The sequence below is a fragment of the Sycon ciliatum genome, chromosome 9, assembly GCF_964019385.1.
Source record: "Sycon ciliatum chromosome 9, ocSycCili1.1, whole genome shotgun sequence".
In the NCBI taxonomy this organism is placed as follows: Eukaryota; Metazoa; Porifera; class Calcarea; order Leucosolenida; family Sycettidae; genus Sycon; species Sycon ciliatum.
In genome coordinates, this window is record NC_088651.1 from 3216038 (window position 1) to 3288126 (window position 72089).

Sequence of the window (72089 nt, forward strand, 5' to 3'; positions counted from 1 at the left end):
ACGAGAGAGCTTGGAAGCTCAGGGCCCTACGCTATGCTTTTTTGCCTTGATAACTTAGACAAAAAAATAAGCATAGGGATGTTATAAATTCTTTAAAAAATCCTTTTTTTAAGACATAACCTGGGATTCGAACCCCCACTATCGCGCGCCCTGCATACATCCCCCGATACACTTCGCATACATACTAATTCTTCCAAGTTGTTTCACATTGTGATCTTGCATTTGAAAGCCCTATTTGAAAATGCATTGTGGCCAGACGTCTTTGATGGCACGGTACGGTAGTGGATGGGTACAGGACAGGTACGATCGAGGGTAATACGACATCGTCTCCCTACCGTACCGTACCATCAAATACAGCTGGCCACATACAGCTGTCCGCAATATTTAAATAGGGCTTTCAAACGCAAGATAATAACGTGAAGCAACTTGGAGGAATGGGTATGAATGCGAAATGTATGGGGGAATGCATGTAGGGCGATAGTGCGGGTTCGAATCCCAGGATTAGGGAAAATCGAAAAATTTATAACATCCTGTGCATTTTTGCCGTCACATACGGATAGCGCCAGGCGTGACACAAACAAACAAACAAACAAACAAATACCAAACGAGAGAGCTTGGAAGCTCAGGGCCCTGCGCTATGCTTTGTTGCCTAGCTCATTGTGCATGTTGTTAGAACTGATGGAAATGCTTTTTCCTTTGATTAGCTACATCATTGTATTGCAACAACGTTTCAATGAGATACTGAAGTACAAGTAACGTCTTCTGCATAGCTATGGGACCGGCGCTGACTTTGCCGATCACGAGCGTTCTGGAGTCGACGGGATGTCTGTCCTGACGTTTCCTGGGACCGGCGCTGACTCTGCCGATCAGGGCGTTCTTCTTCTTCTTCTTATTATTATACTGACGGCAACTAACATCCATTCTGATTGCATTTACTCGTCTCCCTGCTTCCTATTTTTTTAAAGAAAATCTCCCCATACAGCAGGGAGTCGTTTACATAATATGACTCCCTGCTATACATCTACATGACTGTATATACGTTATAATTATTATGCTATCGGCCTACATGCGATTCCCGGGCTGGTCGACAGGCGGCCCAGCCAGCCTGCTATTGGGATCTCGGCCTCGCACACAAATCCACACAGAATGTTACTGCACTGAATGCATTCCCCCGATACACTTCGCATATATACTCATTCTCTTGAAGGTACCGTACTCTTGATGGTACGGGACATGTACGGGATAGCGCCAGGCATGTCGATGGCACAAACAAACAAAAATATTGTGGCCAGCTATCTTTGCTGGCACGGTACAGTACGGGACAGATGCGGGATAGCGCCAGGCGTGACACAAACAAACAAACAAACAAATAAACAGACAAACAAACAAACAAACACCAAATTAAAGCTGTGGGGACCCTGGCTACCGCCAGACGTTACTGAAGTAACGTCTTCTGCATAGCTACGGGAATAAAATAGAATATGCATACGACATGTCTGGTCGGTCCTGTTAGGTGGGGCGGGCTCCACGACATGCCTGTCGGTCCGCTGCCATTGTGCGGACTGCGTCAACATCTAGCGGCTGGTGGAGGGTAAGTCCATGCCATGATAACAGTTCCGTCTGCAAGACTGTTACCAAAGTAGTCCGAGGTCGACCCCTGAAGCGTTCAGTGTCCTCGTCGTTGGCCAGGGCTACTGCCCAAACCAAGCCATTTTTCCATGCTTACTACTGGTGAATTGCTGGCATTACATAGGAACAGCAGCATTATACCCTTGAACTTTTGGTACTACAGTACAGCGCCCTCTACAAAACAATTTCCCTGTTATTTGGCACAGAACCATTATACATTAGCAGCATATGTGAACAAAATGCGGCATAATAATTATGATTCAAATAGCATAATTCTGCAATTTTTTCAGCAATGCGTAAAGCATAATTTCACGACGATATTAGCATAATCTGTCAGGGCCTAGTGTTTTCTCTTCTTCCTATTTTGGCAATAAATGTTCACTGACAACCCTTGTTACTGCAAATAACAAGCGTTGCCCTCCCTGAGCCCACCGAATTTCACTAGCACTAACAACAAAGCTCTGCAGAAGTGCAAAAACATTGAACAATCTCGATTAGCGTGACCGAAGCACGACACCAGCTCTGACTTTCTTCCAGCGAAAGGCTAAAGGGATATGCCCAACTTTTTTTCGGATTTTCAGTCATAAAAATTAGACTTCACAGGCTGCTCTTCGTAGGTGTCCCATTGACATACGGTCGCTCGCCCGGACCACTCCGACGCGGACACCTACGAAGAGCAGCCTGTGACCTTCATTTTTTATGACAGAAAATCCGCAAAAAAAAGTTGAGCTTTCGCTGGAAGAACCTCAGAGCCGGTGAACGCTGCAAATTTTTGCTGTCACGTCCACGTCTCTAAAAAAACTACAAGGCAAGGGTTTTATCAAGAACCTATTTCTAAGACATTCTGCAATGGAATATCGTCACTGATCGGTTATCTGAAATATCATTGTACAATCAGGTGGCTATAAAAATTGACGGTTACGGCTATGATATGGGCAAGGATGGACCAACGGTTGAGACTTCAGCGGTCTGTAGACTTTAGTTGCCCAGTGACATAGATTCGTATACATTCACAAACAGAAGCCAGGCCTCTGCTCACTGAAGGTATCCGTCACTACACTCGCACTTTTTTCCTAGTGTTTCTTCGCACCAATGTCTGCTTCTGTCACTTGTTCACTGAGAGGCAGCGAAAATGCAGTGAAAACATGCCTCTCGTCGGTCCTGCGTTACTGTGAATCTTGCAAGATTGAAGGTGGTTGTCTTGCGCACTGGAGATGTGTTAGAGCTAGGGGTCGACTCAGGCCGTTGAATTCCCGTTTGCTCTTCAGTTGTTGTGTCCTGTTTTTGCACATAACTCGTTTCCATGAGTTCTTTTACATTTTCAACATGTATCAACGTTCAGCAGAGCAATAAGAAAGTGAAAGTCAACACTGTAATGAACAGATGGCAATAAACCAAGTGAATCTATAATAATTACACAAGGACCAGAACAATACCATGATTCCATAGATGTTAAGCCTAAATCACGGTGTATGGTAACTTGTTTGACGACGTGCACAATCTAACACAAAAATGACTAGTAGTACTGAAGCCGTCATAAACAGTCCAGCGAAAAGATCGGTTTTTTTGGTTTCAGCATCGCGAAACTTACCCTTCATGTGCTCATCACTGATAATATTGAGCCTCCCACATTGGGCGGTTATTGCTTTGGGTTGTTGAATTGTGGTTTCCCCGTTCTGTCTAGTCTTGGCGTCCCGTCACAACAGACAAGCATTCCATTAAACCAGGGAATGTAGCTTGTGCTCGGCTCGATGTAGTACGCCTCACCGTCTTTAGAATTAAAACATTTGGAATTAGCACGACTATCCATGAACTTCCAAATTGGAAGTCCGTTGGTTAGCGCTATTGAGCAGTGCTCAAGCTGATTTTCATGCCGTGGAATGTTGTCAGTTTTGTGCTAGATTGGTCACATATGACGGTTCAAAATCTGGTTTAGTTGGTAAACTCGATGGCATCACTTGGGACTACAATTTCCATGTTTCAAAACTATCAAATACCCATTCCTAATCGCCCTTCATCTTTCCAGAACTGGAGGTTGGGGTGATTTTTACACCGGTAATTGAACGATGCGATCTTGACAGTACAGAATGGTAGATGCAGTCGAATGAATTGATTTTTTAAATTAGTTTATTCATAAGTGTGGCACGGTCAGCTCTCGTGTTACTAGCCTGAATGCATCAGCAGTGTGCGGTCCAGCGTAGCGTGGCTAAGTATGAATTCATCAGCAGTGTGTGGTACAGCTTGGGGTAGCTAAGACTGGATGGATCAGTAGTGTGGAGCACAGCGAAGCGTGGTGAAATACATCAACGGAACATTTTGCTGAACACCCAAAGAATAAAAAATACCACGACAAAAAACAAAACTATAACAACGACCGGCTTCATTACTGCAGTGCAGGTCGTCTTATCTTCGTCTTCCTCTTTGGACGCTTCCCTTCGGCCACTGGAGACGAGTGGCGTCATTTCCGTCATTTCCGTCATTTCTACCACAGCCGTCTGCATGTTAGTATTCACAGAAGGCATGTTAGTGAGAGTTGTGAAGAAAATATTCCTTGGATATTCGAAAGGTAAACAAGATTCCAGTGACTCCAAAGAATCCAGATTGTGGCAGCGGTCAGCAAATCATTTTTGCTGAATTTATATTGCCTTGATTCCCTGCTCACCACGAGTAGTATTACAAATTAGTACATATGCATATACCTCACCCTCGTATAATGTCATCATACCGCGGTACAAAGTGATCCATCTACGACTGCCTAATGATTTAAATCGTGACGGGTGTGTACAAGCACCACGAGTAGTATACCAGTCTCCCTCAGATAGAGTTTGTATGTGTGTTCGGAACCAGTTGATCCGATCTACACTAACGATTGAATGGTACGTGCACTGAAAAATCGAGACTCTGAAACTCAAGGACAGTGGACTATCTCCACTACCACCCAGGTTATTCTTTTTTTATTAACCGTTTGCACTTCATGGCACAAAATGAAAATAGCGAATACAAGGAAGTGAGGGTAAACCAACCACGGACTGAGGGAAATTAAGGGGAAAATTATGCCTTGCTCAAAGTGTTTCAGGTTTTCAGAACTTTTAATATTATCACTTCACCACATTGCAACATTGCCAATATCCTACCCGATGACAGCAAGCGCATCTTCAAGCTCCAGCACCAGGCACCGTTCCACACGCCAGCACGCCAAACACAACTGTGTTGTCACGTCTACCGTGTCTGACAATAAATGTGGACTGACAACCCTTGTCACTCGAAACAGCAAGCATTGCCGGCCCTGAAAAACTCTAATTTCAAAGCTCTGCAGATGTTCAAAAATAGAACAAATCTCGATTTGCGTTGTCGTAGCCCGCGATATTTGCATCATGAAAATACCACCGCGTGACATAGCAATGGTACCCCATGTGGCTCTTGAAATGTGTTTTTTAGCTATTTAATTTAGCGATATTCGGAGTTAATTGCTATTGCTTTCCCGGATACAGCCAAGGCTCTATGTGGTGATCATGTGAAGCCTACACTCGTGTGATAATTTTGGCATGGTGGTGGTTTGTTCTTAGCTCCATTGTGAACGCTGTAACAGCGCTTGTTTTGGGCCACAAATGCATTCGCATTTAGTTCCAATTGGGAGGTGGTGTCCAGTTCCAAGGTTTCTTAGTTTAGCAACGAGTCCCTTTGCATGGTTGTTGTAGAATCAGAAGGAAACCTACTTCCAAATTTGAGCGAAATCGGTGGGCCAGCTTTTTGGGTTTTCCCCGACACGCTCCCTGAATTCACCCAATAACCGTCCAGGAATGTGCCACGTTAGTATAAATCTCCCGGAAGTAGCCACAGTAGGCTGTCTCTACAGCACAGCGATGCGTCGAAAACATTGGTTTAATAAATAGGTTAACGATTTGTTGCATCTACAGTCCTAGTTTGGCTGCATCAGCAGTGTGAGGCATTGTACATTTGCAGGCATGGTGTTACAGCATAGCATGGCGTAGCGCATCAAAGAAGAATTCGGCTGACTAACCAAATCAGACCATAAAGTAATAATAATAGCTATGAAAAGTATGAATGCCGCAGACATCAAAACGCAACATGACAATTTGTTCAAGGTTTGGTTTTGTGTGTTTCCAAAATCGATTTTCACGCTCCGATCATCAGTGGAAATACGGAACTAAAGAGATCAAGGGGAACAAAAGGTTAAAAATCCAAAGAAGTGTGACACATGACGGGTAACTTGTGGTAAGTATTAAAATCCAGCAGTTGAAGGTCCTTGAAGCTGTTTGTATTCGTACGCATAAGCCCGATTTGTGTAAGCAAAAAGAACATGTTTTAGCACTTAGGTTATTTTCGTGAGTTTGCACCTCGTGTTCATGAGTTGTTTCTGCACTGTTCATGCCCGTTTGTCACACTTACTCTTTACTTTAGTTCTCACTTTTTGTAATACTTACCACAAGTTACCCGTCATGTGTCACACTTCTTTGGATTTTTAACCTTTGTTTTTCCCTTGATCTCTTTAGTTCCGTATTTCTGATGATCGGAGCGTGAAAATCGATTTTGGAAACACACAAAACCAAACTCGGGTATTGAGCCAATAATAAAAGTAGAAAGGAAAAGGACATATGGAAACGAGTTAGGAGTAACTCTCCACCACTGTAACTAGATACTATATACAGTCAGAAAGTGCAACAACTAGGCACAAAACTGACAGAGTACTGAGACATTCGACGTCCTGACACCTAGCTTCAACACATCTCCGTAGCGCTAACCGACAGCCTTCCAACTTGGAAGGTTCAAGGTTATGGAAAGACCAAAGAGGGGAAGGCAAGCGCAACGAAAACGAGCACAAGCTACAGTCCCAACGGAACAAAGAATGTCGATTGTCACTGGACGATGACGAGACCAGTAGGCGATTTGACAAAGCGGTCTAACTACAATTCGAAGCAGCAAAGCAGCACACCACCCAACTTGGGTGGGTCAAAAATATCGATAAGATAAGTTAAGAAGGGGGAAGCTTTGCGAGAACGAATTGTACAAGCCGAAATCTAAACTCCTACAGTACTCCTCATGCATGACATTGTGATGGACTAGTTGACTACAAAACAAGTTGTTTCACACGACGTACGTTTCGCCGTATGGTTCGTGACGGCTCATCAGGTGTGCAATTTGAAACTCGGGTATTGAGCCAATAATAAAAGTAGAAAGGAAAAGGACATATGGAAACGAGTTAGGAGTAACTCTCCACCACTGTAACTAGATACTATATACAGTCAGAAAGTGCAACAACTAGGCACAAAACTGACAGAGTACTGAGACATTCGACGTCCTGACACCTAGCTTCAATAGTTGTTGCACTTTCTGACTGTATATAGTATCTAGTTACAGTGGTGGAGAGTTACTCCTAACTCGTTTCCATATGTCCTTTTCCTTTCTACAAAACCAAACCTTGAACAAATTGTCATGTTGCGTGATGATATTTGCGGAATTCATACTTTTCATAGCTATTATTAAACTTTTGTCTCCACGTAGATTATTTGTATAATGTAATAAACAACCTTTTCGGACACAGCAGATTCAGTAAAGCTGCAACGTCGATTTATTGCACACTAAGCATTTCCTATATATCGACAGACACGTGTAACATGTTATGCGATATTCGCAATGCACACAACGAAAGGGAAAGAGAGGATTTGTTCGAATTGCACTACCCTCTTTAGTTTTAACATCTAGATATGTATACGGTCAATCATCGACATGGTGACTGATACCTTCAGAACTTGGTATGCTTGAGATTTTGTTAGTTAGAGCACTCTGGCCCCAGAGCGATCAGATATCCGTCACATCTTGTATTGCAGGGCATCACCAGCGTGAGCTGAAGTACAGGGGTTAACTATACTGCCTATTTGAAGTTAACAGCCTGTTAGAAACAAACATCCACCAGTGGCGTGTCCAGGATTTGGCTGAGGGGGGGTTGCGGCCGGGATCAAGGCGGGATGGGGTGGGGGTACATGACATCATGCTACTGTCCCAGGTCAGCCACACAGCCACAGCCTTCAACACTGCGATCGGATTTCTTCGAAAAGCTTGAGAAACGCCCTTATTTCTTATTTCCTTGCTCTCTTTCACCTCCTCATCCCGTGAATCATCCAGTTTTTCTATCAAATACAGGCAAACATCTCAATAAATGGGCGCTGGGTAGCCATTTTGCAACAACTCCTACCGCATTTCTGAGCGCAAAAACAAAGACCACTGCCTAATGTCAAGTAACCACATAGATAATACCCACAGCACAGTACATCCATTCCAAAACATTGACTTTCAAAATAGGTTTATTTCATATGGACTGCTGTGAGGGTCCTAGCCTGTATGAATCAGCTGTGAGGGTCCTAGCCTGTATGAATCAGCTTTGAGGGTCCTAGCCTGTTTGAATCAGCTGTGAAGAGCCTAGCCTGTGTGCATCAGCTGTTAGGGTCCTAGCCTGTATGCATCAGCTGTGTTGAGCAGTCCATTTGCATGGTTTAGCAGACAGTACCATACAGACGAAAGTCAACGAGACATGACGCTAAACACCCAAAAGAGACCAAACGCTACCACCAGAAACAAGAAGAATCACGATAAAAACAAAGCCGCCAAATGGAGCTAGTGGACTCAAATGACAAGAGCTCGTGTTCGCTTTGCCTCTTTGGGTTTCCCGGCGGCCTGCTCCACCTGCTTCTGCGTGCACTTCACCACCATCATGACGAGCGCTGTCATCATGGAGGCAACCGCAACGCACAGAGACAAGTAAAATCCGCGGCCGTAATCGAGTCCACTGGTGTTGAGCTTGGGGATGATAGTGATCTGCTGCTCGAGTAGTCTTCGTGTGAAGAACTTGCGCTCGATCACGAACGTAGCGTCCAGGGCAAAGGTTTAAACTCCACCCAGACAGCTGATAGTGAATGTAGGTAATTGAAACAACGGGATGAAGATGGCACAGAACGTCGTAATTGATGCAATGAAAGCGAACCCCGTGCTGGAGACGGCCAGTATTTTCAATTCCCACAGACCCGATATATCGTGGCAGACGTCGTTCCTAATGCAGAACTTCCATAGTCCCACGTCGAGAGTATCGTTCAGTGGTCGTACAATAGATTTAGGACCCTCGCTATGCAACCAGTTCTGACCGTAGTGCATGAATACGCCTGTAACGATGGCGGTCACCAGCAAGATTGTGCTAATGACGGCCAGAATGCGGCCGGGAGCACTGACTGCCATTGTCGCTCTCCCGGAATAACAAGCAGCTACACGATGCTCATGTGTATTCACGCGAGGAAATTTGTTCCGCTTCCTTGTCTTGGCTTGTCTAGATATCCGCTGCGGGCCAGGAGCAAATGTTTTTGTCCTTCTTATCGTCTAGTGCTGACTCATTGCCTCCTGGCGTCACTCTATTACCAGACGGCAGTGTGGTTAGGCTTCAATCCAAGTTGGCATCCAAAATTCAACTCCAAAGATATCAATCGCCTACTTCCACTACGATTGTTAAAACATTCCTCATTTTTTATAGTGCAACGAAATTATTCCTCTGTACATTTACGCTTAGATATCCGTTTCTATGACCATCGTCCGGTGTCACCGTGCTCCAGTACAAAGCACTCCCTCTCCATTCGGCTTGCGACCTATAATTCTGGTCGGGTTTCAAGGTGTAAATCATGAGCGACATGAGAATAGGAGTTTTTCACGCAAGTGTGAAACCTGCACCGGATGTGTATGGGCGAAACGCGAAACGGACGTAGCTTATACCTCTTCACATTGGCCAGTGTTTCCATTGACTCTTGAGATGGAATAAATATATTTTGTTTCGCAAGTTACTTTCGGGACTGGTTTACATCTGGCTCTGGAAATGTTAGTCCTCATTTCTATCAGGGTGATCTTGCATTCCGGGTCACTGTTGATGTAATGATTCTTCGCTTCACAAGCAGCTGCTGGCAATGGTGCTTCAGGTTTTTGATGATACATGTGTCCATCGGCTGGGTCATGGAAGTAACGTTTGGAGGCAGGAAGAAAATGCTGATGGTCGATAGATCCAGGTGTGGATGACCAGCAAAGCTGTCCAGGATCAAGTCAATCTTTTTTCCCTAGTAGTCCATCGTGTTGTTCAGTCTGTTACATCACTGCTCAAACAACTGTCCGGTCATCCACACCTTTTTGTTAGCCTCATACTCAACTGGGATGTTAAGGCACTCCACGGAAGCAATGTGGGCGCTTACTCTTCCCAATAACGTACAGAGGCAGCGTTTCGAGGTCCGCACTTGGTGCTAACAACACTGTAACGCGGTCCTTGGCATGCTTCCCTCCTTTACATAACTCTCCTTTGAATGCTAGCGTCTTCTCTGGACTCATTTTCGAAAACGGCTCAGTCTCATCTGCATTAAAGATGTCCTTGTCGTCGTAATCTTGCCGGATGAGGTGGAGCTGTGTGTCGAGCCATGTTTTCGCACTGGCATGGTCTGCGGACGCGCTCTCTCCCACGATCTGCTCGCAGGGCACGCCATGTCGTTTCTTCCATCGCTCAATCCAGTTCAAATCTAAGATAAAATTGTCGTATCCTTCAATATGGTTTTCCGACAGCTTCTTCGACACATTTGTGGCCTTCACCAGGAGATCCAGTCCAGTGACCACAGTATCAGTTCGCATGCTGCGGATGTTCCTGAACCGTTCAAGGAGCGCTGTGTCAAGTTCGTGGTATCGAGACTGCCGGTTAGCTCTCGCCTCCATAATTGATCGAAATCGGGGATATGGCCCGGCAGAGCAGATCTGGTTTTCTCCTCTCTCTCTCTCTCTCTCTCTCTCTCTCTCTCTCTCTCTCAATTATGCTCTCTTAACTTACCTGTCAGACGGCCGGGTCGGCACCGCTTTATTATTAATCTTTCAAAGGTAGCCACAGTAGGCGGTCTTCACAGCACAGTGCAGAGTTGAGTGCATCGGTACAAAAAATAGGTTTACAATTGGTAGCAGTGGCAGCTATAGCCAGCTTTGACGTTCCTAGCCTGGCTGCATAAGCGGTGTGAGGTTCTGTTCATACATTTGAATGCCCGTTGTTACAGCATAGCGTGGAGTGGAACATCAATTGCACATCAATTAAAAATTCGGATGAATAACCAAAAGCAACAGTACATATTCCCCTTAGTTATGTCCTCATGCCAAGATGTGGAGTGGAAGAACGTCAGACCCGGTGACGGCTGCAAGAAATCCCATCGCTATTGTCTTTGGTTTAAATATTAAAGGACGATCTGTCCAGGCAAACACATCATCAGGGACACAAATTTAGCTAGACGCTGCGTTTCCAGCGTGAAAAAACACCAGGACAGTCCTGGTGACCACCATGATTATACCAGCGTGGGCCAGTCTCGCTCCTTGATGGTGACAACGGACGTAGAGGCAGCACGTAGAGGCCCCTAGGTCTTTCACAACGCTGTCACCTCCAAACCAGCGAGTCGCAAGCCCGCGCTGGGCACAACAGTACGAACTAGTGGTTTTGATTTCACAAGAACCAGAATAATACCATGAATCCATGAATATTAAGCCTAAATCACGGTGTATGGTCACTTGATTGACGAGGTGCACAATCTAGCACAAACCTGAACAGGAGCACTAAAAAGCCGTCATAAAAAAGGCGAAACGATAGTCGTGTGACACTCACTATACATGTTACTGCGATTAGTTATTCCATCAGTGTCATCATCTTTAATACAGTGCTCTGGGATACTGGCGTTCGGTTTGTTTCAATTCGGCATCGCGAAGCTTCCCCTTCATATTTTCATCTCTGATAATATTGTGCCTCCCCAGTTTAAGTGGTTGTTGCTTTGGGGTGTCGAAATGTAGTCTGACCGTTCTGTGTGGTCTTGCCGTACAGTCATCATATCAACCCTGCATTACATGAAGCCTTGGAATGTAGATTGTGCGCGCCTCGAAGGCGTTCGCCTTCCCCTCTTCGGAATTAGCCGGAATATCGATGGACTTCCAAGTTGGAAGGCCGTTGGTTAGCGCTATCGAGCAGTGCTCAAGCTGACTTTCATGCCGTGAAATGTTTCAGTACACCTTATCAGTTTTGTGCTAGATTGGGTACATTTGACAGCTCAAAATCGGGTTTAGTTGGTAGACTCAATAGCATCACACAAATTCCATGTCACAAAACTATCTAGCACCCATCCCTAAGCGCCCTTCATTCTTCCAGAACTGTTGACGGTTGAGGTGAATATCACACCGGTAATCACATGATGTGATCCTGACAGTACAGCACACTATATACAATCAAATGAATTGATTTTTAAATCAGTTTATTCACAAGTGTAGCACGGTCAGCTTTGGTGTTACTAGCCTGAATGTATCAGCAGTGTGGTGTCGAGCGTAGCGTGGCTAAGATCAGCAGTGTGGGCCACAACATGCCGTGGCAAAGCACATCATCGAAACACCTTACTGAACACCCAAAGGACAAAAAATAACGCAACAAAAAACAAAAATATGACACCGACCGGCTTCATTACTCCAGTGTTCTTATTGTTGTCTTGCTCTTGGGATGCCTCACTTTCGTCACTGGAGAGGAATGGCGTCATTTCCTCCATCTCAATCACAGCCGTCTGCATCTTAGTATTAACAGATGGCATTTTCCTTGATCCTAGTAATAAAATAGTCCAGTTATCTTCGAGCAGGCATCAAGATTCCAGGTTGTGGCAGCGATCTGCAAATCATTTTTCTCAATTTATAGTGCCTAGATTCCGTCCACTTTAACATAATTATTATTAGTACAACATCGTAGATGCCTATACCAAATCTTCGTATAGTGCTATCATACCGTGGTACAAAGTGATCCATCTGCGACCGCCTAATTATTAATATTGTGACGGATGTGTACAAGCGCCACGCGTAGCATTACCAGCCTCTCTCAGATTGAGTTTGTATGTGTGTTCGGAATCAGTTGATCCGATCTACACTTACGATTGTATATTACGTGAACTGATTATTTCGAAACTCTGGCACTCCAGGGCAGTGGACTATCTCAACTACCACCCAGGATATTCTGTTTTATTAACCGTCTGCACTTCATGGCACATAATGAAAATAGCCAATACAAGGAAGTGAGGGGTAAACCAACCACTGACTGAAGGCAAAATCTATTGAAGGGTAAAAATATGCTTTGCTGAAAGTGTTCCAAGATTTCAGAACTTTGAATATTATCACTTAACCACATTGCAATATTGCCAATTTCCTGCCCGACGACGGCAAGCGCATCTTCAAGCTCCAGCACCAGGCACCGCTCCACACGCCAGCACGCCAAACACTACTGTGTGGTCACGTCTACCGTTTCTGACAATAAATGTGGACTGACAACCCTTGTCACTCGAAACAACAAGCATTTCCTTCCCTGACCAACTCTAATTTCACTAACTTCAAAGCTCTGCAGATGTGCAAACAAAGAACAAATCTCGATTTGCGTGATCGTAGTGGATATATTTGCGTCCTGAAACCACCACCGCGTGACATGGCAACGGTACCCGATGTGGCCCTTGAAATGTTGTTAGTTTAGCGATGCAAATTAGTAGGGGTGAAAGTTGGCACTGAGAACCCGAGTTCGAGTACTCTGATTTTCTCCAATCGAATATTCGAGTATTCGAGTATTCTTGATATCCTAAAAATCGCGCACCAAGAGCCTTAAAAATCACATGATACAACCCTGATTGAACCGATTGGCAGTCCTTTTCTCGGGTGTATTGGTTGGTGGGTCATTTGGGTTCTTTCTACTCGTGTACAAGTGTTCACCACACAGTCTGCACCTCGATATCTGCTGACTGCTGCTCTGAAATGCAGACTTCTGTGGCAAATGCATGTACCATGTATGAGCGAGTACTCTGATTTATTCGGAGTACGATTATATTTGAAAAATCCAAACGAGTATTCGAATATTCGGTATAATTGTTTCACCCCGACAAATTAGTGATATTTGGAGGTGAATGCCATTCCTTTCCTGGATATAGCCAAGGCTCTATGTGGTGGTGATGATGTGAAGACTACACACATGTGATCATGTTTGGCATAGTGGTGGTTTGTTCTTAGCTCCATTGTGTGCGCTGTACTGGGGCTCATTTTGGGCCCAAAAATTCATTCGCATTTAGATCCGCTTTGGAGGTGGCGTCCAGTACCAAGGTGTCCCTAAGTTGTGGGACGAGTCCTTTTGCATGGTTTATGTAGAACATAACGGAAACCTACTACTCACATTTAAGGGAAATCGGTGAGCCACTTTTTCGGGTTTCTCCGACTTGCTCTCTAAATTTACACATTAACGGTCCCGGAATGTGTCACGTTTTTTTAAATCCCTCGGAAGTAGCCATAGTAGGCTGTCCTCACAGCACAGTGCAGAGTAAAAAAATATTTGGTTTAAAAAAGTTGGTTTACGATTTGTTGCATTGGCAGCTACAACCATCATTGACGTTCCTTGTCTGGCTGCATCAGCAGTGTGATGCACTGTACATTTGCATGTATGCTGTGACAGCATAGCATGGCGTAGCGCATCAAAGAAGAATTCGGCAGACTAACCAAATTAGACCATAAATAATACACAACCTTCACCTAACATGCAAACACTCGCATACCCACTCAGATTCATGTACCTTTCTCACCTGCATTTCTCCAATCTACACTTCCTTTCACACGGCTCGATGCTCATGTAATCACGCCTCCAATAGTGCTAGCTTTAGCTTTATTTCTTGTATTAGTTTTAAATCTAATAATGTTCGTTTTAAAACTGTGTTCAAGCTCCACTGCAGCCACTTCATTAGATGGAAAACCCTACACACACCATCTCCAATCCTATTGGTCTACACGCTGCAAATTACAATACTTCTCAATCAAATGTTTGGCCAGGAAAACGACTAGTGACGTGACAGGCAACACAAAGTGGAACGAAACTACACCATACGTGATAAAATTGCACCAACCTTTCGGCACAAGCACACATACCGATGGACGTACCAAAACACTGTGACACACTCATACTAAAACTCGCACCAACACTCGCACAAGCTCACACTCCAAATCACACCAACACCCACACCCGCACACGTGTAACTAAAGACATACATACAAACAAAATACCAATGGGCCTGAAAACAATGTGTGAATAGTGGTGGGAATATGAAAAAGAAGATGAGATTCCATCATTTTTTTGATAAAGACCACTTAAATGCCCAACATGAGATCCAGCTAGGGGAAGCACGCACAACCTGAATCGTGGCAGTGGTGGTGAGGTTTAGTGAGCTCCGCCGACCTAGTTTCCTGACTTCATAGCCACCTAGACGCACCAAGAATTGGTGGGGGAGGGAGTGCGAGAGCGCCAGAGAGAGAGAGAGAGCGAGAGAGAGCGAGAGGCATCATTGTGCTGAACTATAATTATAACAATTGGTTTGAAGATAGTGTGTGTGAAAGATTTTCCATTTAATGTTCATTTTATGTTGCCATAAATATCATTCCTTTGTTGTCCAACTATCAGCGCGATGTAGATTTCTAATCATTTTCACATGAAAACGATGTTCAAATCGTTATAATGTTCCATTGTTCTTTTGGTATGAGTATAATTATTATCTATTTCATACTAGAGACCAATTTATAATTATGACATTGTACATCTATCTACTTTTTAGTTTGAAAGCATATCACAAGAACATACCATCTAATACCATATCTGTCTGATGATCGCAACAGGCGTGAAACTTGGAGTCACAGCCAACCCAAGCTCCGTATCCCATTCTATTCCTGTAATTGTACTGTAATTTATTACTTGTAGAGGTGTCGGTTTCGTGTGTTCTGTGTAATATCCGTGTGTTCTCTTTCCGTGCCGTGAGAGGTCTATAGCAGTGCGTGCGAAGTCGAACTTTGCCGATTGATCTCGGACAGAAATACAGCCACTTGGGACGGGCAAACTTCCTAGGATGAGTTTTGCTTCTCCTGAGTGGTCTCTGCACACAAGGAATGGCAGAATGTGTTCAATTTCTAAAATTCCTGGCCTTCGTGCTATTCTTCTATCTGTTGATGACTTTCAGCCATATTTGGTCACCTTGGATGACTTACTTAGCACCATTGACTATGGGCCTACATGAATATACAGCCTCAACAACATTTGCAGCTCTGCGTCGTCGACACCTGCCAGGGAAGACGTCAATGCGGCCTTGCCGATAATTTACCCCCAGATTGTTGGCGAGTTGTCCATAAGCGTCTCATGGATCACGGGATGTACACAGCGCTGATACAAATAAGGAAAGCCAACATGTGGGGTCTCCTTAGCACACCAAGAGAACTGGGTGGCGACATGATGGAGTAACAGCTGGGCAAGTTCGAAGCGAGGATGACCTGTTATGTTTCACAGGCTGATGCACTCCCGTGCTTTCTCCTAACACGTTTGCCAAAACTAGCCTGTTATTTAGGCGGGCGTTATTTTATAACTCTGCAGGTGTATGAATCAAGAACCTGCGACAAACAGGCATTTCAGCTTGCATTATTCCACAGATATTTTTATGAAGACGAGAAACTACGCAATAACGGTTGTCATTCGTTCCAGCGTACAAACATATCATGCATTCCAATTATTGGATCCTACAGTTAACAAATTAATTACAATAAGACGAGCTTAATGGACATTTGTGTACTTTATCCATGCAATGTTAAACGGTAGAGGCGATGTCCAATAAAGCGATGAAAATATGAAGAACTGCTATAGAGAACAATATGGATTCAGACAAGTTTTCGTACAACACTCATCGGGAATCGTCGTTGTTCTAAAGGACACTGAAACAAAATTGAACTATTATAGAAGATTTAAGGTTGAGAAATAACACTAAAAACAGCAGCAGTGAAATTTAAAAGTGTGAATTTTAACAATCAAAGCGAGAGCAATAACGAATGCATGTGCGAACAGTAAACTTGCAAATGGAAAAATGAACAAACAAGAGAACGAAAGAAGGAAGGACAAAGTGATAACACATAACAGCAGTACATTTAACCTAGAACATTAACGGGCGACCTTGGGCGCGCCAAACACGACACGTTACTTGCATAATTTCAACGCAATTACACTGATATATGATGGGAGTGATGTTGAGAATGCCGGTGAGAATGTTAGTGTTGTGCGTAGGTTTCGTGGTAGCAAGTCTTCAGTGTACAATCATCTGCTAGCTAGTCCTGATTGTTGCAATTCGTATTCCGACAATTTCGTTCACTGTATTGTGCCGTGGTCGTCATGGTTGTGGACTACAGTTAAAAGTGTTGGAAGCTGTCTATCAGCGTCTGTACAAGCCAAATTTGTGTATACAGAAAGATAGTATCTACCTCGTTTTTGTTCATTTTACATTTGCAAGTTTATTGTTAGCACACGCATGCGCTATTGCTATCGCTTTGGTTGTTAACATTCGCACTTGTAAATTTCACTGCTGTTGTTCTTGATTTTATTTCTCTAGCTTAGATTTTCTATAATAGTTCAATTTTGTTTCAGTGTCCCTTAGTACAACGACGATTCCTGATGAGTGTTGTACGATAACTTGTTGCAATCCTTATTTTTCTCTACACCATTTCTCCATCTTTTTCATTTTATTGCACATCGTCTCCACCGTTATAAATTGCATGAATAAAGTACACAAACGTCGATTCAGCTCGTCTTATTGATTGCGGTTATCAAATTATTGTCTCCTTCGCCGTTTGTTTAAATTCACTACATGTACATCTAAAATATATCGCGGCCAGCAAGCATCTACCAAACATCCCTCAGTGTTTTAGTGCCTTGAAACCATTCCCATTAACCTTTACTTTCTATAGACAAACATGCACGGGTGAAGTATTGTGAAAAACGAAGAGCATTACGGTTCGGTTTGTCGTGCTTGGTATCCGTTCTCGTTACGAAGCCCACGGAGTAGAAAGCATCTGCCAAACATCCCTCAGTGTTTTAGTGCCTTGAAACCATTCCCATTCACCTTTACTTTCTATAGACAAACATGCACGGGTGAAGTATTGTGAAAAACGAAGAGCAGTACGGTTCGGTTTGTCGTGCTTGGTATCCGTTCTCGTTACGAAGCCCACGGAGTAGAAAGCACAGGAAATCTTCCTTCACGTCAAGACTGTGTTTTCAAGTAAATGCGACCCCCCCCCCCCCCAACAGTGTCCTTTTTTCCAAGTCCAAGTCACTCCTGGGAAATAATCTCTCTTAGCAAATATAGCACAACGACATTGGAGCTAAAGCTAAATTACAGCAGTTGACAAGAATGTCCTATTGCTCACTTCAGATTAGTGCCCTGTTACATTGTCTTGAATTACAAAAACACCGACACTAGTTAGAAAACTTTCAATTCCACTGGGAATGATCGTGCGCCTGACAGCTTCATGTCCAGGATTTTGCAACACCAAAGATTTTGGGCTGCTCAGTACTCGAACCCCGGTACTCGAAGCAAATACAGGTGGGCTCGGCAGTGAATTTACTAAATATCAAGGAACTATAGACTACCAATTAATAATCACACATCATCCTTCAAGAACAGTATTGCTGTTCGCGGTTGGGGTGAAACTTAGGTAATCACACAATGCGATCTTGAAAGTACAGCACGGTAGATCCCGTCAAATGTTTTAAATTGATGTTTTAAATCAGTTTATTCATAAGTGCAGCACGGACAGGTTTCGTGTTACTAGCCTGAATTCAGCAGCAGTGTGGGGAAGAGCGTAACGTGGTTAAGCGTGAATGCATCAGCAGTGTGTTGCATAGCGTAACGTGGCTAAGCACATTATTCATCCATCACACTAAAAACTCAATAAAGCAAAAATTACGCAGCAAAACACAAAAAATTAACACCGACCGGCTGCATTATTCTGGTGCAGGTTTGCTTATCGGACGCCTAACCGAGGGGCGTCATTTTCAATAACGTCTGCATCCTAGAACAAGGAATTTATAAAAATCTTAATAGCGAAAGTAGGCGGCCTTCGCAGCACAATGTAGAGTCGTCCTAATACTTTACATGTTATTGAAATTAGTTAGTCGATCGTTGTCATCAACTATATTAAAGTACAGAACTTCGGGATACTGTCGCTCGGCATCGCGAAGCTTCCCTTTCATATTATCATCTCTGATAAAATTGAGCTCTACATGTTGGGTGGTCATTGCTTTGGGTTCTGGAATTGTGGTTTGATTGATCTGTCTGGTCTTGCCGTCCAGTCATCATATCAACCCAGCATTACATGAAGCCTTGGAATTTAGCTTGTGCTCGCCTCGATGGCGTTCGCCTCCCGCCTTTGGAATTGGCAGGAATATCCATGAACCTTCCAAGGCCGTTGGTTAGCGCTATCGAGCAGTGCTCAAGCTGACTTTCATGCCGTCGAGTGTGTCAGTACTCCTTGTCAGTTTTGTGCAAGACTGTGCACGTCTGACTGTTTAAAATCTAGTTTAATTGGTAGACCCGTTCGTATAACTTGTGACCACAATTTCCACGTCACAAAACTATCGAGTACCCATTCCTAAGCGTACTACATCCTTCCAGAACTGTTGAAGGTGAACCTTACTTGGGTAATCACGCGATGCGAACTTGACAGTACAGTATCCACTCAAATGAAGTGATTTTTCAAATCAGTTTATTCACAAGTGTAGCATGGTCAGCTTTGATATTACTAGCCTGAATGCATCTGCAGTGTGGGGCACAGCGTAGCGTGGCTAAGTCTGAATGCATCAGCAGTGTGGGGCACAGCTTGGCGTAGCTAAGCGTGAATGTATCAGTAGTGTGGGACAAAGCGTAGTGTGGCTAAACACATCATCGAAACATCTTACTGAACACCCAAATTTCTTGTTGTTGCCTTCCTCTTGGGATGCCTCCTTTTGGTCGCTGGAGATCAGTGGCGTAATCTCTGTCATCTCAATAACAGCCGACTGCATCGTAACGTTAGTATTCACAGGAAACATATTCCGTTATCCTAGAAAGGAACATATTCTGCGTATCTTCGAACAGGCAACATGATTCCAGGTTGTGGCAGTGATCTGCAAATCATTTTTTCTTAACTTATAGTGCCTGGATTCCCTATTCTTTTTACATTTTCTGAGTATAAATTATTTTATGCATAAACCAAATCCTAGTAAAGTGTCATCATACCTGGGTAAAAAGTGATCCATCTGCGACTGCCTAACGATTTAAATCATGACGGATGTGTATAATCGCTATGCTTAACATTACCAGCATCTCTCAGATTGAATTTGTATGCGTGTGCCCCTCTTGGGATGCCTCCTTTCGGTCGCTGGAGATCAGTGGCGTCATCTCTGTCATCTCAATAACAGCCGACTGCATCGTAACGTTAGTATTCACAGGAAACATATTCCGTTATTCTAGAAAGGAACATATTCTGCGTATCTTCGAACAGGCAACAAGATTCCAGGTTGTGGCAGCGATCTGCAAATCATTTTTTCTTAATTTATAGTGCCTGGATTCCCTATTCTTTTTACATTTTCTGAGTATAAATTAGTTTATGCATAAACCAAATCCTAGTAAAGTGTCACCATACCTGGGTAAAAAGTGATCCATCTGCGACTGCCTAACGATTTAAATCATGACGGATGTGTATAATCGCCATGCTTAACATTACCAGCATCTCTCAGATTGAATTTGTATGTGTGTTCGAAATCAGTTGATCCGATCTCCACTAATGATTGTATATTTCGTAGAATGAAAATCTCGAAAATCTGGAACTCCAGGACAGTGGACTATCTCCACTACCATCCAGGATATTAGGGAGGTTCCGGAGTACGATTTTTCGTGCCAAAATCCGTGGAGGCTATACGGATTTTTTATACGTCGTTTTCGAGCAGTGAAAAGTTCCGGGGTGCGGAACTTATGTGTTTGCCGTCATTGCCTAGGTTACGATCGCAAACACGGCACATTCCCGCGCTATGCATTTTCATTTTGAAAATTTGTACAGAAATCAAAACTTCCCGCGAAAAATCGATGTTTCTCGTACCAAACTAGTAAAGCGAAAAATCTTTCTGCACCCGATGACGCAAAATCTCCATACGAAACATGGTTCGTATGAAAGCCAGTCCACACGAATTCTCCGAGCCGAAAAATCGTATGGAGCACGCCTCGAAAAAATCCGTAGCGCCCATACGGATTTTGGCACGGAAAATCGTACCCCGGAACCTCTCTATTCTGTTTTATTAACCGTCTGCACTTCATGAAAATAACCAATACAAGGAAGTGAGGGGTAAACCAACCACGAACTGAAGGCAAAGATGAGAATTGAAGAGAGTGCACAATTTATTTATTTTAAACCATTGTGTTAATTTGCTCTTAAAAGAGGCCAACAATTGAAGAGAGAAAACATTTTGACTCGTTAAAAGTGTTCCCGGTTTTCTGAACTTAGAATATTATCAATTCACCACATTGCAACATTGCCAATGTCCTACTCGATGGCGGCAAGCGCATCTTCAAGCTCCAGCACCAGGCACCGCTCCACTCGCCAGCACGCCAAACAGTACTGTGTGGTCACGTCTACCGTGTCTGCCAATAAATGTGCACTGACAACCCTTGTCACTCGAAACAACAAGCAACGCCTGTCCTGAGCAACTCTAATTTCACTACCTTCAAGGCTCTGCAGATGTTTAAAATAGAACAAATTTCGATTTGCGTGAGCGTAGCCCGATATATTTGTGTCATGAAACTACCACCGCGTGACATAGCAATGGTACCGGATGTGGCTCTTGAAATGTGGTTATATTTGCGACTCAATTTAGTAATAATGGATTTGATGGCTATTGCTTTCCCGGGTATAGCCAAGGCTCTATGTGGTGGTCATGTGAAGACTACACTTATGTGATAATTTTGGCATGCTCCATTGTGTACGCTGTACCAGTGCTTGTTTTGGGCCAAAACTACATTTGCATTTAGGTCCAATTTGGAGGCGCTTTCCGGTTCTACGGTTTCCCTTCGTTGTGCAACGAGTTCCTTTGCATGGTTGTTGTAGAATTAAAAGGAACCCTACTTCAAAATTTGAGCGAATTTGTGGGCCAGATTTTTGGGTTTTCTCCGACACGCTCCCTGAATTCACCCAATAATCTCTCGGTAGTAGCCATAGTACGTCTTCCCAGCACAGTGCAGATACAAAAACATTCGTTTAAAAATTAGGTTAACGATTTGTTGCATTGGCAGTCCTAGTCTGGCTGCATCAGCAGTGTGATGCACTGTACATTTGCAGGCATGCTGTTACAGCATAGTATGGCGTAGCGCATCAAAGAAGAATTCGGCTGACCATAAAATAATGAACAACCTTTTCGGAGACTGCAGATTCACTAAAGCTGGAAAGGCGACTTATTGTACTCTAAGCATTTCCTACATATCGACATGCACGTATAACGTGTTATGCGTCGACCACAATGCACACAACAAAATGGAAAGAGAGGATTTGTTGGCATTACACTACCCTCTTTAGTTTTAACATCTAGATATGTATACGGTCAATCATTGACATGGTGACTGATACCTTCAGAACTTGGTATGCTTGAGATTTTGTTAGTTAGACCACTCTGGCGCTAGAGCGATGAGCTATCCCTCACATCTTGCATTGCAGGGCAACACCAGCGTAAGCCGAAGTACAGGGGTTAACAATAGTGCCTAATTGAAGTTAACAGCCTGTAAGAAACACACATCCACAGCCTTCAATACTGCGATTGGATTTCTATGAAAAGTTTAAGAAACGCCCTTATGGCTTCTTTGCTTGCGCTCTTTCACATCCTCATCCCGGGAATGAGAAACGCCCTTATGGCTTCTTTACTTGCGCTCTTTCACCTCCCCATCCCGTGACTCATTCAGTTTTCTATCAAGTTTAGGCAAACATCTCAATAAATGAGCGCAACTGAGTTGCAGTTGAGCAGAAAGAGACCTGCTTGAATCCTGCTTGTACGCACTACATCACTTAGATGAGGTAATGACGGGATTAGGCCGTGACAGCAACCCATCCGAGCTGCACACTCTGGTTTTCATGTACCCTACGTAATATCCACATGACAGTACATACATTCCAAAGTATTGATTTTCAAAATAAGTTTATTTCATAACAATATCAAATGGACTGCTGTGAGGGTCCTAGCCTGTATGAATCAGCAGTGGGGTCCTAGCCTGTTTGAATCAGCTGAGAAGAGCCTAGCCTGTGTGCATCAGCTCTGAAGGTCCTAGCCTGTGTGCATCAGCTGTGTGGAGCAGTCCATTAGCAGGGTTTAGCAGACAACATAAAAGACAATCAACGAAGCATGACGCTAAACAACCAAAGAAGACCAAACACAACCACCAGAATAAAGACTATGACGCCCGCTGGCTTCATAACCTGACAGCAAATGCTTCGGTCATGCTGGTCATGCTTTTCGTCTCCTGACGACTCATTGCTTCTTGATGGGACGTGCGGGTTATTCTTCGAAGGCATTATGATTCAATTCCACTTTGAATCGAAATCAATGAGATGTCAATAGACTACTTCCACAACCATTGTTAAAACATTCCTCATTATTTATAGTGCCACGAAATCATTCCGCTGTACCTTTACGCTTCGATATCCGTTTATCTGAGCATCGTATGGTGTCACCGTACTCCAGTACAAAGCACTCACTCTCCATTCGGCTTATAATTATGTTCGGGTGTCAAGGTGTAAATCATGAGCGACATAAGAATTAGGAGTTTTTCACGCGAGTGAGTAATCTGCACCGGATTTGTATGGGCAATACGCGCAACGAACGTAGACTATTCCATATTGAGTTTGTACATCAGGTTCGTGTGTTTCAAATCCGTAAATGAGTATGTGCCTGTGTTTCAAGTAGTATTCAAGCACCCCTAACTATTGTGTATTTGCTATAATAATGACGTGGTGCAAATTTTGAAATTACTGGGCAGGGAACTTGTCAGCCATTACCAGTACCCAATATGCGAGGATCATGGTACCTGCAGGGTAGTGTCGGTCCAATGAATGAGAAATATACGCCCATTACCCCAGTCTAACGAGAATCATGAAACATTTTTGTTTCTTCATTTTAAGCCACATTTGAATCAAACCCTCTCTATTCATCAGGGACGAAAATCAATACGACACCACAAATGTACTACACTATTTCAAAACAAGTAAAGGTAAAATCCTGCCCCGTTTGTATATCACCAAACCTCTTCACGTTGGCCAGTGTTTCCACTGGCTCCTGAGATGTAGTTTTTTTCGCAAGTTACTTTCGGGACTAGTTTAAATTTGAAAATTTGAACTTGGATGGCGAGCCTATAAATTATAGTTATGATGAAGAATGGAAAAGGATAAAAATTTTATGAGTTACGACAAACTGTCTACCAACGTAACCAGATCTTATACAGTCAATGAGTGCGACAAAATGGCACAATCCTGACACGGAGAACTGAGAAATTCCGTGACCTGACACCTAGCTCCAACACTTCTCCAAGGCGCAATCCATTCCCCTCAGTCTTGGCCCTTTCCTAACCTGAGCCTTCCAAGTTGGAAGGTTGTTGGTATGCGCCTTGAAGAAGTGTTGGAGCTAGGTGTCAGGTGGCCGAATGTCTCACTACTCCTAGTCGGTTTTGTTCCATTTTGTCGCGCTCGCTGACGGTATAAGATCTGGTTACTTTGGTGGACAGTTTGTCATAACTCGTAACATTTTGTTCTTTGGAAAATTTATTTCTCATTTCTAGCATGATCGGCCTCGCTTTCCTTTCAGTTGCCTCTTCCTTCCTGCTCTGTTTTACTTTCTCTTTTCGTTCGTCAATCTGCACCGGATGTGTATGGTCAATATGCGCAACAAACCTAGACTATCCCATATTGAGTTTGTATTTCAGGTACGTGTGTTTCAAATCCGCAAATGAGTGCGTGCCTGTGTTTCAAATCAGTTTATCCAAGCACCTCTAACGATTGTGATATACAAGCGAGGCGGGATTTTTACCTTTACCTGTTTTGAAATTGTTAGTGTTGCACATTTTCGGTGTCGTATTGATTTCCGTCCTTGATGAATAGAGAGTGTTTGATTCAACTGTGGCTTAAAATGAAGAAACAAAAAATGATTTATGATTTTCGTTATACTCGGATAATGGGCGCATATTTCTCATTCATTGAACCGACACTACCCTGCAGGTACCATGATCCTCGCACACTGAGTACTGGTAATGGCTGACAAGTTCTCTCCCCTTTAATTTCAACATTTCCACAACGTCATTATCATAGCAAATACACAATCGTTAGAGGTGCTTGGATAAACTGTTGCCTCTTCCTTCCTGCTCTGTTGTACTTTCTTTTTTCGTTCGTCCCTCTTGATATTTGTACTACCTCCAACAAGCGAAACTTAGCGCGTTTTTTTACTTCAAATTACTCGTAATAACTCACACCTTACAATCAAAACTAATGATTGACTCACCAAAATTCGACTTTGTATTGCTCAGCAAGGACATTAGAGACATCTGTTAGGCTGAACAACTCTCCTTTGATTCAGAGATCGCAGTTTCTTCTGGAGAGGAAATGTCCCTGTTTTGAGACGAAAGTGCGACTAGAGCGGATTCAGTTGCAGCAAGTACCTCTGTTGTAATCGCTCTGAAAATCTCGAGAACGCTCCTGTGTACTGTGCTCGATCCACGGTGGCGAGGGTAGTCGTTTTCGCCGCCACTGTCGAGATTGACGTGGTAAGAACTGTGCAACACCTCCACAAGCGCCTGGACTCACGCGGTTTTGCAGCGTATTCTCGCCAACTGTCCAAAATCGAATGCAGCAATTCCTGGCCATTTTCCTTAGCCAACAGAGACGCATCGCTCTGGTGGCTGTTGAAAGACGCTTGGATTGTTTGGCATGGACGCATGGACTCTGTGCGGGTGGAGTGACCAAGAGGAGAGAGAGAACTCCTTGGTTTTGCCTTGAAACGCGAAAGCACGACAATTCTCCTTCGCAGAATGGACGCGCGCACAGTTTTGCTGGTACACGAGAGACACGCTTGCCTCTGACTAGACTAAGTCTGAGCCATGTTCCACTCACCAGCTCGTCACTCGGCTTCCTGCACCCGGTTGCATCGAGCTACAACTACAAATAGGTCTACCTCCAAGCCTTGGGAAGTAGTTTTGGTACCAACACAAAAATCGAAAAAAGGCGCCAAGTTTCGCTTGTCGGAGGTAGTACGTACTATTGACACAAAGTCGAACGAACTGAAATAATAAAAAACCAAACCAAACCAAACCAGTACATTTAGTCAGTGTCGTGCAATGTTATCGATTGATGTCAGTGGTCAGTAACTGGTGGTGTTAACGGACAGTATAGCGTAATCTGTAGTTGCTTGGTCTTTTTTCTTTGGTATAACTTTTTTTTTGGATTGGATTTTTATTTATAGTGGTGACTATAACAGACAATTGCCTAATAGCAATAGACCCACTCGAGGGAAAGATGCAAAAAGATATGAATAATTAATATAATAGAATACGGGTATTGGATAGGTGATCATGTTCGCACTTTGCGTAGCTGAAAGTCATAATTACTAGCGTGAAAAAGCAAGGAATTGGGGTAACAGCTTCTTAAAACGGGCGGAGTTATCCACACAGTGAGCTAGAGGGTGCAAATCATTCCACAGCTTAGCACATTGGAAGGAAGCGCCATGACGGGCAAAGGCAGTTCTGAGCATGGGCAACTTAAGAGTGCGTGATAAAAGGCTGCGCGTTGCAAGACCATTACTTAAACGCTCGAACATTTGACTTAATGTGACACTACAGCGGCCTTCCAAACAGCGCCACGTCAGATACAGTAATTTCTTGCAATACATGGATGCCAAACGATCTAGAACAAGTCTCGCAAATAAAGGGCTTGATGGGCTACAAAAAACAGTATCGTACACTGAACGCAAAGCTCGCTTTAGCATTCGTTCAAGCCTACCTAACTGGGTTAAGGAAAGGCCAGCAGAAAAACAATTTGATGCATATAGAAAATCTGGCAACACTAGGCACTTTACAAAGGTTTCTCGGCAAGTCAGCGGAATATTTTGTCGATTTCGGAACAGAATACCAATTTTACTGGCAAGTTTGCTGACCATAGAATCAACTTGAGTCCTCCAAGAAAGATCCTGGTCCAAATGTATTCCAAGGTACTTTGCACATGTCACTTGCTTGAGCGGCACTCCGTGACAGTAGACTGCAAATTGGTGGTCAGTAATATGTGGCGTAGACAGGAAGAGCACTTGTGTCTTCCGGGCATTTAGAATTAAATTGCGGTTTGACAGCCAGGTACTAATGGCTGAGACAGCTGCAGACAGGGAGTTGCTAAGCGCATTCTTCTGCGTACCGCAAACATACAATAGAATATCGTCAGCAAATTGAATAACTTTCACACAAAACTCGGAGACAATGGACTGGATCGAACGAACATAGAGTACAAAAAGCAGCGGACCAAGAACAGAGCCCTGGGGAACGCCACACATGCAGGGGAAAGGAGGGCTATAGTTCTCAGCAATTTGCACTATGTGGCGACGATTGGACAAATAATCGGCAAACCAAACTAATGCTGAATCAGATATGCCAAGCTCAAACAAATCATTAATGAGCACTTGGTGCCTGACCTTGTCAAATGCTTTGGACATATCCACAAGCACAGCACCAGTAATTTGTCCGGCATCGCGAGCGCGAACAAACGTGTCCGTGACGAAAACTAGAGCGTCTTCCGTTGAATGTTGACTTCTAAAGCCAAACTGACAGGGAGGGTACAAATTCTCCTTGTCCAGAAATAAGGATAGTTGTCTATGGACAATTCGTTCTAACAGCTTCGACACAATTGGCAGGAGAGACACAGGGTGATAATTTCCCGGATCTTGAGGATTTCCAGCCTTGAATACCGGCGTGACATGTGCCAACTTCATGCCGTCCGGCACAGAACCAACAGCAAGAGATGCATTAAATATCAATGTTAAGGAGGGAGCTAGCAAATCAGCGCAGGACTTCAGAAGAAATGCGGGTATTCCATCACTGCCCTTCGCTTTGCTGGTGTCCAAGGAACCCAACAGTTTACGCACACAACCTATTGACACCGAACTGAAGGATGTAAAACCCTTAGGTCCCACCGGGCCCTTGGGAAGACACAGTTCAGGTGCTCGTTGTTGATCACTGACAACATCAGCAAATACACACTCAATGTTGCTTGCAGAGCATTGTGGAACGGATTGAACACGTTGTCTTCCGGATAACTCGTTCAAAACCTTCCACGTTTTCCTGGGATTACCTTGAACACTGGTGAACTTAGACTGAAGAAAATTCGTCTTCAATTCACGGTTCATACGAGTCGCGATACGCCTGGCTTCTTTAAACGGAGCGTAATCAGTCTGGCACTTAGATTGCAGCCATTTCCGATGAGCGTGGTTACGTCGTCGTATCAACAGGAACAAATGTTTATTGATCTATGGTGAATGCTGTCTTGGTCGGGAAGACGCGTGGCGCAATGGAGCATGAGCATCAAGAATGGGCACAACCTTAGTCAGCCACTGTTGCCACATGTCATCGCAGGACTTACGAAGTTCACAGAGGTTGGCGCAAGAAATATCCATACGAAGTGATGCCAAGTCCATTCTCTTGAAGTTTCGATAAAGTCGCTGAGAAGGCAATGCTGTCGACACTGGTTTAACACAAATCTTGGTTGCAATCGCACAGTGGTCGCTGAACGGAACTGGACACACATCACGCGGGGATATGACTTGAGCTGTACTATAGACATGATCTAATAGAGTGCAGCTCCCTTGCAGCGTTATGCGTGTTGGAGATTTTACAAGTTGATGCAGGCCTAAGCTGGTTGAGATGTCATGCAAGGAGGCATGCTGGGATGTGGGAGATTGACTGACCAGATCAACATTAAAGACACCACAAAGCAGAATATTCTTGGCTTCTCCCGATGCCTTGTGTAACATGGCCTCGAAAGTCTGCCAGTAAGCTAGTGACTGACTCGGTGGGCGGTAAATACATCCGATAAGAAGAGGTTGTGGGTGAGCTTTGATCTCTACCCAAATGCATTCAACGCCCTCGGCTGATAAGTCGGGACGTAGGTGACTAAACAGTGAGTTATTAACATACACCACCTCCGGGTTTGTCGCGCCTGTCAAGCCGAAATAAAGTATAGTTTGCGACTGACATCTCCATCGACGGAACGGAGTTGTTAAACCACGTTTCACATACAGCAGCAATGTCAGTTTTTGTGTCCGATATCAATTGGGACAAGTCAGTAAGTTTATTACGTAGACTGCAAATATTCCGGGACAGTGTCCGTATACATCCAGGGTAGAACGGGGTTGCGCCTCGGTTCATTTTACTACTACTAGCCATGGTTAATCTTCAGTACTTTGTTCCTTCGTCGGCATGGACGCCTCGTCATGGAAGCGCCACTTTCTGACTGTGTGGCCGATGGCGGCAGGTCATAACGCAGGCATGAGTACGGTGTTGATGACATCAGCCGGAATGGTAACTTTTGCGTATGCTGTGCCGAAATAACGATTTGTGGCAATTGAACAGCGGATGATGTCAATGTTACGATCTGCACAGTACCTGACAATAGATTGCGCCTCACAGCCAACTTCAACATTTCCTACATGCAGCACTGCAAGGCGCTTGCGTTCTACTCCACTTAGAACACCTGGGGCTGCTGTTACAGCCACCTCCTTCACATACTTCGATGTGACAGATCAACGTACATGTAGTTCAGTACTGCCAGTAGCACTCGTGCCGGGATGTGAAGATGACCCACCTGATGCACGTGGGCGGTTTGGGCGTCGTGGACCTTGGGTTTGCCAGGACGAGTTCGAATCTTCAGTGCTGCCAGTACTCATACGAGCGGGTTTGTCGGTTTGCTTGGTCTGCTGGGTGTCGGTGGCGGTTTGCATAGACTGATGCTGTACATGTTTGTGGGAGTACGGTTTGGGTTCACAGGCTGGGGCTGGAGCAGACTGCGCTACGGTAGCGTACTGACGGTTCCTAACGTTAGCCGTGCTTTGCGTCTGCGCGCCCTCCTGCTGCCCTTCGTTTTTCATCGTTGCAATTTCCTGCTGTATGTGCTCGATGGTGGACTTCATCTCCATGAAACCAGCCATCTTCATAACCATGCCTTCAAGGGCCTTTGTAAAGTTTGCTAGGGAGTCATGTAGTGAAATACAGCTAGCACAACTTACCGGCGCAGGGCTTGCGTTGGTCCCGATTCCATTAGTCCGCAGGATCGCCACAAGTTCTTGCCGGCTCAGCTTCGATTGACCATCTTGGAGCACCTTCTTGGATCTTGCAAGGTCACGGATATTGTCATATGACATTGTAGCAAGGTCTACTTCTTCATTCTCACTCATGGTCTCACTCATGGTATGCAGAACGACTGAAGATGATCTTGGAAAGCCCGGGAAAGGCGGAACTCAAAAACTTGCATCCGCACAGTTTTCAAAATTAGGCTCTTCATCCAGTAGACATATTACAACAATACCCACTGCCATTCTTACCAGAAATTCTCCGGAGCTACCAATACGTCATGTCCTGATTTACCCTTCACCTTACCAGGACCAACCGCGGTGGGTAAATTTACACCAGATAGCCACAGACGGTGGTCTTCACAGCACAGTGCATCTAGTCCAATGCAAGGATTCTAAAAATTAGTTTATTTGAACATCAACATGATCAGATTTTTCGATGCGAGCCCGGGTGAATCAGCGATATTGAGTAATATATTAGCATAGCGTAACGTAGCACATTAACGAAAAATCAAGTGGATTCATTCATGGATTAAAAAAATTAGCTCGTTCAAACAGAGGCACGGTAAACATCTCCGATTCTAGCCTGAGTGAGTCAGCAATGTGGAGCAGCGTGTTAGCATAGCGTATGGTAGCACATTAATAAGGAGACACCACGCCCAGTATCAACAGAAGAACGAGCACTCCACTGAAAGACAAAATGATTAATACTGCAGGTTTCAATAGCCAACACCAGATGTTCTTATCATCACGTTCCTCATCGCGATCCACACCGACGAGAGGGGTATCTTCCTTCGCCCGGGGACGATCTAACCCAGGAGTTATCGGGGAGCTGACATCTCTTCCTGTCGCAACCCAGTACAATTTCCATAAATCCGACATGGCTTCTGCTGCTAATACGCACACAATACATTGAAGCTTCTACAAAAATTACATGGACAAGTTCAGAGACTGTGGCAACGATCGCAAAACATACATCAGTATTTATAGCGTTAAGAAATTGTTCCCTTTCACGTTTTCGCCTTTGTGAGTATGAAATAGTACAGCCTTGTGTCCAAGCTTCATGTTTTGTAACCATACAGCAGTACAAACAAGGCAATCGTCTGCGCTCGCCTAAAGAATACGAGCAAATAGACCACCCTTTTAGGTGATCTACGGACATCTCCCCTCGTTTGGGGGAATCATGGCTCATAATCCACTCCACCGAGGGGATCTCATATCCGAGGGTAATCCTCTGGATCCCCGCGGAGCCAGTCCTTCTACAGGCATAACCAAGAGAGCTAGCTTCCTTGGCTGCAGTTTGAATATGCAAGAATGGACCTTCCAGCTAAGGTCTAACAGGGAGAAATAGCTATAGTTGTCAAAAGAAAAGCTTATTGGTGAAACAAAAGTAGGGAAGTGGCAATCTTTCTATAAGCATAGCGCAGCAACGATAGGGGTACGTGTATTATCACTAAGTACCCATGGGATCTAATTCACACATTTTTCGGGAGGTAATAGACCTTCCCGTCAACACCCAGTAAAGTGGCCTTAACTTTATAATCTGCTTCTGCTGACAACGCCACTTCTAGAAAGTAAAACTAGGACACTTCCAGAGATGGTGGCAACGATCGCCGAAACATATCTCTTGTCTGTGGGGTCTCCTTGCTACCACGGCAATAGCTGATGGCCCCTTCTTCTCAGAGTCACATCTTGCACTCCAGGACAATTAGAGCAAGAGCTGAAGTACAGGGGCAACATATTAATCATATAATACCTCATAATTCAGGATAGCAGCTTGCTAGAAACATACACCCAAAATCATCATTACTTCGATCGTATTTCTTTGAAAACTTTGAGATTTGTCCTAATTGCTTCTTTACTTGCGCTCTTTGAGCTCATCATCCCATGAATCATCCATTTTTCATATCAAATACAGGAAACATCTCAAGAAATGGGGGCTCGGTTGTCATTTTGCTAGGAGTCCTACCATTCACCTTTCCAGGACGAACCGCGGTGGTATAAATCTGCACCAGATAACTTCAGACGGTGGTCTTGTAGCCTGAGTGCTTCCGCGGTGTCAAGCAACCTATCTGAATAGCATAGCGTATGGACAAGAGGGGTATTGTAATTCGGCACCCTTGGCATCTAACGTAGGCACTATTCGGGTGCTGTTACAAATCCTTCTCAAAACCCAGATAGGTTAAAAAATATGATGACACTTTTTATCCGTTTGTCTCTTTCTCTCAAACCAGTTAATATGTTATGACTTGGGGCTCCCCGCGTTCTAGTTTGAACGTGAAGTGTGTTGGTACAGTGAGGGCTGCGTCCCACCCGCCTGTGTGGATTCACAGGAAGTGTGAGTTACGAAGTCTGAGCAAAATGTTGAACGGTCTCTGCTGCGATGACGACTACACCATAGCTCAGTGGTTAGAGCATCGCTGGCTACAAGCGAGGGTCGAGTCCTGGTGGTGACAGTCAATTTTTTCTTCAGACTTTTCCCGTTTGTCTCTTTCCCTCAAACCAGTTAACCCTTTAAGAGCCGCCCCATACTTGCATGCAAAACTTCAAAAGATCGTAACTCAGGTCAATCTCGCTCAAATCCAGTGATCAAAATATCCAGGCCGAAGAGAAAACTCTCACCCGTCTGGAGAAACAATCCACGAAGCGCTAACGGTTCCTGAGATTAATCACTCGTAAGTTGAGCCGCGATCGCGGCAATTTCAAAAGCGCGCAGTGCGACTTTAGTATTGAGAATTTTGAGACTTTTCTTCACGCTGGTTTTTGACCTCGACGATCGAGTAAAATGAAATATCTGGAGCGGGACGCAATTGGACGCATTTGGGGCATTTTTCGTACTGTGGCTGCGATCTAGCGCTGGATAGACGGTGTGCTGGCTATCATGATCGACCTCATTCTCGTCCTCTCGCGGAGACCTTTCCAGGAAGCCCTAGATTGTGAGGATTGAGTGAGTAGAACTGAAGCTATGATCCAAGGAACACGAAAAAATGCAGAATTTTGAAAATTTCCTGTGGCTCTTAAAGGGTAAACACTTCTAGAAAATAATATTAGTACAATTCCAGAGATTGTGGAAACGATCGCCAAAACATGCCTCATGTCTGTGGAGTCACCTTGGTACCATGGCCACAGCTGATGGCCCCTTTTTCTCAGATTCATATCTTGCATTCCAAGACAATGCAAGCAAAAGAGGTGAGGTACAGGGGGAGACAATACATATCTTGTGATATTATTGAAAACCCAGAATCGATTTTCTCGTTCCTATCATCAGTGGGAAAAACGGAACTAAGGATACAACCAAAGAAACTGAAGTTAAGTACTGTAAATAGAAAGGTGTTAGAAATAACATCAAGATACAAGTGCAATAAAACCACTAGAGGAAACGCAAGAAACGCTAGTAGTTTTATTGCACTTGTATCTTGATGTTATTTCTAACACATTTCTATTTACAGTACTTAACTTCAGTTTCTTTGGTTGTATCCTTAGTTCCGTTTTTCCCACTGATGATAGGAACGAGAAAATCGATCCTGGGTTTTCAATAATATTTTTGTTATAAAATACACAGTAATACATATCTTATGATACCTCATATTTTAGGATAGCGGCCTGTTAGAAACCTAGACCCATAGTCTTCAATACGATCGTATTTCTTTGAAAACTTTGAGATCGCTCCAGGACTATCCCACGTTTCGCCAAATTTCTCGTGTGTAACCACATAAAGTAGTATTCACAGCACAAACACGTCCATTCAAAAGCATTGAGTTTAAAATAATTTTATTAAAATGTATGTATAATATGGACTGCTGTGAGGGTCCTAGCCTGTGTGAATCAGCTGTGGGGGTCCTAGCCTGTGTGAATCAGCTGTGAGGGTCCTAGCCTGTGTGAATCAGCAGTGAGTGTCCTAGCCTATGTGAATCAGCTGTGTGGAGCAGTCCATTTGCATTGTCTATGGACAGTACCATAGAAACGACAATCAACGCAACATAACGCTGAATAGCCAAACGAGACCACAGACTACAACGAACATAACTGCTACCGCGACCAGCTTCACTATCCTCCGGCAGATGTGCTGTTCTCCATCTTGGCGTCTTCGATCATGTTCAAGTTCTTGGGACAAGACTGGCTTCTGTTTCGGGGCCTTCGCTCGAGGCACGATTTGCCGTCTTATAGATAGCGGCATGATTGTGATGAACTTACGAATAGGTGACTTAGGTGACTTCTACAATTAGCAAACGATCAACAAAGTATAACTTTTCACAAGCACCTGTATGAACCCAACTTGGCCTTTATAAAGTCATTCCCTTCACCTTGAACGTATATCTATTTTATGGCAACACATTGTAGATATATGTAATGTATGAGTACCCAATTTACGAGAACACCTTGTAAATGTAAGTAATGTTTCAGGACACATTGTAGATCTATGTAATGTATGAGTGCACATTGTCGGTCTATGTACTATTATACAAATATGAAGAGCGCAGTGTAATGGTGGAGATGACTCAACATTGTCTTCAATGGCAGTGAGCTCTGTCGCACCCTGGATAAATATAGTAGTCTGCTGCAAGGGCGACTTATTGTACTCTAAGCATTTCCTACATATCGACATGTGCGTGTAACATGTTATGCGATGATCCCAATGCACACAACGAAAGGGAGAGAGAGGATTTGTTCGAATTGCACTACCCTCTTTCCTTTTAACCTCTAACTTAGATATGCATACGGTCAATCACTGACATGGTATCTGATACCTTCGAAACTTGGAATGCTTGACGTTTTTTTAGTTAGAGCACTCTTGCAGTAGAGCGATGAGGTATCCGTCACATCTTGCATTGCAGGGCAACACGAGCGTGAGCCGAAGTACAGGGGTTAACAATAGTGCCTAATTTAAGTTAATAGCCTGTTAGAAACACACATCCACAACCTTCAAAACGGCGATCGGATTTCTTTGAAAAGGTTGAAACACGGCCTTATTGCTTATTTGCTTGCGCTCTTTCAGCTCCTCATCCCGTGAATCATCCAGTTTTTCAATCAAATACAGGCAAACATTTCATTAAATGGGCGCTGGGTCGCCATTTTGCAACAACTCCTACCGTATTTCTGAGCGCAAATACAAAGACCAAGGCCCACTGCCTAGTGTCAAGTAACCACATAGGTAATATCCACAGCACAGTACATCCATTCCAAAGCATTGATTTTCAAAATAAGTTTATTTCATAATATATAATAATGGACTGCTGTGAGGGTCCTAGCCTGTATGAATCAGCTGTGAGGGTCCTAGCCTGTATGAATCAGCTGTGACGGTCCTAGCCTATATGAATCAGCTGTGAAGAGCCTAGCCTGTGTGCATCAGCTGTGTGGAGCAGTACATTTCCAGGGTTTAGCGGACCATATAAACGACAATCAACGAACCATGACGCCAAACACCCAAAGGAAACCAAACACAACCGCCAGAATCAAGACTACCGGTATTGCGCCCACTGGCTTCATACTCTGACAACAGATGCTTTGGTCTGGCTTTCCCTGTCCTGATGACTCACTGGTTTCTCCTGGGATGTGCGGGGTATTCTCCGAAGTCATTACGGCTAAGCTTCAATTACGCTTGGCATCAAAATCAATGATTTTTTATTTTTTTATTTATTTTTTTACTAGGTTACATAAACCCGTCATGTATGAGCCATGAATAAGGGGAGTGGTGGCGTGATCTGGGATGCTCTGTCGACCTTGGGTCTCGGCATCACTACAACCAGGCGCGCCATTAGCAGAGAGAGAGGGAGAGAGAGAGAGAGAGAGAATACAGTTTATTGAGCGAATTAACTGTATTCCATCATTCAGGTAACACCCCCCCCCTTTTACAGGAGAAACAGCTTTTGAGAAATCCTTTAAAAATACGCGCAAATTCAAATCATGTTGTTTCGCGGATGGCTTTGATGGCTAGCTGTTTTTGCTGATCAGGAACAGGAAGATGTTGATCCAACTTGTCTTTGATCTGCTTTATTCGAGGTACCAGGTTCGTAATAGACCCTTCCAGGAGGTAGCCGAGTTGAAAAATGCCGCGAAGTTCTTTCGCGACAGCAATGCCAGAGGGCGCGGGGTGGAGGAACTCAAACTCTAGCAGGAACTGCATTGCGGCTGAGTGGTCTTCGTCGACATGGTCCGAAATACCCCTGGTGTCAGGGCAGTGCTCTGGGTACTTGTTCAAGCCAATTATTGGACTGGAATAGCCCCTGCCTGGCCTGAAATCGTCATATGCCTGCTGTGCCACCGCCGCAGCCCTTACACATTGTCTCTCATTCGTCAAATAAGCAGAAACTGCCGCGATCGCAGCATCATCATTACCGCCCATCGTACGGCCCAAATAAAATTGCATTATGAGCTCGGTGGCAGCAAACACATCGCTGTCCAATGGTGTGTGACGAGCGACCTGTGCAGACGTGCTGGTTGACCTTTTGTCAGGCACAGTGGTGGCAACATTGAAATCGATGATGATAACTTGGCACCTGTGTTGGGCAAGCACGACATTTTCCGCAGCAATGTTGTTGTGAGAAACGCCTTTCTCACTCAGAAAGTCTAATGCTGAGTAGATCTGCTCTGTGAAGAGAAGGTTGACCGTTGGTCTAATGTTAGAATCCAGTCTGGCCCCGGGTCCTGCTGTAAACCAGTCCATCACGGGGCCGTCGTGGATCATGCTGATAATGTAATGGTACCACTCTACCTTGGCCGGCAGCTTCATCTCGCCATAGTCAAGCGCCCACTCCAGACTCCCGTGGCGATTCGTGCCGTTGCCAACGCGTTCAAGCATATCCAGGTACGAATATGCGGTTGACTTCATTTTGTGAATTCGACACGTATACATGGTATGGCCCTCAGTACTTTCCACTTTATAGACAGCCTCATGTCCACCCTTCTTAACCACCGCTCTAAATGCGTAGTTGGCCTTTTGTCCCTTGATGATTTGCGAGTACACTGGGTCGATACAATGCTTGCTCTCTGCTGGGATTTCGTCAAACCTCTCCCCCATCATCTTCCTCGTTTCGTCGGGGGCTTCAGGATATGTCTCTTGGCTCAAGGCTGTCTGATTCTGCACGAGAGGTAGGTTCTAAATGTCGATGGGAATCACCAGGCTAAGAAACGTGACTGGCTAGGTAAAAGGAATGCGCTGTGTTCTGTTGTTTTCCACTACAAAGATACTAAAGGCTAGAATACGAAAACTACTTTCAATCTGCTACAACTGAGAAAGGACGTCTCGCGGAGACTGGCCAACTTCTTACCACAGCAACACCACTAAAACATTCAATAGACTACTTCCACAACGATTGTTAAAATATTCCTCATTTTTTATAGTGCCATGAAATCATTCCTCTGTACATTTAAGCTTCGATATCCGTTTAACTGAGCATTGTATGGTGTCACCATACTCCAGTACAAAGCACTCCCTCTCCATTCGGCTTGCGACCTATTATCTTCGGGTTTCAAGGTGTTAATCATGAGCGACACGAGAATATTTAAATAACCGACGAGGAGACAACAGTCGAAAAATTGCAATGAAAAATATCAATTGTGCACTCATAACCATGTATAAACAATTAAAATGAAACAATTCCAGAACGTTTTAGATTTTTCCTTAGCCAACAGAAACGCATCGCTCTGGTGGCTGTTGAAAGACGCTAGTATTGTTTGGCATGGACGCATGGACTCTGTGCGGGTAGAGTGACCTAGAGGAGAGAGAGAACTCCTTGGTTTTGCATTGCAACGCGAAAGCAACGCAGAATGGACGCGCGCACAGTTTTGCTGGTACACGAGAGACACGCTTGCCTCTGACTAGACTAAGTCTGAGCCATTTGCCATTAACCAGCTCGTCACTCGGCTTCCTGCACCCGGTTGCATGGAGCTACAACTACAAGTAGGTCGTAGGCACACAGCCTCACAGCCTTGGGAAGCAGTTTTTGTACCAAAACAAAAATCGAAAAAACGTGCCAAGTTTCGCTTGTCGGAGGTAGTACTTTGTACTATTGAGACAAAGTCGAACGAACTGAAATAATAAAAACCAAACCAAACCAAACCAGTACTATTAGTCAGTGTCGTGCAATGTTATCGATTGATGTGAGTGGTCAGTATCTGGTGGTGTTAATAGACAGTATAGCGTAATCTGTAGTTGCTTGGTCTTTTTTTCTTTTTTATAAATTAAACTAAGGCTCTTCATCCAGTAGACATACTACAACAATACCCACTGCTATTCTTACCAGAAATTCTCCGGAGCTACCAATACGTCCTGTCCTGATTTACCCTTCACCTTACCAGGACGAACCGCGGCGGGTAAATTTATACCAGATAGCCACAGACGGTGGTCTTCACAGCACAGTGCATCTAGTCCAATGCATGGATTCTAAAAATAAGTTTATTTGAACATCAACATGATCAGCTTTTTCGATGCGACCCCGGGTGAATCAGCGATATTGAGTAATATATTAGCATAGCGTAGCGTAGCACATTAAGGAGGTTCGCGACGGTTAGCGCCATGTTGGATTTCCGAATTTTTTTTCTGAAAAATAATGCCTTTCGGAGTGGAAAAATGGGACGCGATCATGCACAGAAAATAGTTTGACCATGACTTCGCAGTGCTCGAGTCGAGACAAGATTTGAGGAAGAAGCTCAGCCCCTTGTGGACTTGCGGTTTTGTTTTGACATTGGCGGTTTTTGGATAGCTCGGTTCTCCTGCCGACGTGTCCTGGAGATGAAGACGCGGGAGAGTAATCCGTCACCCACGACGCGGCCTCTCATTCTGCGTACTGGACGATGCAAGAAGCCGAGGAGGGGGACGCTTCGCAAACTCAAACGATCGATCGAGTTCCTGAAAAACGGAAAGGGCGATCTCCATCACTAACGCCACCGGATTCGACTCCCGCGAAGAGGTCGTTCAGTGTCCCTCTTCACGGTCGACGAATCGTTCATCTCAGGTATCTGGCTGTGGGATTGTCTGCGTGCCAGAATCCTGGATGTGGCAAACCTCTGGCGCTCATTGATTGCGTTGAAGAGAAGAGGTACGACCTGGGCAGCGTACTTGTCATTCCGTGTCAGCAGTGTGGGATGGAGAATTTTATAGATACAGATAGCCCTGTAACTGCTTAACACCCTGGCCCCCATGCTTCCACAAGCAACACCAAAGCTGCTTTGGGTAAGTGCGTTTTTCAATCTCATAAGATTTACTCATGATATTTGGGAGTCATTGCCACCCTATGGCTATGGAAATGTATGAGCACACTGTATGCGCGGCGGCCGCGAGCGTGTGTGTGTTTGCATAGACCTGCATGTTTGTGCATGTGTGCACCATACGCATGTATGAACATGCACATTCATATGCGCTCATGTGGACGTGGCCTCGCACACATACTATACACACCTGCATGACCGCTCCCAGGGCATGTTGGTGTTACATGTGTATGCGGGCATCTCCACTCATGCACATGAGTGTGCACATGCATGTGGGTGGGTACGCACACGTGCGTGAATGTATGTGTGTGTGTGTACGCGCGCGTGTGTTCTATTGCGTGTGAGAGCATGCATGTGTGTGTGTGTGCGTGTGCGTGTGTGTGTGTGTATGTGTGCACGGATGTGTGTGTCGATGGTGTGCATTTTTGTGATTGGTGAACACTCTGATCCCTAAACCGCGATACCGGAGCTCCCAAGCTACAGCCTCAGATTGATTTATAGTTCATCGTTGGGAATGAGTTCGCTGCTCATGATGCTGTTGCGGATGTTGCGGCCCTAGCTAAAATTGTCGAAGCTCGCCCTGATGCCAGTATCCTGTAGCACTCTGTCACTTTTGCATCAGCATGTTCGGCGATGGAGTTTGCAGAACATCAGCAAAAGCGGCTGGCCACCCTTCAACCGTTGGTCCAAGCAACGTGCTTCTCTAAATCAGTTGCAGTGCGGGCAGCTGCCAGTGGGTTGGTGATGAAGCACTTTGTCTTGTCCTACAAATGAAGTGGTGAGGCAGCCATTTCCAGACTGATGAAGGAGCAAGTCGGAGGTAAGAAGCGGGTGACAGTCTCAAGGAAGATTATATTAGTGGTGGCTGAACACCTAGCGAAGAACCAGCAGCAACCCAACTATAAGGAACGCCCTGTAGCACAGTGTTTCACTTGTTTGTGCGCACCGTAAAATACCATCTTTTTTGCCAGTGTGGGGACACGTTCTAGCTCGCATAGTTGAAGAACAAGAGAACTCATTGTTGTCTGATTCGTTCCAACATGTCAGCTTTCATTGTAGTTTGATATGGGGCAGTGCTAAGCGCTATCATAGCTACATGTACATGTATCACAACCAAGTGCTAACAGGAGAGTAATCATGGAGAAAAGTACCTATCGATAATGCGTGCACCCAGGGTTTTCCGGCAAATTTACTAGTTCAGCTATTCCATCCTTGTATTGTTCTGAACGCCGAGGGTTCTAGTGAGTTTATGCAACACCTAACAGCCAAAAATCCAATAAGTTATGACCAAAGCAGCAGCAGAGAAGTACAAGCAATATAGATACGTGAATTTACCAATTTTAGGCAAATTTTGACAGTTTTTTGGATTTTTCTCCAGAATATGCACGGTGACCCCTAATTTCGCCGCGGTAAACCTGTTCCAAACCACTTATAAAACGTGTTTGAAGTATCCACATATGGGGCAAACTCAAGAATAAGCTGCAAAAAATATTCAAAGTTTCATTTTTTGCGTCTTTTTGTTCTTCTCCAGGAAATGACGACCTGGATCCCATCGTCAACCAAAGTGTTCATTTTTCGGTGTTGATATCATCTTAGTCAATACCTCGAACAGTCTGTAAAATTTTATGTCATATTTTCTGTCCTAACTGATGTTATGGACGATTTCTCATCAATTTTGGGATTTTGTGTTATTTTGTGTCATCAAGGAAAATTGTGTTTTTGGCAAGACCTATTCGGGCAATTGAAAAACTGATGTTACTAAGCGAAAATATAAGGCTGTACCTATTCAAATCTGATGTCAGATTGGGCTGATGTTGAAATTAAATTTTTGGGGCTAACTGTCCCGAACCTCCTTAACGAAACATCAAGTGGATTCATTCATGGATAAAAAAAATAGCTCGTTCAAACAGAGGCACAGTAAACTTATCCGATTCTAGCCTGAGTGAGTCAGCAACGTGGAGCAGCGTGTTAGCATAGCGTATGGTAGCACATTAATAAGGAGACACCACGCCCAGTATCCACAGAAGAACTAGCACTCCACTGAAAGACAAAATGATTAATACTGCAGGTTTCAATAGCCAACACCAGATGTTTTATCATCACGTTCCTCATCGTGATCCACCCCGACGAGAAGGGTATCTTCCTTCGCCAGGGGACGATCTAACCCAGGAGTTATAGGGGAGCTGACATCTCTTCCTGTCACAACCCAGTACAATTTCCATAAATCCAACATGGCTACTGCTGCTAATACGCACACAATACAATGACGCTTCCAGAAAATAACACATGGACAAGTTCAGAGATTGTGGCAACGATCGTTAAACATACATCAGTATTTATAGCGTTAAGAAATTGTTCCATTTCACATTTACGCTTTTGTGATTATGAAATAGTACAGCCTTGTGTCCAAGCGTCATGTTTTGTAGCCATAAGGCAGTACAAACAAGGCAATCATCTGCGCTCGCCTAAAGAATACGAGCAAATAGACCACCCTCTTAGGTGATCTACGGATATCTCCCCTCGTTTGAGGGGTTCATGGCTCATAATCCACTCCACCGAGGGGATCTCATATCCGAGGTTAATCCTCTGGATCCCCGCGGAACCAGTCCTTCTACCGGCATAACCAAGAGAGCTAGCTTCCTTGGCTGCTGTTTGAATATGCAAGAATGGACCTTCCAGCTAAGGTCTAACAAGGAGAAGTGGCTATAGTCGTTAAAAGTAAACAAAAGTAGGGAAGTGGCAATCTTTCTATAAGCATAGCGCAGCAACCATAGGGGTACCTGTATTATCACTAAGTACCCATGAGATCTAATTCACACATTTTTCGGGTGCTGATAGACCTTCCTGCCAACTCCCAGTAAAGTGGCCTTAAATTCATATCCTGCTGCTGCTGACAACGTCACTTCTAGAAAATAAAACTAGGACACTTCCAGAGATGGTGCTAACGATCGCCAAAACATACCTCATGTTTTTGGGTTCACCTTGCTACCATGGCAATTGCTGATGGCCCCTTTTTCTCAGAGCCACATCTTGCACTACAGGAAAATTAAAGCAAGAGGAGAAATACAGGTGGGCGACATACTAATCATATATTATCTCCTTATTCAAGATAGCGGCCTGTTAGACACATACACCCATAATCTTCATTACTAAGATCGTATTGCTTTGAAAACTTTGAGATTTGTCCTCATTGCTTCTTTACCTGCGATCTTTGTGCTCATCATCCCACGAATCATCCAGTTTTCTTATCAAATACTAGCAAACATCTCAAGAAATGGGGGCTCAGTTGTCATTTTGCAACGAATTCTACCCTTCACCCTTCCAGGACGAACCGCGGTGGTGTAAATCTGCACCAGATAACTTCAGACGGTGGTCTTGTAGCCTGAGTGCTTCCGCGGTCCCAAGCAACCTATCTGAATAGCATAGAGTATGGACGAGAGGGGAATTTTGACACTCCGCACCCTTAGCGTCGAATGCAGGCATTATTCGGGTGCTGTTACAACTCCCTTTCACAACCCAGATAGGTACACAAGACAATGACACTTCTAGAAAATAATTCCAGAGTTTGTGGAAACGATCGCCAAAACATGCCTCATGTGTGTGGAGTCACCTTGGCACGATGACCATAGCTGATGGCCCTTTTTTCTTAGACTCACATCTTGCATTCCAGGACAACTCCGCAAGATCTGAAGTACAGGGGAGACAATCCAAATCTTATCACACCTCATAGTTCAGGATAGCGGCCTGTTAGAAACATAGACCCATAGTCTTTAATACTACGGTCGTATTTCTTTGAAAGCCTTGAGATTTGTTCTCATTGCTTTTTTGCTTGCACTCTTTGAGCGCATCATGCCGGGAATCATCCAGTTTTCTATCAAATAGAAGAAAAAAACTTATATTTAGGCTTGGTTTTCATTTCGCAACGAATTCTACCGGATTTCTGAACATAAGCACAAATGAAATACCAAATACCACGGTCTAATGTAACCGATCATCTCTCCAGGACTATCGCACGTTCGGCTAAATTTCTCGCAGATAACCATATAAGGTAGTATGCGCAGAACAATACATCCATTCCATTAGTTTTAAAATAATTTTATTGCAATGTATGATATGGACTGCTGTGAATGTCCTAGCCTGTGTGAATCAGCTGTAGAGATCCTAGCCTGTGTGAATCAGCTATGAGTGTCCTAGCCTATGTGAATCAGCTGTGTGTAGCAGTCCATTTGCATGATTTAGTAGACGATACCATAGAAACGACAATCAACGCAACATTGTGCTGAATAGCCAAACGAGACCAAAGACTACGACGCAGACCACACCCGCTACCGCGACCCGCTTCACTTTCCTGTAGCAGATGTGCTTTTCTCCACCTTCATCGTGGCGTCTTGCATCACGTTCTGGGGACAAGACTGGGCTCTTTTTAGGCTCCTTGGCTCGAGGCACGATTTGTCGTCTCATCAATAGAGGCATGATTCTGACGAAATTACGAATAGGGAACTTTTTGACTTCTAGAATTACCAAACGATCAACAAAGTATACCTTTTCGCATGCGCCTGTTTGAAACCCAACTCAGCATTTATATAGTCATTCCTTTCACCTTGAACTTATACATATTTTATGAGTACACATTGTAGATCTGAGTACCATTAATGCATTATACAAATATGAAGAGCGCAGTGTAATGGTGGAGGTGACTCAACATTTTCTCCAATGGCCAAGAGCTCTGTCGCACCCTGGATTAAAAAAAATCTGTATTTAAAGGATTTCCCAGAGGCGATGGCCGGTCGAGGGGATCTCCATGTTTCCAAGCACCGTAGTTTATAGGCAGAAAACGTCGTCGGGCACGGCAATATTTTTGTTCAACTCTAAAGAAAGGAACCCAGTTGTAAATTTCGTCCAAAGCTCCTTGGATGAGAAGGACGAAATTACATTCCAGACGAATATTTCTGCTTGTACAGTATAGTGTGTCGGACTATGCCAGATTGAGTTTGAATGTGTGTAAATCGGATTAGTGCAGGCTCGCCGGCTAATACCAATATGCACTCTGATCGCGGAACCTCTAAAGTGATGAAGTTCCTGTGGATGAGGCAAAACTCGGCCGTGGAATGTTTCATCATTCTTTCGTATCCTACATTCAGCCATATGACTTCACAACACTGTAACTTTGGTCCGTGTCTTCGGACGAACGGTGTTTTTTTCGTTTATTGAAGAGAAGCTTCTTCAAATCTACAATACCAGACCTCGCATTCCTAATCTAACATCTATTGATATAAGTATAATAAATCACTGAAGTGTCAAATGATAACTTCAGAACTTGTTATAGATGACATTCTGTAGCTACCAAACAATCAGCTCATAGTCGGGCTATAATAATGCACGAAACTGACGGACCGTAATGAAATTCAACCACGAACTGGCTAACTAACTGGCTACAAGCCAAGCACATTTTGGATTCACACTTCAACAGCCATCCAATTTGGGAGATTCTCATGCATATGATAACATAGGACTGCGATGTTATCACATAACCTGATTTGTGCAGTGTACTGGTCATGTTAGTGGACATTATCGTTCTTTCTTATACTTGTAACGTTAGTTCATTGCTCCTTCTTCATCGACAAGCATGTACATACACCAACTTTCTTCAAAGCTGAGACTTTCCGATCGTGCTTGTCTTCGTTGCCCTCCCCTTCCCCTCCGATGTTAGCATACAACGCATGCACGTACTTACATATGCCCATCTCCATACACACGTCTATCGGGTTGAGAACTTTCATTTCTCTCGGGGGTGCCTAGAGCTGGATAGGCAGTTATTTATAGATTGTCAATACCGTCCGTCCGTGTCGTGCAATGTTTTCGCATAACTTGTAACTCCTTGGTCCTTTCTCTTTTCTAGAAATATATGCTAGGCTCTCCATCCGAATCCATTCATTAGGCATTTTACAACTATACCGACCCCATTTCTGTCCTGAAGTACTCGGGAAATACCCCTCCCGGATTTCATGTTCGCCATTCCAGCAAGGAACCGCGGTGGGATAAATCTGTACAAGATGACCTTATACGGTGGTCATCTAGCCTAAGTGCATCCGCTGTGTGTAGCAACCTATCTGAATAGCATAGCGTAGCAACGAGAGGGGTATTTCCACTCGGCACGCTTAGGATCTAACTCAGGCATTATCCGGGTGCTGTTATAGCTTCCTGACAAAACCCAGTAATGTTTCCAGAACTTTATGATCGGATGTTGCCGATAGGCACACATGGCAATAACGCAGCTAGACACATACTTCAGTATATTTCTGTGGAGTCACCCAGGTACCATGGCAATAGCTAATGGGCTCTTTCTCTCAGAGTCACAGAATTCCAAGATAATACAAGCAGGACCTGAAGTACAGGTGTTGAAAATAATATTTCAAGATCATTGCTTCTTTGCTTACGCTCTTTGAGTTCATCATGAACGTAATTTTCTCAATCCTATCCCATTTCTGAGCAATGATAAAAAGCATGTACTAAATACCACTGCCTAAGGTAACGATCATCTATCCTGGCTTGTCCCACGTAAGAATAAATCTCTCAAGGGCAACAACGTGACGTTGTATTCACAGCACAATACATCCATTCAAAAGCATTGATTTAAAAATCATTAAATTGTGTGTATAACATGGCCTGCTGTGAGGGTCTTGAGGGTCCTGGATGCATCAGCTGTCAAAGTCCTAGCGTGCATGCATCAGCTATGAAGGTCCTAGCCTGTGTGCATCAGCTGTGCGGCGCAGGCCATTTGTATGATTAAACTTGCCGTTCCATGGAGATGACAACTCAACTAGACAATACGCAAATGAGACTGAACACTACGGTCAGCAGCAAGATTAATATACCCAATGGCGTCATTATCCGGCAGCAGAAGCTGTTGTCTTACTTTGAGTCTACTGCTGACTAACAACTGGTGGAGGAGACTAGTGGGGTAGTCTCCCCTGATTTTGGACGCTTCAAATCAAACATCCAAATCATTGATATAATTATCAAATGACTACTTCCACAACGATTGATAAAATAATTCTCATTAATATAGTGCGACGAAGTTATACTCTGTCCCTTTACACTTAAGTATTCATGTATTCAAGTATCGTATAGTGCCACCATAGTGCAGTGCAAAGCACTTCGGCGTGTTGGGCTTACGACCGGCTTTCATGTTGATTCCTGAGCGAGATGAAATTTGGAATATTTACAATCAACAAACTTGAGAGCGCTGAACTTGATGCGCATGGGCAGAACGTGCAACAAACGGACATACCCTTCATCAATGGCCGAAATATCCCACCATTTACGGGTCTAGAAAACCAGACCTACACATGACAGGGATTGAGTTTTCAATTTTAAAGCAGCAAGTGCAGGCAACAATGTTACTACTTCGAAGTATAAATATTATCAACTAGAGTACTCTGTGCTTCCCTGAAGACCTATAAATATGCTTTATATGCTAAAATTATTGTCAACCACTCCATCAGAACCAAATGTAACTGCCTTCTATTTTGCCTTTTTGCTGACCATTTTGAGTTGCAGTATGAACCACTCTGGTAAATCGAAGTGAACTACCATCTAATTTCATTGCCAATAATCGCGGATTGCGTTTTGGTTTTTCAAGATTATAATTTACTGTAGGAGGCAAAGGCGGTAGCCGTAGAAGGCAAAAGTAGCAAGTACTAACAATGGTCCGTCTAGTGTAGACCACCTAGAGCCATATGCTTTACATGGTGAGAATAGGAAGCCCCACATCGTCCAATTCTAGCAAAAGACGAGATATGTCCTTCACCGTGTCGATCGAATGTGGTGGATCTACTCAACAAAGACTATTCCAGAAGAGATACCCCTGCAAGGCTGCTACATAAAGGAATAACTGTGACATGCATCAGCGCCTCCACAATATCCCAGAACTTTGCTAGTTCATGCACATCCAGAAAACTATCATTCCTGTACTGATCAATAAGCATTTTGATAGACATGGCATCTGGTTGCTAAGTGGCAGCGAAGGAGAAGAGAAGGGTACACCTCTTTGAAAGAGTCTAAACTGCAGTCCTTACTAGCCAAATCTTGCCACCATGTCCAGCAGCATATGTGTAAGCTTGGTGAAAAATTATGCTCACAGTCAGTCAATGTTTGTACTTGTTATTGTGTTTCAATCATCGTGACAGTCGAGTAATCCGATTATGCCAAAGCACATATTCCCCAAAAAAACAGTTCCACATTGCTTGTTATTGCTATTATTGTTATTGCTTGTTATTGTAACTCTGTGATTATACGACATTCCTTTGCAAGTAATTGAGTTCATCCTTCGCAATTGCCGTAACGCGTACATTGTACTTATATATCCAACACTAGATATGCATACGGTCAATCACTGACATGATGACCGATACCTTCAGAACCTGGCATGCGTGACACCCACCCACAGCTTTTAATACTGCTAATACGGATTTCTTTGAAAAGCTTGAGATTCGCCCTCGTTGCTTCTTTGCTTGCACTCTTTCACCTCCTCATCCCGTGAATCATCCAGTTTTTCAAACAAATACAGGCAATCATCTCAATAAATGGGCGCTCAGTTGCCATTTCTCTACGAATCTTTCCGTATCTCTGAGCAAGACCAAGGACCACTGCCTAATGTCAAGTAACCACATAAGGTAATATCCACAGCATAACGCATCCATTCAGAAGCCTTGATTTTCAAAATAAGTTTATTTCATATAAAATTTGGACTCCTGTGGTGTTCCTAGCATGTGGGAATCAGCTGTGAGTGTCCTAGCCTGGATGGATCAGCTGTAAAGGTCCTAGCCTGGATGGATCAGCTGTAAAGGTCCTAGCCTGTGTGAATCAGCAGTGTGGAGCAGTCCTTTTGCTACCATAGAAGACAATCAAGTTTACATGACGCTAATCACCCAAAGAACACCAAACACTACGACGAGAAACAAGACTATTATAGTCACTGGCATCCAAATCCGGCAGCAGATGCTTCCTTCTTGTTCGTCTACTGTCTCACTGCTTTCTTTCGGGACAACTGGGGTATTCCCCTCAGGCGTTGGGTCATTGACCGACCACATTCTTCTTCCTCTTCTTATCAGGTCTAATCATCGAAATCACTGCTGGTCCAATAGAATACTTCCACGACGATTGGCAAAACATTCCTCATTATTTATAGTCCCATGAAATTAGTCCTCAGTGCCCTTACGCTTACATATCCATGTATCCAAGCATCGTGTAGTGTCAACGTAATGCAGTACAAAGCACATCGGTTGTGTTGCTTGTTTTAGTTGTATTAGTTGCCGGCGAGGAATACAACAGTGTTTCATACAAAAAAACGTGAGAATTCTGAACCGGATGTGTAGGGGCAATATGTGCAACAAACCTAGTAAATTCCAGTCGCTCTGATCCTGGCTGAGAAAAGCAAGAAGCCGTATGCGCAGATTATCTCCCTGCTGCGCTGCCGCTTTGGGTTTGCCCTGGTTCGTTATGGTGCCATGTGCCGGTGTAATTGCGAAAACGGTTCCTCCGCGAAAACGGTTCCAGGCATACACCGGTTACCCCCTGGAACCGTTTTCGCTAGCGAAAACGGTTCCACCCTAGCCGCGAAAACAGTTCCTCCGCGAAAATGGTTCTTCCACACATTTCCTGCATCTATGGCCCTCTTGGAACCGTTTTCGCGGATGGGGTCTCACCGCGAAAACGGTTCCAGCTAGCCGCGAAAACGGTTCCTCCGCGAAAACGGTTCCACACATTTCCTGCATCTATGGACCGTTTTCAGTTTTCGCGGATCGACATGCATCCGCGAAATCAGTTCCCAATCATGAGTTGTGCTTTCGGTTTTTTTTCTTCAAAACGTCCTGAAGCTGTCTTCTCTTGGTGGTAATCGGGCGTGTTACGACGAAGTCTTGCAAGCGTTGCTTGCAAACGCCTGCTTCGTTTCCTGCGAACGCGAAGAGGCGTAGAGCAATAAAACGCTTTGTAGTCACCTTCGTCTTGAATCGTGGGGTCCTTTTTCGCCAAACAGATGAAGGCCTACCACAATGGATCACAGACGACGGCCAACCAAAGGAGATCTTGCATCCATGCCACTCGCATGATATGTCTGGTCACCTTGGCCGTGACAAGAGAGGAGGAAGGTCAGTGAGAGGTGAGTAACTAATATTACTTGGATTTATATATTTTCAGTCTCAAATCAGTGAAAGTCGAGAGGATGGTAGTGTGTGGTGTAAGTAAGGGAGTTAGTGCACCACATTTAATTATTATTACTTTCAACCGTCTTCATGAAGGCCCACACACAAAACTGACCACAACTGACAAGGCTTCTGTTGGCATATCAGTACAGTAATTGACCCGGATTAACTCACTTCATATACCGTAAAATCCCGCCAGAGCGCCCCTACCTCCTCGTCGCTTCAGGTGGGGAGAGGCAGATGGGCGAGTCCTCCTTGCCGCATTCAGTGCAACATGAAAAAGTACTCACCCTACGAAAACTGTTCGTGCATCTCGTACACCGACCAAAGGTCAAGAGCCAGGAGTCGTACAGACCCGTCAAAACTCAGGGTTTGTGCGATCCCTGGTCAAGAGGGTACCTAGGGTGGGCACTGTTGCGTACATTTCCAACGGGGTCGAGCACGCGTCTGCAGTACAGTACGGCATCACAGACTGCGACAGAGTCATACGAGGATACATCCCTGACAAGAAGTCAGGGAGGGGCGGACAGGAGAGACGGGGCGCTCTGGCGGGATTTTACGGTACATGTAAGCACGCACCTAATTTTCCACCATACATGACTGTAGAGACTTTCAGCCCGGGTTGAAAATTCTCATGTTAACACAGCCTAAGGCCTGGGTTCCGCTGCGGCTCTGCTGCTCCGTGTACATGCAGCGGAGCAGCGCGGTTCCACTGACAATCGCCATTCGGGGTACAGCGGTCGTGCTCCAGACTTTTTGATGGTGTTTCATTTGCCTGCAAGTGCAGTGCTTGAACAAAGGAAAATTCAAAATTTAACATTTCCTGGCATTTTCAGGAGGTCACTATGGATACATTGACGGTAGCAAAGTTTGTCCAGCGCTGTGTGAACTGGATCACGGTTTGCCAGTGTTATCTTGCTGCAGAGTGTTGGAGTGTTTTGAGTCTGCCTTGTTCGTTCTGCCGTTATGTCACGCAAGTACATGTACTGTTCTCTCTCTGACCTTTTTTTGCAAATTATCCGTGTGTGCCCAATGCGTTCCACTTGTTGTGTAGCTTTCGACTTCGTAGTTTTCGGCTGTAGTTTATTAGGGGTCGTCCACAAATATCTATGGACGGGCGCTGTTTGAACATGTAGTTTATGACCTACACAAAGTGAAAGTCAACCTCGTGAGCATAGCCATGGCAAGGCTGTCCGACCGTGGCAACGTAAACCTAGGTGCATGGTGACATTAGAGTGGCGGCTGGTCACGTTTCATGAGGAAATTGAACTTCATTAAAAAATATCGATCCCTTGCATAAACATCTGTATGTTCCTTTTGAGGGGGGAGAAATGAACAAATATCGTCTTGAAAAAAAAACATCGATATTTACGGACGGCCCCTTAGTAGAATAGTGGTGCAACATGTATTTGCTCGTATTACAGTGATGTACAATCATGTATGTCCGCGGCTTTTAACACTCAGTAAGTCTACGTCAACTATCTGTACAATGTCATGATACGATACATGTATCATTATTACAGTACAGTCTACTCACTCAGCGTTATTTGCAATAATAATAATTTGTAAGAAAGGGTTTGCTCCCCACACTGGAGCTCGCGCTATTCCGCCGACTTTACTTGACACTTGACTGACTCACGACTGCCATCCAGAGCACACGAGTCCATCCGTTCTCACCGTCCAGGAGCGACACTGACTCACGCTGCTATCTGGTGTTCACGAGGTGTTTGTGGCGCTGGAAACTGAGCGTCTCAGTAAGTTTGTATCCCTGGTGATGTTTGTGCCTGGAAAGCACTATATAAGTGGTGCTCTTCAGGCACAATCTTCCTCAGCCTACTCTAGCTCAACTGATGAGGGGTAAATTCCCCGAAACACTGTGTATTGAGCAGGGAGTGGTGCTTTCTTGCAGGTTTGCCGAGTCGAAGGTTCGATGGACTTCTCGTGTGCTCTGGATGGCAGTCGTGAGTCAATCAAGTGTCAAGTAAAGTCGGCGGAATAGCGCGAGCTCCAGTGTGGGGAGCAAACCCTTTCTTACAAATCATCACCGAAGTCGCAACCACTACTTCGTAATAATAATAATATTAATTATAACCCTAACGAGTTAACGAGGAGAAATCTGTCGTTAAAATAGAAATCGTTATACAGAAATCGATACATATTATACTGTCCTATTGAGCGTTGAGAATAAGTGAGAATCGTTACCTTTGGTACACGTAAACCTGTAATTTTTTGGGAAATCGTTATATATGCGCCTCGTTAGAATAATGGCTTTTACAGTAGTCTTTGTAGCATGCCCAAAAGTAGTTTGTTGTTTGTGTTTCCCTTTAGCCAACTTGTCCTTCGTCCTTCCTCCGATGTGGATGGTGTGGTAGTTTCGGCAGACTCCGTTCAGCAAGGAGCGGAAGAAGCTGATGTAAGTTGACCTTGCCCGGTGCGTATTTTATGCACTTTTCATGAGTGCGTCGTGAGCTTTCAACCTAATCTTTGTAGCATGCCCAAAAAGTAGTTTGTTTGTTTGTGTTTTCCTTTAGCCTACTTGTCCTTCCTCCGTTGTGGATTGCATGGTAACTGGTGCCAAAAAAATGGGTACAACTGGTGGTTACCTCCTCGTGGTTGTACCTGGTAACCATTGTAGCACGCCATAGAAGTCTTGAATGCATCTATCGTGTGTTACATTGGGCTAAATCCCACCACTTTCTTAGGCTTTCACTTTCAGACAGTGATGTGTATTTAGGACCTAGCATTTGCTTTGTTCATATTGTAGTTATATGATTCTTAGGTATGTGTATGGGATTGAGGCCTTTGGCATCTGGTTGGTGGATCTGATCTATCCTCCCCACCGTTTAGGAGCTGCATCTGACGCCTGATCATGGGGTGGTGGCGTCCCACGGAAGCGGAAAGGTTCTTGACCAGGGAGTTGTACGACTCCTTGTTCTTGACCTGCCCGGTACGCGAACCCGTCGAATATATTTTTACTTTTATTAGGTATGTGTATGATGTGCTTCTGTGTCTTCTGACTGTAACTTTATTTTAACTCTGAAAGAGCAGATTTGATCCTTTATGACTCCTTCATTTTCGACACATTCTCTGTACTAGACACATTGTTGCAATTATTCTATGTAAAATAGAAGAAAAACACTAGGGAACGAGTTATGAAGCAATTATCAACGCCTGCAACAAGATAATAGGCAGAAAGTGCGATAACAGGGCACACAACTGACAGGCTACTGAGACATTCAGTTTTGTGCCCTGTTAGCGCACTTTCTGACTGCTTATAATCTTGTTACAGCCATGGATAGTTGCTTCATCACTCGTTCCGTAATGTTTTTCTTCTATTTTACATTTGTATCCGAGCAATTATTGTACACTTCCTTTATATTTAAACTCGGATACTGAGCCAGCTATAAATGTAAAAAAAGAGAAGAAATACATGAGACCGAGTTATGCAGCAACTATCCACGACTATAATATTCTTATTCTTTGTTTAAACTGGTGTCTTTCTTTATTGGTAAAGTACGGTTTTCTACTTCTATGTTTGAATGGCGTTGTGACATGCATAGTCTGGTGTGGATGCATGTACATTTTACAGAAGGGTGTATGCATGTACCGTAATGTCGTGTATTGTGTATCAGGCGTATACTTCAACCAGGTATTTATTTGTATGTCAGAATGGAAACTAGGCTTCTATTGACTATACAAGACACGCTTTTTAAATACAAGACAATAAAGTATGCACGTTGTACAGGTGTCCATAACCCAGTGGGTGTGAACATCCCCGGTTGGGTGTTCATTGGGTGGTATACATGTACGTTCACATTAGACCAATTTAGTCCAATAATCAATGGAAGACAATCGCCTTTCCAGATTCATCACATTGTATAGAGCTAATAATAACAACTACTACTGTAGTAGCTATTAGCAAGCATTACAATTACAATAATTCTCAATCAAATTTTCGGCCAGGAGCCATCATCAGGATTGAGGAGAAAAAACAAGTGATGTGGACCTATAACAGGCAACACAAAGTGGAACGAAACTACACCATACGTGATAAAATTGCACCATCCTTTCGGCACAGGCACACACACATACCCATGCACATGCCAAAACACTGAAACCCCCACTCATACTCACACTTGCACCAACGCTCACTCACACAAGCTCACACTCCAAATCACACCCAAACACGTGTAACTAAAGACACACACAAAAATACCAATGTGCCTGAAAACAAGGTGTGAATAGTGGTGGGACTATGACAAAAGAAAAGGAGATGAGATTCCGTCGCCAAACTGCACTTACATTACAACATTGTGCTGAACTACCGGTATATAACAATGGCGTGAACAAGCACACATGACAACAGGACAGGACAGTGGCAACAGAAAAAATGATCATCATCCAATTTTTCACATTGTCAATTGTCAAGCAACACCCAGCCACGATCACGGTTCACCTTAGGATGGTGTTTGGAGATGTGGATTGCCTCCCTTATCCGGCGGTTCACGTATGACACTTCCGTTGCGAGTATGGATGGTGATGTGAAGGGAATGAATGGCGCTGTGGATGGATGTTGTAGTGGTTGGTGCAATGCGCAGTGCTCTCCCCAGGGCTTCTGCGGTGCACAGGCTCTCGCTTCTCGGTGATGTTCCTGGACTCGCTCCCTGACACACTCTGTCTCTCCCACATACTCCTCTCCACACAGTAATTCTTGTGTCGGGATAAGTCATTCGGACAGCGAAAGTCACAGCCGCAGACACACACCCTCACCCACACACAAAGCAGGTAGCGTGATTACAAAGCTATGCATGTGTTGCCGACAAAGTTACGAAGGTAGAACTTATTCTCATGACGGCACTTGGACACCAGCTCTGACCTCTTGTAGAGGGAGCGGGTCCCAGGTAATCTCTAGCTTTCTGGCCAGACACAGACACAGCCAAGATGTTAAGAGTATGGTGCAGCTCCACTAGCTCCACTAAGTTCTTCACATAGGCGTACAACATACATGACTTGAGGAGTTCTTCACGTAGGTGTACTGCATGGATGGCTTGATAAGTGCTGACGGTGATTCACATCCAGAAATCAAATCCAGATCTCCATAATCTCCATACTTCAGCTAGCCATGTACTGAAGTACTAGCTGTGCAGGTTAATATCTCCCAAATTATGCTAAATGTCTCGCCATCTGTATTGACTCTCTATTGTATAAGCGATACGAACGCTGTCGATGATTTGCATGTACAAACCAAATCGAGATGTCCATCAATGTTCAGGTAGCCATGTACTGAAGTACCAGCTGTATAGGTTCTCACAAATCCTGCTAAATGTCTCCAAGCCAAGTGCCAGCAGTACAGCTACTGAAAAATTGTAAGGTCTGAGAGGAAAGCCATAAAATAAGAATTCTCACAAACTCTCATTTATTAATTTTCTCGGCCATCGCGAGAGATTCTCTACAAAGGCAATGGAAAGCAACAGTCACAAACTCTCATAAATAACTCGGCCATCGCGAGTGATTCTCTACAAAGGCAATGGAAAGCAACAGTCACAAAAGTCTTCGAATAGTTTCTCAGTACTGGAGCAGTCAAGGATGTACAGACTGGAGCCTGGAACCGTTTCCGCGGATGATCCCAGTTGCTGCAGTCCGCGAAAACGGTTCCACAGTAGACAGTGGTCGCAGTTGCCTGGAACCGTTTTCGCGGATGGTCCTACACCAGAAAATTAATCCCTGAAACCGTTTTCGCGGCTAGCCCGGCTAGTCATACATCAGAAATTAGTGGGCTGTGGATTCCAGGGGGAAACCGGTGTTAAGTTTGTACTTCAGGAACGTGTGTTCCAAATCCGCAAATGAGTGCATGCGGGGATGTTTCAAACCTGTTTATCCAAGCGCTTCTAACGATGGTATGTTTGGTGTAATTTTGGCATGTTGTACGCAACTTTATCCTGGCAGTTGGAGAGCAGTCTTTTCAGCTGGCCTGGCTGGACGCATGATTCTGTGTCTCACAGCCCGAGGCATGATTCTGCGTTTGACGATTATCCGTAAACTACGAATCAGTGACTTGTAGAGATAATCAATGATCAGCAAGATGTACCTTTTCACAGACACCTGTTTGAAATACAACTCGGTTTCAATAGGGTCCTACCCCTCACCTTGACCTTGCACGTGCTATCATGGTAAGGTATTTTCTAAAATAATTTATTGTTTCCATTCGCTTCCATGCAATTCGGCGACACCACCAGCTTGGTTCTGCGAGTTCCAATAAAATCGTACCTACTTACCTAAGTTATGACTACACATTGTACATCCATGTATCCAATCATCGTATATTGTGCCACGTTAGCGTGCTCATCAGGTTTGCAAGATTGACCTCGGATGGAGAGCCAAGGATTAAATTAAAAAGGCTCAAGGAACTACAAGTTACACCATAATTTGTAATGTCGGTCAGTGCCGGTGAAATGTTATCGCATGAGCTGATTGTTTAGTAACTGGTGGCGTAAGCCTGGTGGACATTATAGTGTAACTTATAGTTCCTTTGTCCTTTTTACTTTTTAATTTTTTATGAATTATTATTAGACTGTTCCAGGTTGGCAGGCTGTTGTTGTGCGCAACCCAGATGGACTAGAGCTGATGGCCTGTTGGTTGTAGAACCTCATTACCGTCCCTTAGTATCGTGCAATGTTATCGCATGAGGTGATTGTTCAGTAACTGATGGTCTTATTGGCGAGTAAAGCGTAACATGGAGTTCCTTGGCCCTTTATTATAATTTTTATTTTATCCTAGGTACTCCGTCTGAGTTCATTCAGCAGACATTGTGCAACTATACCCACTGCATTTCTGACCAGATATACTCGGGAAATACCAAATACCCTTTCCTGATTCAGGCTGTTTACATGAGGCGTTTCAACCCAGGGTGAGGTCGACCGGGTCAGATTTCAACCCGCCATGTACACAAAATGTATGGTGCGTTTACATGATGCCTTGCGGTTGACCTGGGTTGAAATTTCGCCCCTGTTTGAAATCAACCCGGGGGAAATCAACCAGGGGCGAAATTGGGGGGGGGGGGGGCGAAATTTCAAGAAAATCGTAACATTGTACTTCTGTGTGTATCTCGCGCCCAGTTTGAATAGCACTGCACATGCAACTTACTTTCGCGCGAACGTACTCACGTGACCGAACAGGACTCAAGAAGTGGACTTTTGGCGTCATATCAGTATTAACCCTGGTAAACTGTCTTCATGTAAACGCTCACTTATTTTGTCTATCTTACAGACTTTCAACCCGGGCTGAACTCGACCCGGGTTGAAATATCTCGTGTAAACACAGCCTTATCCTTCACACTTCCAAGACGAACCGCGCCGTATAAATCTGCACCAGATAACTTCAGAAGGTGGTCTTGTAGCCTGAGTGCTTCCGCGGTGTCAAGCAACCTACCTGAATAGCATAGCGTATGGAGGAGTGGTATTTTGTCACTCGGCACCCTTGGCATCTAACACAGGCATTATTATTCGGGTGATGTTACAACTTCCATTCAAAACCCACTAGGTACAAAAGACAATGACAATCCTAGAAAATAATATTAGGACAATTCCAGAGATTCTGGAAACGATCGCCAAAACATGGGTCGTGTCTGTGGAGTCACTTTGGTACCATGGCCAAAGCTGATGGCCTCTTTTTCTCGGAGTCACATCTTCCACTAACTCCAAGAGAAGGGAAGCACGAGGTGACGTACAGGGGTAGACAATACTAATCTCATAATATTATCTCCCAATTTAGGATAGCGGCCTGTTAGAATCATTGACCCATACTGGCCATAGTCTTCAATACTACCGTTGTTTTTCTTTGAAAACTTCGAAATTTGCCCTCATTGCTTCTTTGCTTGCGATCTTTGAGCTCATCATCTCGTGAATAATCCAGTTTTCTACTTCAGTATCAAATACAGGCGAACAACTGAGGAAGATGAGGCTAGGTTGTCTTTTCGCAACAAATCCTTCCGCATTTCTGAACATTAACACAAAGGAAATACCAAATTATACGGTCTAATGTAACCGATCATCGCTCCAGGACTATCCCACGTTCGGCCAAATTTCTCGCAGGTAACCACATAAAGTAGTATTCACCGCACAATACATCCACTCCAAAGCATTAATTTTCAAATAATTTTATTAAAATTTGTGTATATCATGAACTGCTGTGAGCGTCCTAGCCTGTGTATATCAGCTGTAAGGGTCCTAGCTTGATCGAATCAGCTGTAAAGGTCCTAGCCTGTGTGAATCAGCTGTGTGGAGCAGTTCACTCGCATGGTTCAGTAGAACGTACCATAGAAACGACAATCAACGCATCATTACGGTGAAAAGCCTAGCGAGACCACAGGCTACGCCGCAGAACACAACCGCTACAACGACCAGCTTCATATTCCTGCAGCAGATGTGCTGTTCTCCACCTTCATCCTGGCGTCTTCTATCACGTTCTTGGGACAAGACTGGGCTCTTTTTCGGTGCCTTAGCACTAGGAACGATTTGCCATCTCACAAATAGAGGCATGATTCTGACGAAAAAATTACGAAGAGTTGACTTTTTGACTTCTAGAATTAATAAACGATCAACAAAGTACAACTTTTCGCAGGCGCCTTTTTGACACCAAACTCAGCATTTATAGAGTTATTCCCTTCTCGCGCACTTTCAACTCCTCATCCCGGTAATCCAGTTTTTCTATCAGAAACAGACAAACATTTCGGGCCTCAGTTGCCTTTTGGCAACGAATCCTTCCATATCTCTGAGCAAGACCAAGGACAACTGCCTAATGTCAAGTAAACACAAAAGGTAACACCCACAGCATAACGCATCCATTCAGAAGCCTTGATTTTCAAAATAAGTTTATTTCATATAAAATTTGGACTGCTGTGGTGTTCCTAGCATGTGTGAATCAGCTGTGAGTGTCCTAGCCTGTGTGGATCAGCTGTTAGGGTCCTAGCCTGGATGGATATGCTGTAAAGGTCCTAGCCTGGATGGATCAGCTGTAAAGGTCCTAGCCTGTGTGAATCAGCAGTGTGGAGCAGTCCTTTTGCTACCATAGAAGACAATCAAGTTTACATGACGCTAATCACCCAAAGAACACCAAACACTACGACGGGAAACAAGACTATGATAGCCACTGGCATCCAAACCCGGCAGCAGATGCTTCCTTCTTGTTCGTCTACTGTGTCACTGCTTTCTTTCGGGACAACTGGGGTATTCCCCTCAGGCGTTGGGTCATTGACCGACGGCATTCTTCTTCCTCTTCTTATCAGGTCTAAATCATCGAAATCATTGCTGGTCCAATAGAATGCTTCCACGACGATTGGCAAAACATTCCTCATTATTTATAGTCCCATGAAATTAGTCCTCAGTGCCCTTACGCTTACATATCCATGTATCCAAGCATCGTGTAGTGTCATCGTACTGCAGTACAAAGCACATCGGTTGTGTTGCTTGTTTTAGTTGTATTACTTGCCGGCGAGGAATACAACAGTGTTTCATACAAAAAAACGTGAGAATTCTGAACCGGATGGGTATGGGCAATATGTGCAACAAACCTAGTATATTCCAGTCGCTCTGATCCTGGCTGAGAAAAGCCAGAAGCCGTTCGCGCAGATTATCTCCCTGCTGCGCTGCCACCTTGGGTTTGCCCTGGTTCGTTATGGTTCCATGTCCCTGCGTGGCTCAAGGCGCAAGGTTGCTCCTGCCGTGCCTGAGTCTCATGCAGTTCTAATGGTGCCTGGGGCACGCATACAATGAACTTGCAGTGATCCTACCGAGTCTGTATGATCATCATTATATCCGATTATTCGTTATAATATTATTATGTTATTGTGTTGTTGCTTCACAAATGTGTTATTTTGCCTGTATATGAGGAGTTTATTCCAAAAAAAGTCTATCCCATCTTAAGTTTGTATTTCAGGTTCGTGTGTTCCAAATCCGCAAATGAGTGTATGCGGGGTGTTTCAAACCTGTTTATCCAGGCGCGTCTAGCGATGGTATGTTTGGTGTAATTTGGGCATCTTGCAAGATTTGAAAACTATGTGGGGGTAGAGGTAGATGGGGACTTGTCAGCCCTTACCAGTATACAGTAAGTATCGTTTATAAAGTGACCGGATATAATGATATACCGGTTATAGTGATAGAACACGTCAAAATCAAAATCAAATCAGAAAAAATACAGCTAAAATATCACTATATACACTATTATCGGCTATACCGATATATCGGTTATTGTGATGGACTTCAGGAAGCAAACCATATCAAATGTACAGGAAAATATCGCATATAATGATCAAGAGTGATGATCACAAAACAATTGTTTTTTTCGACGTACTCATGATCTCTTTTTGCACCAACCCATTATTATACCTGCACACACATGTCCGTTTCTGGCTGTGCTACCCCTCGCAATTTGCTCCCTTTGTATGCTCTTGTCCGTTTCTGTATGCACATGTCCTTTTCTGGCTGCGCTACCCCTCGCTCCCTTTTCTGTATCTTTCTGCACGCTTTTTGTCCGTTTCTGGCTGTGTTGCCTCTCACGATGATGTTGCCAACTCACGTACACAGCCACTCATGTCTATTTCTGGCTCTACGCAACTCGTTGGACACCGAGTACGCGAGTACGGATCCAGCTCAGGCTTTTTTTGGAGAACACGCTGAAGAAGCAGCCATGCCACATGATGTATCGAAGTACTAGTACATGTAGATCTACAGTCTGTACTCGTACTGCACTGCCATGCACTGCTCTGTGTCATGCACCGCGGCACTCAGTCCGCGGAGCATGCATGCACTTTCAGCATGCTTTTTCCAGCGTGTACGCATCATTTCATGTGCAGTCATGTGCCATGTGTCGGTCAAACATGCAAATCGGATATAGTGATGCACCGGATATAGTGATAAATTTTCGAAAATCAAAGGGGCACGTTATATCCGATATTTACTGTACTATGCACGCCACTTGATCCTGGCAGCTGGAGAGTAGTCTTTTCAGCTGGCCTGGCTGGACGTACAGGTTCCTGCACGAGTACGAAGGCAGTACCGCGGAATCCAGCCCGCGCCGCGATAGCGGCAAGGGCTGCGGTACTGGCCGAGTATGAGTGACTGAAACGTGTTTCCCGTGTGCACCCAAGCCAAATAAAGAGATACATGACAGACACCTGCATTGTGGTTTGTGATTGTTTTCTGCGACAGTTTTTCGTAGAAGTCCATAGGCATAGTGCGTTTTTTTTCTCGTGGTGCCATTGACATTGTCGACTGGCCATCGGGCATTCTGGCTGTTCTATTCCTACGGATTTTTCCCACGTCTTGATCGGAAACCGGCTTGGCAAATATTTAATTGCGTGGGTCCTGCTGGTTGCTGAGCATTGCGCGCTTTGGTCGAGTCTCATCCGGCTCGTCTAAGCTCTCCTTCGCGAGTGACTCGGCAATAAAAGTTTCAGTTTCTTCCTCAACTTTTCGGAGGAGCTCATTCACATCGCCAATATAGGTCAACAAAGGGGCTTCTTTTCTCCGGGTTCCAGATCAAATGTGGGAGTGCCATGATGACAGTTGTGGTTGCAAACAGTCGCTCTTCTGCTTTAGTTATTTATTAGTCAACTCTTTTTTGATCTTGTTGGTTTTCCACTTAGTCGCTCTTCCGCGCAATCCGTTGCGTTGTATTTTATGAAACATGCGGCAAGTAACAAATGAAAGACCATGATTCATGGGCATGAAGTAGAGAGTCAGTCCAGTGGCTACTGACCGTCGTCAATTGACGATGGGCAGTACAGTGGAATCCGTTCCTGCCCGTCGTCAAGTGACGACGGCAGTAGAATCCGTTCCTGCCCGTCGTCGATTGACGACGGGCAGTGGAATCCATTCCTGCCCGTGGTCACTTGACGACGGGCAGTGGATCCAGTTCCATCACCTTTGAGGAGGCAGGACCGCGCTTTCCAACCTACGCTGTTTGATTTGTCATTGGTCAACTCCAAGGCGACGATCACGTCATATACGGGAAGCATGATTCTGTGTCTCATAGTTGGAGGCATGATTCTGCGACTGACGATTATCCGACCACGACGAAAAATTGACTTGTACAGATAATCAATGATCAGCAAGATATACCTTTTCTCAGACACCTGCTTGAAACACAACTCAGTTTCAATAGCGTCCTACCCCTCATCTTGACCTTGCACCTGCTATCATGGTAAGGTATTTTCTACAATAATTTATTGTTTCCATTCGCTTCCATGCAATTTGGCGACACCACCCGTTTGGTTCTGCGAATTGCAATAAAATCCTACCTATGTACCTAATTTATGAGTACACATTGTACATCCATGTATCCAATCATCGTGTATTGTGCCACGTTAGCGTGCTCATCAGGTTTGCAAGATTGACCTCGGATGGAGAGCCTATGATTAAATTAAAAAGGCTCAAAGAACAACAAGTTACACCATATTGTGTAATGCCGGTCAGTGCCGGTGCAATGTTATCGCATGAGCTGATTGTTTAGTAACTGGTGGCGTTAGCCTGGTGGACATTATAGTGTAACTTATAATTCCTTTGAAAAGGTTTGCTCCCCACACCGGAGCTCGCGCTATTCCGCCGACTTTTCTTGACACTTGACTGACTCACGACTGCCATCCAGAGCACACGATAAGTCCATCGAACCTTCGACTCGGCAAACCTGCAAGAAAGCACCACTCCCTGCTCAATACACAGTGTTTCGGGGAATTCACCCCTCATCAGTTGAGCTTGAGTAGGCTGAGGAAGATTGTGCCTGAAGAGCACCACTTATATAGTGCTCTCCAGGCACAAACATCACCAGGGATACAAACTTACAGACACCAGGACGTCCAGGAGCGACACTGACTCACGCTGCTATCTGGTGTTCACGAGGTGTTTGTCGCGCTGGAAGCGGAGCGTGTCTGTAAGTTTGTATCCCTGGTGATGTTTGTGCCTGGAGAGCACTATATAAGTGGTGCTCTTCAGGCACAATCTTCCTCAGCCTACTCAAGCTCAACTGATGAGGGGTGAATTCCCCGAAACACTGTGTATTGAGCAGGGAGTGGTGCTTTCTTGCAGGTTTGCCGAGTCGAAGGTTCGATGGACTTCTCGTGTGCTCTGGATGGCAGTCGTGAGTCAGTCAAGTGTCAAGAAAAGTCGGCGGAATAGCGCGAGCTCCGGTGTGGGGAGCAAACCTTTTCTTACAAATCATCGCCGAAGTCGCAACTACTACTTCGTTATAGTTCCTTTGTCCTTTTTACTTTTTAATTTTTTATGAATTATTATTTGACTGTTCCAAGTTGGCAGGCTGTTGTTGTGCGCAACCCAGATGGACTAGAGCTGATGGCCTGTTGGTTGTAGAACCTCATTACCGTCCCTTAGTATCGTGCAATGTTATCGCATGAGGTGATTGTTCAGTAACTGATGGTCTTATTGGAGAGTAAAGCGTAACTTGGAGTTCCTTGGCCCTTTATTATAATTATTATTTTATCCTAGGTACTCCGTCTGAGTTCATTCAGCAGACATTGTTCAACTATACCCACTGCATTTCTGACCAGATATACTCGGGAAATACCAAATACCCTTTCCTGATTCAGGCTGTTTACATGAGGCGTTTCAACCCAGGGTGAGTTCGACCGGGTCAGATTTCAACCCGCCATGTACACAAAATGTATGGTGCGTTTACATGATGCCTTGCGCTTGACCTGGGTTGAAATCAACCCGGGGGAAATCAACCAGGGGCGAAATTTGGGGGGGGGCGAAATTTCAAGAAAATCGTAACATTGTACTTCTGAAGTTCTGTGTGTATCTCGCGCCCAGTTTGAATAGCACTGCACATGCAACTTACTTTCGCGCGAACGTACTCACGTGACCGAACAGGACTCAAGAAGTGGACTTTTGGCGTCATATCAGTATTTGACCCTGGTCAACTGTCTTCATGTAAACGCTCACTTATTTTGTCTATCTTACAGACTTTCAACCCGGGCTGAACTCGACCCGGGTTGAAATATCTCGTGTAAACACAGCCTTATCCTTCACACTTCCAAGACAAACCGCGCCGGTATAAATCTGCACCAGATAACTTCAGAAGGTGGTCTTGCAGCCTGAGTGCTTCCGCGGTGTCAAGCAACCTATCTGAATAGCATAGCGTATGGACGAGAGGGGTATTTTGTCACTCGGCACCCTTGGCATCCAACACAGTCATTCTTCATCGGGTGATGTTACAACTTCCATTCAAAACCCAGATATATATATTTATATTTATATTTTCACGGTTCGCGTGAGACTCGGCTGGAAGCCGAGTTTTCCGCATCCGCCGTGGGAACGCCACCACCCTCTAGGATCAAAGGCGCAGATGCAGCGCCTAAACGGTGGGAGGTGAGTAGATCAGACCCACCACCAAGTGGTCAAAGACCGAAATCCCATTAGCTGCATCCATGTTACCCTCGTGCCAGGCCACGAGTTCCCAATTAACTGTGGGTCGCAGCACGGCTGGAAAAATTCCTTCCGCTTCCAAGCAGGACTTGAACCTGGTACCCTCTGTTTCTCAATCATGGTCTTAGACCATCCCACTATGCCTGCCTGCCCAGATACTAGTAGGTACAAAAGACAATGACAATCCTAGAAAATAATATTAGGACAATTCCAGAGATTCTGGAAACGATCGGCAAAACATGGATCGTGTCTGTGGAGTCACTTTGGTACCATGGCCATAGCTGATGGCCTTTTTTTTCTCGGAGTCACATCTTGGATTAACTCCAAGACAAGGGAATCACGAGGTGACGTACAGGGGAAGACAATACTAATCTCATAATATCTCCCAACTCAGGATTGCGGCCTGTTAGAATCATTGACCCATAGTCTTCAATACTACCGTTGTTCTTCTTTGAAAACTTCAAAATTTGTCCTCATTGCTTCTTTGCTTGCGATCTTTGAGCTTATCATCTCCTGAATAATCCAGTTTTCTACTTCAGTATCAAATACAGGCGAACAACTGAGGAAAATGGGGCTCGGTTGTCTTTTCGCAACGAATCCTTCCGTATTTCTGAACATTAACACAAAGGAAATACCAAATACCACGGTCTAATGTAACCGATCATCGCTCCAGGACAATCCCACGTTCGGCCAAATTTCTCGCAGGTAACCACATAAGGTAGTGTTCACCGCACAATACATCCACTCCAAAGCAGTGTTTTTCAAATAATTTTATTAAAATGTGTGTATAACATGAACTGCTGTGAGGGTCCTAGCCTGTGTGAATCAGCTGTGAGGGTCCTAGCCTTTTTCATCCGCTGTAAATGTCCTAGCCTGTGGAAATCAGCTGTGTGGAGCAGTTCATTCGCATGGTTCAGTAAAACGTACCATAGAAACGACAATCAACGCAACATTACGATGAATAGCCTAGCGAGACCACAGACTACGACGCCAAACACAACCGCTACCGCGACCAGCTTCATATTCCTGCAGCAGATATGCTCTTCTCACCCTTCATCCTGGCGTCTTCTATCACGTTCTTGGGACAAGACTGGGCTCTTTTTCGGTGCCTTAGCTCGAGGCTCGATTTGCCGTCCCATAAATAGAGGCATGATTCTGACGAAATTACGAAGAGGTGACTTTTTGACTTCTAGAATTAACAAACGATCAACAAAGTACAACTTTTCGCAGGCGCCTGTTTGACACCCAACTCAGCATTTAGAGAGTCAATCCCTTCTTGCGCTCTTTCAACTCCTCATCCCGTTAATCATCCAGTTTTTCTATAAAAAAACAGACAAACATTTCGGCGCTTAGTTGCCTTTTGGCAACGAATCTTTCCATATCTCTGAGCAAGACCAAGGACAACTGCCTGATGTCAAGTATCCACATAAGGTAATATCCACAGCACAACACATCCATTCCGAAGCCTTGATTTTCAAAATATGTTTATTTCATATAAAATATGGACTGCTGTGGTGTTCCTAGCATGTGTGAATCAGCTGTGAGTGTCCTAGCCTGTGTGGATCAGCCGTAAGGGTCCTAGCCTGGATGCATCATCTGTAAAGGTCCTAGCCTATGTGCATCAGCAGTATGGAGCAGTCCATTTCCTTGGTTTAGCAGATCGTACCATAGAAGACAATCAACGAAACATGACGCTAATCACCCAAAGAAGACCAAACAATACGGCAAAAAATCAAGATTATTACAGCCACTGGCTTCATAATCCGGCAGCAGATGCTTCTTTCTTGTTTACCGTCTCCTGACTCACTGCATGCGTTGGGGACAACTAGGGTATTTCCCTCAGGGGTTGGGTAATTGACCGACGGCATTCTTGTTCCTCTTCTTACGAGTTTTAAATCATCGAAATCACTGACGTACAAATATAATACTTCCACAACGATTGGCAAAACATTCCTCATTATTTATGGTCCCATGATATTATTCCTCAGTGCATAACAATAATAATAATAAATTTTTCTAATAATAATAATAATTTTTTCTTCAGACTTTTCCCCTTTGTCTCTTTCCCTCAAAACCAATTAATAATAATAATAATAATAATAATTCTCGTCTACGTGGGGGGGGAAACAAGTCAGCCATTACCAGTATTCTATTCACGCAACTTGATCCTGGATCCTGGAGAGTAGTCTTTTCAGCTTGCCTGGCTGGACGCATGATTCTGTGTCACATATTTCGAGGCGTGATACTGCGTTTGAACATTATCCGAAAACTACGAAAAGGTGACTTGTAGAGATAATCAATGATCAGCAAGATATACCATTTCTCAGGCACCTGCTTGAAAAACAAATCAGTTTCAATAGCGTCCTACTCCTCACCTTAATCTTGCACCTGCTATCATGGTAGGGTATTTTCTACAATGATTAATTGTTTCCATTCGCTTCCATGCAATCCGGCGACACCACCCGTTTGGTTCTACGAATTCAAATAAAATCCTACCTACTTACCTAATTTATGACTACACGTTGTAGATCCATGTATCCAATTATCGTATATTTTGTCACGTTAGCGTGGTACAAAGTGTCCGCGTTCGTCTGGCCTACAATCTATCAGATTTCTTTTTACCCATAGGGGAACCCACACACTAAACAACATGAAAAAGTCCTTTTTTTCCTGCATTTCTGACCAGAAATACTCGGGAACTACCAAATACCTTTTCCTGATTTACCCTTCACCCTTCCAGGACGAATGTCGGTGGTATAAATCTGCACCAGATAACTTCAGACTGTGGTCTTGTAGCCTGAGTGCATCCGCGGAACCTATCTGAATAGCATGGTGTAGTGACGAGAGGGGTATTGACACTCGGCACCCTTGGCATCTAAATAAGGCATTATTCGGGTGCTCTTACAACGTCCTTTCAAATCCCGGATAGGTACAAAAGCCAATGACACTTCTAGAAAATAATAATTAGGACAATTCCAGAGATTCTGGAAACGATCGCCAAAACATGCACCGTGTCTGTGGTGTCACCTTGGTGCCATGGCCATATCTGATGGCCTCTTTTTCTCGGAGTCACATCTTGCATTAACTCCAAGACAGGTTAAGCATGAGGTGACGTACAGGAGAAGACAATACTAATCTTATAATATCTCCCAATTCAGGATAGCGGCCTGAAACCTTCGAGATTTGTCCTCTTTGCTTCTTTACTTGGGCTCTTTGAGCTCATCATCCAGTGAATAATCCAGTTTTTTACTTCAGAATCACATTTATTTATTTATTTATTTATTTATTTATTTATTCAACATCTCCTGGCCCGTCCGAAGACTGCCAATAAACATGAGAGGTCAGGTGATAGCCAACCACGGCAAGCTAAAAAGGGAAAAAAAAGAAAGATGCTGTCAGAGAGGGAAACATGCAGGCAAATAACTCAAGAAGTTGGGGTTCGGTTGTCATTTTGAAACGAATCCTACCGCATTTCTGAACATTAACACTAAGGAAATACCAAATACAACGGTACCGATCATCTCTCAAGGACTACCCCACGTTCCATCAAATTTCTCGCAGGTACCCACATAAGGTAGTATTTCACAATACATCCATTCCAAAGCATTGATTTTAAAATAATTTTATTAAAATGTATGAATAATATGGACTGCCGTGAGTGTCCTAGCCTGTGTGAATCAGCTGTGAGGGTCCTAGCCTGTGTGCATCAGCTGTGTGCCGCAGTCCATCTGTATGATTGAGCAAACTCTTTACTGGGAGAGACAATTCAACGAAACAACACCCAAAGGAGACCGAACACTACGGTCAGCAACAAGACAGTCATAGCAACTGGCTTCATTATTCGGCAGCAGATGCTCTTCTCTTCTTCATTGTCCCCTGCTGACTCACGGCTTACTTTTGGGACAATTGGGGTATTCCTTTTTGGTGGCTTAGCTCGGGGTACGATTTGTCGTCTCATAGACAGAGGCATTATTAAAACGGAATTGCGAATAAGGGACTTAGTTTACTTCTAGAATTCACAAACGATCAACAAAGTATACCTTTTTCGCAAGCGCCTGTTTGAAACCTAACTCAGCATTTATATAGTCATTCCCTTCACCTTGAATTTGTACCTAATTTATGTGTACACATTGTAGATCCATGGAATGTATTAGTACACAATGTGTATCAATGTACTATTATACAAATATGAAGAGCGCAGTGTAATGATGGAGGTGACACAACATTTTCTTCAATGGCCGAGATCTCTCGCACTCTTGATTAATATATTCTTTATTCCCGTAGCTATGCAGAAGACGTTACTTCAGTAACGTCTGGCGCTAGCCAGGGTCCACACAGCTTTAATTTGGTGTTTGTGTGTTTGTGTCACGCCCGGCGCTATCCCGTATCTGTCCCGTACCGTACCGTACCATCAAACACAACTGGCCACCTACAGCTGGGCGCAATATTCAAATAGTCCTTTCAAACGCAAGGTCATAACCTGAAGCAACTTGGTAGAATTAGTATGAATGCGAAGTGTACGGGGGAATGCATGTATGGCGATAGTGCGGGTTCTAATCCCAGGTAATATGCTAAAAAAAAGGAGAATTGAAAAATTTATAACATCTCTATGCTTTTTTTGCCTAGATCATCAAGGCGGTAGACGGTGTCGTATTACCCTCGACCGTACCTGTCCCGTACCTGTACCATACCTGCCCCGTATCTGTCCCGTATCTGTCCGGTACCTGTCCCGTACCGTACCGTGCTATCAAAGACGGCTGGCCACAATGCATATTCAAATAGGTCTTTCAAATGCAAGATGATAACGTGAAGCAATAACGTGAAGCAACTTGGAAGAATTAGTTTGTGTGCGAAGTGTCACGCCTGGCGCTATCCCGTATCTGTCCCGTACCGTATCGCACAGCTGGCCATTTGCTGGCTCCCGTATCTGTCCCGTACCGTACCGTACCATCAAACACAGCTGGCTACAAACAGCTGGCCACAATATTATGTACATGTATACGACTCCCTGTGTGTTGCAACTGTGCCTTGAAGGGGACGGTTGCACTTTTTGTAGCTCCGTTTTATCTGAGTTTTCAGTCGTTCCTCTTACTAGTCTTGCCAAGGGGGTGGCTCTGGGTCCACCAGAGTTGCCCCTGGCGTACATGTATTTCTGAATTTGCTGGGGCGAGGGTTCCGCGACGCGGTCGCCAAGGCAGTGTCTTTTCAGTCACGACCGTTGTCGTCCTCGTCTCTCCATTCGCGGTGGTGTAGCTGACCCCCGAATGGTTTCAAACTGCGAAGCTCGGAGGAGTACAGTGGTGGCAGAGGCATGAGCTGTGAGTGGAGACGGTTGCTGGAGATGGATGGTGATGCAGGGAGAAGAGTCACGCTTCCTGACGCCGCGTGGGAAATTGTTTGAACCTGCAATTTCAGTTCGAGCGCGGTGGACTTCTAGACGATGTGTCCTCATGGCTGTTTTTCAACGCTTGGCCTATCGCTGATATCCCTGCGTGGGATGTTCTTCCAGTGGAGTCCAGGTGGGACTTCGGGTGCCCACACTCCATCACCTGGTTGATTGTTTCGGAACTGCAAAAATAATTATTGTTTCCTATTTTGTGCGCATCTCTTGTCATCTCCCTTTTCTATACGTCGCACACCAGATGTACTACTATCGCCGTCTTTCTCTTGCTTTCTCTCCCTGCTTGCTGTTTTTTTGTTTCTGTTGCCACTGTCCCTCATCATACCCATGCTTGGGTGGTGGGCGGCGTGACCCGTTAGGGTAGCTGCCAATACAGTACGACTCCCTGATGTATAGAGAGACTTTCTGGAAAGAAATAGGGAGACGAGGAGGAAATGAAATTAGAATGGATGTTAGTTGCCGAATAGGTGATAGGATGCGTCAGCAAAAACATACTTTGGAAGAGAGCTCCCGTCGTGTCCAAAATAGGCGTGAACGGGCGAGTCAGCGCCGGTCACAGGAAACGTCGGCAGAGTGATCCCGTCGACTCCAGAACGCGCGTGCTCGGCAGAGTCAGCGCCTTCCCAGGAAACATTTCCATCAGTTCCCACAACATGCACGATGAGCTAAGTAACAAAGCATAGCGTAGGGACCTGAGCTTCCAAGCTCTCTCGTTTGGTGTTTGTTTGTTTGTGTCACGCCTGGCGCTATCCCGTATCTGTCCCGTACCGTACTGTACCATCAAACACAGCTGGTCAAAAACAGCTGGCCCAAATATTAAATTTTGCTGGCGCTATCGCTGCTGGCTAATCTTTATTCCCGTAGCTATGCAAATGACGTTACTTCAGTAACGTCTGGCGCTAGCCAGGGTCCACACAGCTTTAATTTGTCGTTTTTTTGTTTTTGTCACGCCTGGCACTATCCCGCATCTGTCCCGTACCGTACCGTACCATCAAACACGGCTGGCCACAAACAGCTCGCCACAATATTCGTCGTATTATGTGTACGACTCCCTGATGTATAGGGAACTTTTCTGGAAAGAAATAGGAAGACGAGGAGGAAATGCAATTAGAATGGACGTTAGTTGACAAAACGGGAATAGGATGCGTCAGCAAAAACATACTTTGGAAGAGAGATCCCGTCGTCTCCAAAATAAGCGTGAACGGGCGAGTCAGCTCCGGTCACAGGAAACGTCGGAAGAGAGATCCTGTCGACTCCAGAACGCCCGTGAACGGCATAGTCAGCGCCGGCCCCTGAAAACGTCAGGACAGACATCCCGTCGACTACAGAACGCCCGTGATCGGCAGAGTCGGCGCCGGTCCCAGGAAACGTCAGGACAGACATACCGTCGACTCCTGAACGCCCGTGATCGCCAGAGGCAGCGCCAGTCCCATAGCTATACAGAAGACGCTACTTCAGTAACTCATTGAAACGTTTTTGAAATACAATGATGTAGCTAATCAAAGGAAAAAAAACATTTCCAGCGGTTCTTACAACATGCACAATTAGCTAGGCAACAAAGCATAGCGTAGGGCCCTGAGCTTCCAAGCTCTCTCGTTTAAAGGATCTCCCTGAGGCGTTGGCCTGTTGAGGGGATCTCCAATAGGCCTTTCCTAAACATGTCCGCCACTTTTTTCGCAACTTTTCGTTGTTTAGGAAGAAATCGAAACTTTCGCAACTTTCTCCATTTTCGCGAACTATTCGCAACTTTTCCGCAACCTTGGCGCAATTCAGTCTGAATTGACCCCCTTGGAATGGGGTCAAAAATTCTAGTCACCGACTCAAGGACTACATGCGCGGACAAATGCTGATTTCTCGCCTGCCTTCAGACTGATTTCAGAGAAACAGTAGATCAACCGTAGTTATGATAATGTGCATTCCCTTTCCCCTGCACTGGAATGATGTAGATCTACATGTAGGATACATGTACATGCAACAGGCTACTGGCACTGTGTAAAGAGGTGAAGGAAAGGGTGTAGATCTAAGAGTTTGCTGGCGCTGTTCTTCTGCTAGTTCTGCTCCCTTTTTTGTAAGATTTTGCACAAGAACTCTCCAATTCTACGTTGCGATATTAGCAACTTTTCAGCTTTTTCTGAAAATGTGGATGCGATTTCAGCAACTAGCACTTGTTTTAGCACGGTTGCGAAAAGCAAAAGTTGCGAAAAATATGGCATCTTTGGGAAAGGGCTAATCCAAGCATCGTAGTTTATAGACAGAAAATTTCGTCGGGCATGGCAATATTTGTGTCCAACTCTAAAGAAGGGAATTGGGTTGTTAATTTCGTCCAAAGCTCCTTGGATGAGAAAAAAATGTCACGGTTCGCGTGAGACTCGGTTTATCTATATAGAGGCCGAGTTTTCAGCATCCGTAGGAACGCCACCACGCTTCAAGGATCAAGGCTCAGATGCAGCTCCTTAAGCGGTGGGAGGTGAGTAGATTAGCTCACGCTCCGTCTGCGTCTGCCTGACCGGTGATCAATCAGATTTCTTATGATCCATGGGAGAATGTACACACCAGGAAACATAAGAAAGCTGAACAGACTGTGAATGGGCAACGTTTGCGAAGCGCGCGAAAAACTCGGACTAGGGCAACAAGCATAAAACCTCCATTCGTCATCAAAATTACAAAAACAGCACTGACCTCGCAAAACACGTATGGGAGCTGAAGAGCGATGGAAAGCCGTTGACCATTACATGACAGGTGCGGGAGAAGAGCCGATCATACAGATGTGAGTAAAAAAAATGCACTCTGTGTACGGCGGAAAAATTCCACATCCTGACTACACCTAAGAAACTCCTACTCAACAAGCGGTCTGAGATGGTCTCGAAATGCAGGCATGAGAATAAGTTCCGCCTCGCAAATTTCACACCTATCAAATGAACTGACCAAGTACTGTAATGCGCTTTGCCTGAGCACTTATTATT